The sequence below is a fragment of the Bidens hawaiensis genome, unplaced genomic scaffold (assembly GCF_021521415.1).
Source record: "Bidens hawaiensis isolate Kalapana, Puna unplaced genomic scaffold, B.hawaiensis_p1.1 tig00017160_1, whole genome shotgun sequence".
Classification (NCBI taxonomy): Eukaryota; Viridiplantae; Streptophyta; class Magnoliopsida; order Asterales; family Asteraceae; genus Bidens; species Bidens hawaiensis.
Genome location: NW_027492596.1, coordinates 133,501 through 205,589, shown reverse-complemented (window position 1 = coordinate 205,589; position 72,089 = coordinate 133,501). Strand labels below are relative to the sequence as shown.

Below are 72,089 nucleotides of genomic sequence, written 5' to 3'. Positions count from 1 at the left end.
GAGAGTAGAGAGGAGAGCACACTCGGGACTTCGCCCGAGTTGTAGAGTTTGTATAAAATTTTAGTCCACAGTCGTGTAACTCGACAAGGCACGTAAACTTCTTCCTCCTCAACCACTTCCTCACTCGCATCACCCTTTTCAAAGTGTAAAAACTATGTGTAAAAAAATTAATTAACTTCAAAAAAATACTAACAAAGTTTATAAATGTAAGACTGCTAAAATTACCTTTATGGCTTTATTTGTTCACAATATGTGTCTTTGCTCCTTCCCATGCAACACTTTTAGTTATTCATGTTCGGCATCATCTTGTGTTTCATCTGCCGCCCCACCAGGCTTTGCTTTTAATCTTTTTTGTTACTTTGCATCTACGGTAGTTATCATGAATGGAAAGAATAAAATTAAAAGATGATATAATAAAATTAAAAGATGAGCTATATGCAAGAATGTGAAAAGTCCAACACTACTCAAGACTTATAAAAAAACTAGATGAATATTAAAAAATTCTAAATAAAACTACGAAAGTGATCATCACCACATGTATTATTTAAGCAGATACTAACAAATTCAGAGAAAAAATATGAGATTATCATTGTTGTCAAGTAACTGAACACTTGGTGGGCAAACCTAGATATCATAAATTTACAATAGCATGAGTTCGATGCTTAACAATGACCATAACAGTGGCTGCATTAATTTACACATCTACAAATGAAATATAAGTTTTAAATGCACACTAAGCTAAGAACATTGCAATACCTGAGGACTAAGGTTGAACCCAGTAAACCCCAAATAAAGCAACAGCTTGATCTACAAAAAAAACATTAATCAATGATAAGAAACAACGACATAATAGAGACTACATTAATTTAGCAAACAAAAAATTGCATTCACAATTTACAAAAGTAATAAACAGCTATTGTAATCAAAATTGTATCTAGGAAGATTTTTTATCATGACAAGCGAATTGGAAAGAACAAGGACAATTCAATAACCGATTCTTCTTTAGAATACATAGCGTTCACCAAATTCCCAATCCACAAACAAATTTTTTAAATGTTATTCGCATATTCACCTGTAAATGAGATCAAATGATCAACAACCAGCCTTATTCCGATCTCCCCAGCCCCACCGCGCGATTGCAGATCAATTGAGGTGATACCCAATTCCAATTATGATGGCAGAAGGTCAGATGATTGCAGCGGACATCTGATGATTGCAAACGCTTGATTAAGTAGTCAATTGATCGTATCATAAACCTAAAAATGCAATGCTTGAATTATGGAAATAGGGTTTTGTTTGGGATTAAGGGGGGGGGGGATAATTCAGGAGGAGGGAATTTCTAATATTTTTGTTTTTGTTTTATAGAAATTAGGAGGGAACACGTGATTATTATATATAACAATAACAATTACACACTTTGGTGTCGCTAAGCGCCGATTGGGTTATTTGGCGTCACCATATTGGTACTTGAATTTTGTTCTTTTAGTTCCGGTACCGTAACAAACATAACAGAAATCGAACGAATTTTTGTAGACACGCTGCATTTTGTTTTTATTTCGGTGCCATAACCAATGTGACAAAAATCGGCCGAATTTGCGTCGACTTACCACCTCAACGCCCAGGACTAACAACGTTTGGGTTTATCATCGCCCATGTTTTACCAACTTATTCATTGCGCCTGGTATAACACTAGTTATTTATATAAATGACATGTCTTTCTATATATCATTATGGGATTTGTATATCTTTATAAATTAAGTTATATTCATATTATATATTTTTATATATTTAATTTGTTATTTATAACGAAGAGAGAGTTCTTATTAGATTTTAAAAAAAAAATTAATTTCATAGTCTAACATAATACGCACACACACATAGATAATAAGCAATTCGAGTTAAATTTAACAAAACCAGTTAGGGTTAATTCGACCACTAATAACCACATAGAGTTTAATGTGGTCAATTAGAATCAATTAGAGTTGCATTTGGATTTCTAAAGTTCATGATGGTTGCTTCCAGTCATAAACAGCCAACTACGGTTGTTGAGTCGGTTAGAGCCAACGGTGGTCAACTGCTCGTATAGGCTTGTTTATGGTTAAATAGAGTCATGGTGCTCAACTACGGTTAATTTGATCATTAGTGACTATTGATGTTTAGTTAGGGTCATTGATAATCAATTAAGGTTAATTTCATCATTAACAACCAGCTACTGATCTATCAGGGACAATGCAAGTCAAGTAAGGTTATTGATGTCAGATAGGCTTATTAATTGCCAATTGGGGTCACTGATGCTCGATTAATGAGGATCATTAATGGTCATTTTGTTTAGTATAGGCATCTATTGAGCAACATGAGATACTTTTAGTCAATCACCATTGAGTTTTTGGTATTGAGGTGAATGATGTACATTTAAGGTTAATATTGGTCTTTTAATATAATTAACAAACCATTCATGACTATTGGGTAGGATAGTCATTGATTTATATATATTAATACATTAACTACGTATTAACTATATAATAAAAATTTGTAATTAAAAAATGTATTTAAGAATATCTATATAAATAAACAATTAAGTTAATATATTCAAAAAATAAATAATAGTCTCCTTTAACTTAAAATGCCTCGAGCTTCGCTCGTGAGCAGTTATTGCAACTTGATCTTAACAAGATCAAGGTGCAATAACTACTCATGTTCGAATGCCTCGAGCTTCGCTCATGAGTAGTTATTGCAGCTTGATCTTAATATTAACAAGATCAAGGTGCAATACCTACTCATTTCGAATCTCGAGGTATTTTAAGTTAAAGAAGCCTATTTTTTATTAACATATTTATTATATAATTTAATACATTAACTATGTATCTATATAATAAATGTTCTAATTCAAATATATATATATATATATATATATATATATATATATATACATTAGACGAGTGCCCGCGCGATGCAGCGGGATATACAGGCCTTAATAATCACGCAAGAGAGTTTTGGGTGCTTGTCGTTCCATTTGAAATCGTGGATTAAGAATTCTTATTTTAAACTCAATTTAGTAGTAAAGTACAAATGAAACCGAAATCTAACCATTGTTAATGGTTTGTTTTTGTTGGGTTTTAATTTTCAACGGTTTGGTTTCAGTTTTCGATGACAAAAAAACGGGTTGGCTCACGGCTTAGTTTAAAACCATCAAAACCATACCACAAACGCTTATACGTAAGATGTTATTTTTTAACTGAAAACAAACTATGACAATATCATACTCAAATTAAAGAGAATTAAATGCTCGTTTTTATGGTGCAATTTTTTTAAAAAAATATTAACGTATGAAAAAGTTATGACCGTTTAAAAATCGTTGGGGAATTTGGGTTAAAAGTGAAATTATAAATAATATATAGTTAAAAGATTAAGGATTAAAGTTGTAACTATTCTTTAAATTTCCAGATTAAAGTTGAGGGGGCAAGGTTATAAATATTTTGAAGAAATATGAAAGAAACATTAAATTTAGTGTTAGAACGACTACTATACCCCTATTTAAGGTTGTACTATGCGTTTGAAAAATTGTAAATTACTTAAAATTAAGTGTCTTAATTTGCCCATGGGTGGTGCATTATATATAGTATATGTACATATATGTGTGTGTGTGTTTATGTAGACAAAAAATTTAATATATAATAAACGATCCGAACCTAAGCCAAGCTCGAGCTTGAATTAAACTTAAACATTATGACAACCTTTTGAAATGATAACGAAACTACCATCGCTTGTTGCCTTAATATATTTTAATAATCAATACTCCAAATCAGATTTTCCCTTGCCGAAGATAATGAGAATTAGCTTATGTAGATGAAATTTATCAATTGTTTAGGGCTCCACTAAAACATTGAAAATAAGCTTGTTTAATTAGTGAGGTCTAGCCCGAGCTTAACTTATCTAGCTCAAGTTGGCACGTGATCCTAAACGGGCCTGTATCAATAGTTATTATTTATAAATATGATAAAATTATATTTATTGTGTTTATATAAAAATGATAAAATATATACTTTTTTAGCTATTCTTGTATCAAACTAGTAATTTGACCCCCGCGTTGCGGGGCAGATGCGGTCTATTTGAATATGAGGAATGAATATTGTTGGGCATAACATAATTGTTTCATTTCATGGGCGTTTGCATAACCGATAATTACAACACACAAAAGCAACCACAACTACTGTCATTCTCACATTAACCATTTCAAATTTAACCTTACAATTACAATACCAAAGCCTACATCCATACATTTTTTGCTCCTGAATCGTGAGCTGTTCTGACCTTAGAAACAATATTCTTATTAACTAAATAAATAAATAGTTGACGAAAATTACCTTATTTTAAACTCTTGTTTTCTATTTTTGGCTTTCTCATTTGCATAAGGCTACAATGCTCAGAATAGGGCAATGCCCCAAATCAAATAATGAATATAAAAAATGAAGTAATAAAGTGTTTGGATTGTTTTTGGTGTGATAAAGAAAAATTAATAAGTTACAATTGTGTAGGTTTTCTGAAGGGGGAGAAACATTTATGGGTATTATTCATGTACCGATCAATCCTACAATGCCACCTCATTTCCACATTCAAGTACCCACAATTCTCACAAACCACAAAATTACAGGAAACACCTACCCCATAAGTACCTTAAACTTTTTGTTTGTTTTTTAGTTCTCTAGGTATAATAAATGTAAAAAAACGAATCAGTTTTATATGGTAAACCTTTGCCATGGAATAAAGCAATGTAGACTACCCACATGGGGTAGCGCCAATATCACCATCTGATTTGAAAGCCATGCATCCTACCTATATTAATGTCACGTTATCTCTAAGAAATTCCAAACACACCCTTAATCCATGGTAACAATGAAAAGTTCTCGCAAACTAACTTTGAGGATTTTAAATATAAAAATTAGCCATAAAAGCATATGTGAATTTAAATCCACAACCAAAAGTTGATCTTGCTTGTCAAATTCTTCACCTGAGATGCGCGGTATAAGTTGACAAAATAATAAGGGCTAGAAGTCATGGCCCACCAATATATTTAACCTTTTTTTTTAAACTGATGCATATGGTAAAGCATATGTTACCACTTTTAAAGCATCAAATGAAGTGAATAGTGAAAAGTCCTCACAAACTAAATTTGAGAATTGTAATATATATCAAATGTCATTCGAACCGATTACAAATACTGTCAAGTGAACATATTATATAATATCAAAGTCATATTATTGGTAGTGTGATCAACAAATAGAAATTATGCGTCAGTCCATGCAGCAACACCAGTCCCTTCTTGACAGTAGACTTGAAGCAATATCTTCAAGGGCGAATAAGTCAAGTGGTGTATTCTACCAGTAATTGGATCCAACAGAGATTGCCTCCGACTTTTTTTGACTTCCCTGTTGAGGTGCAACGAGCTTCATCAGAAGTGTATTTGCCCAAAAAGTTTGACTTCCCTGTTGAGCTACATGTCTATGGCTGGCAACATCCGTTGATCCCTGTTATAAAGTTATTTAAAAAAAACAGAAAAAGTTTAAACATAGAAACAATTGAAGTTTAACATGTATTTTTAAAATACTTGCTCATAATCAACAATTTATTTAACTTATTAGCTGAATGATCAATGTTTGGGATTTTGTTAAGTCCAGATTTAGAATATCTATCATTATATACAAGTGGTTTCAGTTTAGTTAGGTAATTTGTGGGTCAATTCGACCGGCCCATTTCAGACAATTCGGGTTTTGGGTTAATCGGCTCGAGTTAGCCAAATTAAAAAAATATATATTTCCCGCGACTCCATTTATAAAAATAAACCAGTTGCCAAAACTGCAACATACTGTTGACCCAGCTTTTGACTTTTTGTTCAAAATTACGAAAAAAGTCAATTGTTAAAAAAAAATAAAGCTGACCAAAAAGAGCATGAGCCTTAAGTACTACGACTTTTCCAGTTTAACCCATACATAACTTAACTTTTAGTACCAAACTATCCAAAACTTCCCAATTTCTATATTATACCCAAAATGCCCTTTTGTCCTAAATCTTGTAAAAACACAAATATCGAGTTTTGGTTTAAGATCATAGTAAGTATGTGTCTTTACAATAATTGTTATAACACAGTCCAACTCCAACTAACAAAAAGTTGCACTTAAGGAGACAAAAATCAATCAGTGATCTTTAACAACTTTCACTAATACAGTGCCTCACTATATTGAATAGCCCACTGAATAGTCATTATGACAATAAACCAAAACCAAACTAAATCATACCAATACCTTCCATGAGTTTGATCTCCTCAAAACATGATTGGATCCAATATAGCCCATAATAAATGTTGACTACACAAAGAATAACAACTAATAACTTGAACACACGAAAGAGTTCCATCGGAGTAATGGCAATACCAAGTTGCAATAGCATTCTAAAACTTCATAGCAACAATGAGTTATGAGTTCGACTTTTCAAACTATGGACACTTTATTGCCCAACCCCACCCCCAAATAAACTCTCTAAAATGCAAAATTTAAGAAGGCTTGCACCACATTAACAAATGCTTGACTTGATCTTGGTGCAAGATACATCCATGACTATTCATAGTGAAAAATAACAAATTTTTTATAAACATTATAGCGCTATTCATAAACACTAATTTTGTTGCAACTTTCAACATCAATGCATTTTACACGATACAATTTTTACAACAGGTCACACAAAGGAGAATTTATACAGTCTTAAGTATTTGTGGTTGTAATTGATACCTATTGGTTCTTATCTGATTACAATAACAAGAGTCTCATTAAATTAAAATCACTAGAAGCACAACATCAATTACAAAGTGTTGCATCCCACATTCTTACCAGTATGGGAATATTAATACAATTAAAATACTAGTTGTAGCAACCAAACTTGCATTCATATCAGTTATTGTAGTAAATCAAGCAACATGTAGAAAGCAGCAACTAACATTTAATTCAAATTGATTTACATTTTGATTTTTGACAGTAAACAGAAACTAGGATTGACTATGGCTAATAATAACATATTTGCACATGTGAAGTTCGCCAATTAAACATAAATCTGTGAAGTATATTAACTAAGAATCATCTAAAAACAATTATTTGTGATAAGAATGGAACTAGGACACAGATGATCACACCTTTGTTGGTTGGTTCCTTCTTGAATATGCTCAGATTTATCACTTTTAGATCACAAAGCTGAATGCGAACATCCATTAGGATTATGAGATGATCACAAACTGATCGTGATAAGAAGAATGGCAGGGAGAAAGACGTGGTCGTTGGGGCTTAGGCTAGGTTTTATTTTATATATAAACAAAGATATTAATAAAACTATGGGTCATTGTTAGCTAGAGGCCTATTATGGCCCGGTGGTTAAGTTTTTCACTTTTTCTTTTACTCTCCTAGACCTCTCACGCAGGTTCGATCCATTCTTAAAAGTTTATTATTATTATTATTATTATTATTATTTTCCTCCCAATTTTTTGAGCATCCCTCTGTTACGGCATACATGATCCATTTTATTTCTCATTTTTAATTTAAGTAGTTATATATAAATCTAATTCATTTGAAAAAATAAGAATATAAACTTTATAGTCATATATACGAACGCGATAATGGCTTAATACATGAAAAAAGGTTGGTAGCTATTGATACTACATGTGTTCTATGAAAAAAAATATTATTGTGATCGCATGTCCAAAATAAGTATCAATGAAAAAATATATCACTATTAAGGGGGAATTTCTTAGTATTTGGGTGATTTTTAGGTATTTCAATAAAAAAACGAATTGGGGAAAAAGTACAAGAACTCAAATTGAAAAAAAGGAAAAAAAAAGACTTGTGTTCCCGGGACCAGGTTATTATTATTTCTTTTCTTCTTTTGTGTTAAGCTTATTTATTTTTTTTAATAAATTATTCGTTACAAAAGGATTTTTTTTAGTGAACGTGTCACAGCTTCCTCCTAATTGCTTCATCAAAAGACAATCATTCCTATAAGCCCATTCATTGGGAAAGCAAAAACACATTTCATTTCAATTAAAAGAGTCTTAAATTTACATGACACAAATGCTAAATACCACTATAAATGTGATCAAGAAAATATGGCATACACAATGTGTCATTAAATACCTAAATTTTAGTGACACAAATACTAAATGTCACTAAAAGTGTGCACCAAACAAATGTGGCATACATAAGTGCCACTAAAACCAGAACTTTAGTGGCACAAACGCTAAATGCCACTAAAAGTGTGTGCTAAGAAATTGTGACATATCCAAAGTGTCACTAAAACCTAAAATAGTGGCACAAAATGTAATTGCCATTAAAAACGTGTGCCACAAAATGGCATTTTTTTTTGTAGTGTATAACTAATTAAATTATTATAATTGAAAAATATTAAAAACTCATTTATTTTTAAAACTTATTTTTTGTGTCTTGAATTTTTATTCTACACAAGTATAATTTATTCATACGTTAAAATTTCTTTATATCCAAAACTTATTTCTTCCAACTCAATATATTAATATCCATCAAAAAATACTTACATTATAATGAATAATACCAAAAAACTATTTTACATGTGTTTGCATTAAAAATCAACAAATAACATACAACTTACACAAAAAACGTATAATCTACACTTGTTCTAAGAATAAGACAACATATAACCTACACACGGAAAACATATAACCTACACACAAAATTTTTCATCAATGAAATACACACGCACACGAAAACATATAACTTACACACGAAAAACATATAACCTAGACACGAAAATTTTATCTTACGCAAATACAATTTATTCATACATTAATTTCTTTTTATTCAAAACCAATTTCTTCAAACTCAACATATCAAATATCCATCAACACGTAGTTACACTGTGATGAATAATACAAAAAACTATCTTACACATGTTTGCATTAAATTTCAATACAAAATATACAACCTACACAAAAACATATAACTTACATTTGTTCTAAGAATCAAAAAACATATAACTTGCATACGAAAAACATATAACCTACGCATGTGTAGGATATGTGTATCTTTGTGTAGTTTATATAATTTTTTATGTCGAATTACATATATAAGTTGTATGCTTTTTGTATGTTGTACGTTTTTCTCGCTCAAAATAAGTGTAGGTTATATAACTTTGTGTAGGTTGTATATTTATTGTTTACATTTAATGGACACATTTGTATGATAATTTTTTATTATTATTTATGACAATAATTTTTATAGGCATAACAATTGAAAAAAAATATATATAATGTTTTGATATTTAGTGTTAAAAACATGTTAATAAATTAAGTGGAAATTATTTTTTTAATATAAAGAATAGTATTATATGAATAAATTGTATTTATGTTGAATAAAATGAAGAATGTGTAAATAAAAAAAAACTAAAGTAGTGTTTTTATTTTTTTAATTATTATAGCTAAATTAGTTAGATATATTAATTAAAGAGAGATTTATTATGGTTATATTAGTTGTATTAATTGGAGAGAGAGAATACATTTATTGTTGCATTTACATCTTTTTTATTTATTTTTAAATATTTAAAATCTAAAATAAAACTAGTGGCTCATATTCATTTCTCTCATTTCTTGCAATAATTCGATTTCTTTCTTGAACTTAAACATCATCATCATCAGATTAGAAGATAAGCTTGAACTTAAACATATATATATATATATATATATATATATATATATATATATATATGTTTCTTTTCCATTTCTTCTCTTTCTAGATTAGAAGATAAGCTTATTTTATATACTATGAATATCTTAATATTTAAATTCGTAATATCATGAACCCGCCTAACACAAAGTAGATTATTGTGTAGAGAATGTATTTCTTGGCGAATATCATCTTCAACTTGACGCATACCATGACAGATATATCCTTGTCCTTTCCTATCCAAAACCAGAAAACAAAATAGAATAAGATATGAAAGAAAAACCCGTTGAATTAAATATTGACTGTTAAAATGATAAATCAGAGTCTCATGAACCAACAAAAAGTAGATTATGATGTAGAGAATGTCATATTTTATCTTCCTCTTAGCAAATATCATATTCAACTTGACTCGTGTCATGACTAATATATCCTTTTCCTCTCCTTTCTAAAACCAATAAAAACACAAACTAAAATATGAAAGAAAAACCCGTTGAATGACATATTGAACTTATAACTGTATCATGAACCAGTCTAAACAAAAAGTAGATTATGGTGTAGAGAATGTCATATTTTACCTTCCTCGAGGCAAATATCGTCTTCAACTTGGCGCGTGCTATGGTTGATAAATCCTTGACCTCTCCTTTTAAAACCATAAGAAAATAAAAACAAAATAAAATATGAAAGGAAAACCCGACTGATCATTTTGCCATATATGTTACGCATGAATACACATATGTACTTAACATTGTATGTCTGTGATTCAAATCCAAAGTTCAGTAGAGTTCGTTACAGTCCCTTCCTTTTAGAAAATTATATATATATATATATAGATGATATTCATCATATATATATATATATGTATGTATGTAATTATTTGTTAAGATTAGTATGAACACGGCATATGCTTTTAATAAAAAGATCAAGTGATGATAACCTTATGGATAAGATTGGGTGTACCCTTTTTTTTGGTAGAAGAAGTATCAAAAGAAAGTTTAATGATGCACGTTGATACATATTATATATATATATATATATATACTGTGCATAGAAAATCATTAATAAAAAAAACTCCCATTTATTACGTATCATATTCGAACTTCAGAATGAACAAACCATTAAAAAATATAGACAATGGATAACACAATTACTCGAATAGAATCAAATAACTAACAACAAAACTAAAGATACTGAAAAAATACCTTGATACGATCTGGAAGATGCGGGTCTTAGACCCATATATATACAGTTAATCGATAAGTAAGACATGGAATAGATGAGTATTTAATAACAGATAAACAAAAATAGAATGTATTTAAAAGTTTTTAATTGCAATATCAAATAACTATAATTGTATTCACATCATTTGTAAAAAAAGAAAGGCTGCGACATTAAAGGCATAGCACATAAAAGTTTTAAAAGTAACTACCTATTTTGAATTTTATACATAAAATAAGAAAGGTCAAACCGAATTTTAGTCAGTTAATGTTTATATAATAAAGGTTCTAATTTAATAAGTAATATTTGGTTGTTTCCAAATATATAAAGCCAAGAGTGTCTAAATTTTTAAAAAAACTATTGAAACTTAGTCTATTTGTTATACGTAGATACAAATAATTGAAATTTAAAATAATAACTTTAATGTTAATGTAATAATATTTCAATCAATCAATCATACCCAGTGAAGTCTCACCAATAGCACAACTATAAGTAGGGTTTGGGGAGGGTAGGATGTAGGCACACCGTACCATGATCCCAAAGGATAGAGATGTGGCTTTCAGAGAGACCCTCAGCTCTACATATGTATGAGGAAAATATAAAAGGGAATCAAAGTTCAGCAGTAATATAATCAATAATAGCACGTATATATATATATATATATATATATATATATATATATATATATATGAAAAGAAAAGAAAATACCATAATGGTGTGTGACCAAAATAGGTAAATAGAAGCCCCTAAGGTAGTCAATTCTCCCTAAAATCCTTATTAATTCTTTTTCTCCAAGAATTCCTATCCTCAACCATGTCCTCGGTGAGGTTTAGGTCTATCAAATCATGCATAATCCTCTCATCCCAAGTCAATGGAGGTCGTCCTCTACCCCTATTTTCCTCTATAGTAATGTTTTCTATAGATCTAACAGGATTCGTCGTCTTTCTTTCCTCACATGTCCAAACAATCTCAATCTCCACTCTCTTATCTTGTCTGATATGTTTGCTATCCCTAGTCTCACCCGAAACACAACGTTTCTTATTCGGTCTAACCTTGTGTGCCCACATATCCAGCGTAGCATTCTCATCTCTGCTACCTCCATCTTCCACACTTGTGCCTTCTTGATGGCCCAACAATCTGTTCCATATAGCATTGCAGGTCTAATTGCGACTCTATAAAATTTTCCCTTTAGTTTAGTTGGGAATATCTTGTTGTAAAATATACTTGTGGTTGCTTTCCATCTACACCATCCTACCTGAACTCGATGGATCACGTCACTGTCCAATTCCCCATCGCTCTGAACAAATGATCCTAAATACTTGAACTTCGTTACCTGCGGAACCACTTGCCCTTTAATGGTGATCTGGATGTCCTCATTGCCATTTACCCCACCGAAATGACTGTGGTGGTACTCCGTCTTAGAGCGACTAATCCTAAAACCTTTTATCTCTAAGGTTATTCGCCATTCCTCTAGCCTCATGTTTAGATCTTGTTTTCTCTCAGCAACTAACACAATATCGTCTGTAAACATCATGCACCATTGTAGCGTCCCCTGAATCGACTTTGACAACTCATCCAAGACTACTGCAAAAAGATACGGACTCAACGCTAACCCCTGGTGAATGCCTACCTCCACGGAGAAGAAATCAGTATTCCCCACCGGCGTACAGACACTTGTTGCACTCCTATCATACATATCCATAGTTATCTATATATATTTCTTCGGGACTCCTCTACCTTCTAGGCACTCCCAAAGCACTTGTCGTGGCACAATGTGGTGAAGGCCTACCTCTTCGGGACTCCTCTACCCCCCAGGCACTCCTCTACCCTCCTGCTATAATATTTGTTAATCTTAATGTTCATATAACATATAATAACTGTTAAACACAAATAGATGTGATTTAAAAGACATGCACATTTAATAAATTGTCATGCTTGGTAAATATCATCAAAATGATCAAATCATAAGACCTGAAACATTCAAACAAATATTATTTACTCTCGTAAGTCCTAACTACCAATCTTTACCTTGTACTTGTATTTGATCCATCACAAATGACATACACAATACGAAATATGAATGATATCGTGCCAAAATTCAATCATCATAGAGGAACTTAAATTTCAAATGAACAAAAGGTATTATTATTCACTTAAGTCTAACATAACATCTATTCAGCCAATTCATTGAACAGTCGGTGTTCAATAAATGTTTTAACGAAAGAGCACGGTTTTAGCAACATAAAAATTCAATTAGATGGAGTAATTATTTGTATGCGTACCAGAAGCAATTCAAACATCATCCTTCATACAACCATACCAATAATGAATCCATAAATTATAAATTTAGGAAAGTAATTATAAAAACGGATCTAATTGACATGAAATTGTATGAATAATATACTTAAATAATGTGTAACAATACCATTTCGTCTTGCAAAATCATCTCTATCGACCAATATTCTCCTGGCTTTGAATTTTCCTTGAGACGCTATAGTTTCAAAATACGAACCTTGAGGACACAATCACTGTTAAGCATATCCAATTGGTTCAACACTGTGATGTTTGTTAGCTCCATCTTGATGAGTGGTGAAAAATTAAAAATAAACAAAATATTAATTTCTGAATAATAATACTTTTAACCAAACAACTAAAAACAAAATGAATTATATAAGCACGACCAAAAATATATACCTTACAAAGAAACAAATTCGTTTTTGCTAAATCTGGTTTGATGGTGTAAGAATTCTTGTGTGAAGGTTAGAGTATTTATACATAATTAGTAAATGATTGAATTTGTGGATAGTTGAATAAAGAATGAAGGTATAAATGGAAATAATTAAAAACATAAAATTAGGGATTTTGAATTAGCTTAAATTATGGACGAAAATTAGGAGATCTGCATTAGGGATTTTCAAATTTTGAAATACTTGAATGTAATGTTATTAAATTATATTATACATACAAAATAATTAAAATTGATATGTTCAAATCTACATCATATTTCAACCTACATCATTAACATAGTAATGTAGGAAAATAACTTACTAGTTTATTTATTACAATTAATATAATTAATCATCAATTCAATAATTCCGTATCAATTATTGTATATCTAAACTTATAATCAATTATGATATATTTAAATCCTTAATCATATGGTTGATTTGATGACTATAATATATTTAAATCCTTGATTATATTATTATATTATAATTACAAAATAATTAAAATTGATATGTTTAAATCTACACCATATTTGAACCTACAGCAAAAAGTTAGTAATGTACAAAAATAACTAACTAATTTCTTTTTTATTTATTAACATTAATATAATTAATTAGCAATTGAATAATTGCGTAATTGATATAAGATGTGGTAACTGGTAATAATTATCAATCACCATATATCTAAATTTAGAATCATTATGATATATTTAAATCCTTAATCATATGGTTGATTTGATGATTATGTTAAAATCATATATACCATGTATATATCATAATTGATTATAATTTTGAAATTCCGTAATCAAAGTAACCCTTAATCATATGGTTGATTTGTTCCTAATATAGTGAAATTGTTAACGGATTTCAATTTATACTCCAATGGTTATATTTTTTTAAATTAGTCAATCGATCAAATTTCATAAATCAAAAATTAAAACCAATTATAATAAATTTAAATCCGTAGTCACTGGTTAGGTTGTTTTATATCGAATCTGATGGATGAAATATTAATTAATTATCTAAAATAAATTAAACCTGGTGGGCAGCCTAAATTTGTGTATGAAAGCACAAAAAAAGAATATAGTTTCATTTAAATCAGCATACACAAAATAAAACCTGGTGCTTTAAGTGACCGGTAGTAACATTGATGGTTTGTGAACACAGTAATGGGTAGGCCGAAATGCTGTAGACTAAACGCCTGGCTGGTGAAAAGCTTCATTGATGGTGGACGGTCAATTTGCCGGATAACTGAAATGAAGTTAGAGATCCGTGGAAGAGGATAGAGGCGTGGAAAAGGGGATAATTGATTTGGGTTTTTAGGTTAATATACGCTATAATGAATAATGTATACAGAATAATATAAATAATAGAATTTAATAATTAATAATAATTTAATAGAATTGATTGTATACTATTTTAATTTATTTTAGGTTTATTTTATTCACATGAAAATTAGAAAAGTGCTAGATATACATGGAAAGTTTAAGAAAACACCAATAGAAAGAGGCCATGCTGAGTTAAAGTCTATTATTTTAATAGTATAGCTAGATTTTCACCAATTTCATTATTAATTAAATTAAATAATCACTTATTGACTTTTATTATTCAATTTCCTAAAATTGTATTTTTTTTTTGCAATTTTTAATTCTTTTCTTTACTAGAATTCAAAGTTAAAATATGTAACTCACATTCTTAATTATGATAACTAACGTTTTATATTAAAAATTTAATACAACAAAAAGAATATTTCAATAATATAACATTAAAATGATTACAAAATTTTTCGAAGTCTATCTTTTTACATTATAACAAGATTTCCGATAGTGTATGGTAATTATTAAAACAAATATATAATATTCCACATTTTTAGATGATTCATTATTTTATTTTCCGTATATATTGTTCATGATCTTGCTGACTTGTTTTTTAAATCAAGTATTAAGATTTTTTGTATTTCAGATAAAGTTTGTCACCTTAAAAATTAAGTTTTGTTGAATACAGGGGGGCTGAATTCAAGCTAACGTTTTCAAGCAATGGATTTTCTGATTTCAAAGGTTCCTCTAGGGTGTGTTTGGGATTCCTTATTTTCCCCTTCTTATGACTTATGAAGGTTTAATAAGTCCTTTTTATGTTTGTAAAGTGTTTGGGAACACATAAGGACTTTTACATTTCTCCTTATCAACAAGGCTAAAAAGGGGTTTTCAATAAATTGGGATTTGATAACTTATCAACTTATATGTTTAGAATACCCATTACACCCCTCCATTCGATCAAGTTCTCTTTAACCATTACACCCTTACATCAATAAGCTAAATCAATCGCTTTTTTAAAAATTACCTTATTGACTTATTGGCTTATAAGTTAATCTAAAAACTTTTTTGAAAACACATTATTAGAAAGTCATAAATCCTTTTCAACTTATCACAAAAAAGTTTTTTCAACCCAAACACACCCTTAGTTTTTAAGTTTTACAAACGTTGTATGATGTTTTAAGTAATATAGATATCTAGAGATGTAATTTTATTACAAAAAAATATATATATTAACTTGGGTGGTTTTATATAAACATGCACATCTAAATGGTATTTTCAATATTATTTTATGGTTTACAATTTATCATTAGTAGATTTTTAGTGTTAATGACAAATAATAAAAAAATTGTTTCATGAATATTTATTTTGTAATACTTAATTTAAAAAATTCATTACTTACAAATTGTTAGATTTTTAACTTATAAAATTTATGACTTTTCAAGGTTAACCATATAAATATAAGACCAACCGTAGTCGGAAAGTTATGGCAACGTTATGGTGTATAACGCCAGGGGCACCCCCCCCCCCGGGGCGTTTTGGGGGGCTTTTTTTGCTGGCGTTTTATGCATAATGAAATGTTTGGCTTTAAAAAAAAAACAACTTTAAACCTCCAATGGTCATATGACCGTTTAAAAAAATATATTAACCAACTTCATCCCCAATCAAAACTCACCAAATTTATAAAATTTCATTCTACTCTATATTTCTTCACACCAACTTCCCTATAAATGGATTCTCCTACTTTTATATATAATCAGTTTTTCGGGCCCGACCAACAAGCCGAAGACGACGCGGAGGAAGAGGGGTTACGAGGGTGATTGTGCTCGCGACAACTTATATGAATTCTATTAGCTCTCCTCCACCCCCCGTTTCAAAAAGAGCATATGTCTAATGAAATCGTATCGAAGCCAACTACCAGTTCAAATAGAAATAGAGAACGAAGTAACTAGAGAGGTTGTTATAATCGCCTTCTTCTAGAGGGATCATCTAGAAAGCGATTCGTTTTGATTTGATGAATATATTCAAAAAAAACTGACATAGATATTATGGGTATCCTTTTTTTGTTTGTAAGATGGGTATCATTTTTTGTAAGTTGGTTCACATCTTAAATCTAACAATTTATCCATTTTCCATAAAGGAGCTGAATGATGACTCACCGAGATACAAGAACCCGAACACCTTTAGGTGTCGCTTTCGGATGTCTAAAGTTTTATTTATGCGCATCACCAATGACTTGGAGTGTGAGCTTGATTACTTTATGCAAAAGACGGATGGTCGTGAGACGCTAGGATTACGTCAGCCGTACGCGTGCTCGCCTACGGAAACACGACCGACATCAACGACGAGTATTTAAAGATGGCCGATAAAACAACTCGGGACATCTTGAAGTATTTTTGTTACAGTATGTTTCATTTTTTTAAATAATTATATCACTTGTTTACTTTAAATCAGTTATTTTATAAAAGTTGTGTAAAATATATGAATATTGAAACTATATGGACCACATTATCTGAGAGAGCCCAACTGGATTGATCTATAACGTCTTTACGAGGCCCATGCAAGGGTGCATGGTTTACCCGACATGATAGGGAGTGTAGATTGCATGCATTGGGAATGAGCTAATTGTCCAACTGCATGGCGAGGTCAATAAACATGAGGTGACCAAAAAGGACCAACGGTCAGCCTTCAAGCGATTGCTTCATACGACCTTTCGATTTGGTCGGCATTCTTTGGTGTTCCCTATTCTAACAATGACATAACCATCTTAGAACAGTTACCTGTGATGGAGAGTTACATATCTGGTCCGTTCCTATAGCTTTCTTTTTGCTTGTAACATCCTACTTTTGGTTATAATAATAAAATAAATTTCGTTTATTTTACATTGTGTCATTTATCGGTTTAGATAATAAACTGTACACGGTTGGGCTTGGAATTTAGTAGATGAAAAAGAAATGGAATGGGCCTTAGGTCCATGGGCTTAAGGGAGTATAAATACCCCTTAAACCCTAATCCTCTCCATTTTCTATCCATCTCTACACCATAGCCTACACCTTGGGAAAACACACACAAACCCGAACCAAGATCCGAAGACGAGGACCCGAGCTTGTTGGCGCTATATCGTGGTGGAGAACCAAAACAACATCATGGACCAGCTCGTGTTCATAGTTCGGCTCGTTTAAGGTACATTTATATCTATAAATCATTCATCTAGGTTCAGATTCATTTAGGAGGTCCTAGAGCTGTATGAATGTGACGAAAACGAGTCCAACGAACTAATCCGTAGTAAAATCCGTTACTGTTTGATAGGCTAATTGTTAGTTTGAAATACCCGTAATATATACACATAAATCGCACCCCTTAAACATTGATGTTTGGCCGATTTGATGGTTAGGGTTTGTTGGCGCTGGAATTCTGAGTTCATTGATACCCAAATCGGGATGTTTCGTTAAGATTTGAGGGTTTAATTGCAGATCTGGTTTAGGTTGACTGTGGGTGTTCTTGACGATTTTGACTTTGACCCCATGAGTCAAAGTCTGGATAAGATTGTACAATTCGTTAAGATATGGTAGCGAATTGATTATCCCAGTTCGTTACGATCAGATAACGAATTAGTTCACCAATTACATATGACCAAATGATGTACATAGAAATATACATCTTTTCAGCATCAAATAATCTCTAAAAACTGCAATTTCTATCTAATAACATAGCATAAAAGGCTACTTATCATAATAAAACGTAATTTCAGGTGAAACCAAACCTCAAACGAAGAAACAAGCAAAAAGACGAAGAAAAACAGAAGAAAACAAAGAAACAAGCCCCCATGTCTCAAGAAACACGCCACCATGCTTATGGAACAAGAAAATACAAAATCTGAGAACAAAAGCACGGGGCCGTGCTCAGCATGCACGGGGCCGTGGACGGGAATGCAGAAAAGACAAAGAAGAATTGAGCACATGTCACTAAAAAGCACAGGACCGTGTCTGCTAACCACGGGGCCGTTGCCAGCTCATACAAAAGACAAAACAGATCTGGCACATGTCATAAAAATACACAGGGCCGTGCCTCACCATCCAGATTGCCTATAAATAGTGGCTCATGTTGCATTTATCAAGTGTGCCTTGAAAAGATTTCTATCCGATTCTCTCTTATAAAAACACACACTAACACTCACCTTGAAGATCTAGTGAAGAGTTTAAAGGTTTGGAGGTCATCACCACTAATCATCATCATCATCAACCATCATCCCCATCATTAAGAAGAAGGATTCATCTACATTTGGTTAGATTGTTCCAAGTTTAATCATGTATTTGTTATTATCAATCATCTTAATGTTCATCATAATGCTCATTATGAGCTAAACTCCTTTTACCATCTAAAATCTATGAAGAAACTTTGTTTTACTTGATAATTAATCAAGACATGTGATGTAGTCTAGTTAAGTACATGGTTATATTACAATTATCTTTTGATGAGAAATGTTTCACCATCTTAAATCACTAATTCAAAGTTGGTGGTTGTCAATCTCTTTGGCAATCGTTCATGATCGATTCATGTTCTTGAAAGATAGAAATACTTTGATACATTATCGAAACATGGATCCTTATATTGTACTTAGAAATGATGAGATATAAGTTATGGTGTATTTTTCTAAACCTTGGTAATCCGAAAATGGCTTTGCTTAGGATATCAAATTAGCTAAAGAAACCATATGTTAATGGAATGTGTAATCATAACCTACTTAAATCAACCAAGGGGAGGTTGTGTGATGAACTACAATCACCCGAAGTTGTTAGAATTGGTATTCGAGAAATTGAAGTCAATCCTAATCTTTCTACTTAACGAAACTACTTGCCAACTTAAATTGACATCATTGAGATGGTATGACATTAGGAAAGGGTGGACTTTAAAATGCGCATATCATCTCCTTAGTGCCAAAGATGCTCACTTTGGGTTAAGGAGTTATCAATCATATATTGCTACGGTAAGTTTATCATATGTCTACATATTAATTATCAATGCTAAAATGGAGTGGATTCTTCATCTTAGATGGTAACCTTAGTATAATTGAACAACTCATTTAAAATTTCTTATCTTGGTCACCTATATATTATATATATATATAACTATTTATATTTTATAAAAAGTTCAAAAATTAACCTCAAAATGATTAAAACCTCCGATTGAAGTAAAACAACGATTTATTGTTAGAAACCTTTGTGTCCACGGATCGATACTTGGTTCTTACCAATACTATTCTACATATACGATAGGTACACTTGCCTATTTTGTGTGTGTTTAAACTTTGTAGAAATCACTTTTATAAATTTAAAACACGATCTTGTGCAAAAGCTAAATATCCAATCTATCATATTTTATACAAGCTACACAGCACACATCAAGTTTTTGGCACCGTTGCCGGGGATACGGTACGTTTCTAAGAGTGATCCAAGTTTTAATTTAATCATTGTTTATAGTTGTACAAATTTTTAACTTTTATTTCACTTTATTTTTAATTTTTACTAAATACTAAAATATAATTTTACGGCTAGCCTACTTTTTACCTTTATTTACCTTAACTTTAATCTAGTTTAATTAAGACCTTAGTTTAGTTTAGTTAAAAATAGCGTAGCATAACTCGTAGTTTAATACTAGACTAACCTTTTAGACTTACTTTAGCTAACTTTTGCTTTAGTGTTTAATTTTGATTTAGTCCCATGTATGTCCTCTACTTTTGAGCCTGAGCTAGTTTCTCCAATTTCTGAACCGGAACGACTCTTTCGTCGACGAACTCGTAAACGGACAACTGAAACCGCAGAAGCAATCAAAGACGAATCAGTAGACGCCACCACATCAGGAGCAAATCAAACCGAAGAAATGATGGCAGCCCAGAACAATGAGCCGAACATGAGCCAGTATGCCAAGCCAACTCTTGAAGGCTACGGCAATGGAGTGGCTCCACCCGAAATCACCGAAAATTTCGAAATCAAATCAAGCACCATTCATATGGTGGAAAATTCAGTTCAATTTCATGGTCTCCTCGACGAAGACCCTCTTTCTCACATATCTCGATTCTTACGAATCTGCGGAACCTTTAAAATCCAAAACTGTTCAGAAGATCAAATCAAGCTTAAACTCTTTCCTTTCTCTCTAAGGGGCCAAGCCCTAGAATGAATAGAATCTCTTTCCTCTGGTTCCATTACCACTTAGGACCAGATGGTTGAACAGTTTCTCCTCAAATATTTTCCGCGGAACCTTTATATTGTGTTGACATCATAGACTCCATCGTAAGTTGCTATATGCGAGATTTCTCCATTAATACTCCCATAGAAACACAAGTCTTAGACAAAACACTCAACAAACCCACTTTAGAAAACGAAAATCTCAACAACAATTACCAAGAAGAATCAGAAATAATATGCGAAATCAGTGAAAATAATGAAAAATCAAAACCATCAATTGAAGAACCACCAGCCTTAGAGTTAAAAGAACTACCAAACCATCTCGAATACGCCTTTCTAGAAAAAGACTCTCAACTCCCAGTAATTATTTCATCTCACCTTTCCAAAGAAGGGAAAGACGAACTTCTTAAGGTTCACAAAAACCATAAGAAGGCTATCGCATGGAAGATCAAGGATATCCAGGGTATCAGTCCCTCCTTTTGTACTCACAAAATCCTCATGGAAGAAGAATACAAACCCGTGGTCCAACATCAAAGACGTCTCAATCCTAACATGCAAGATGTGGTGAAGAAGGAAGTAATCAAACTGCTTGGTGCCGGATTAATCTACCCAATCTCAGACTCACCTTGGGTAAGTCCCGTTCAGGTAGTACCCAAGAAGGGAGGTATGACGGTCGTAATGAACGAGAAGGACGAACTAATACCCATGAGAACCATCACAGGCTGGCGAGTTTGCATTGATTACCGGAAGCTTAATGATGCCACAAGAAAAGATCATTTTCCACTTCCTTTCATAGACCAAATGCTCGAACGATTGTCTGGAAAAATGTTCTACTGTTTTCTTGATGGATTTTCCGGATACTTTCAGATTCCCATTGCTCCTGAAGATCAGGAGAAAACTACTTTTACATGTCCATACGGAACCTTCGCCTACCGAAGAATGCCATTTGGACTATGCAATGCTCCAGCCACCTTCCAGCGTTGCATGGTAGCCATCTTTCATGAAATGATCGAAAACTCTATGGAGGTTTTCATGGACGACTTCTCAGTCTTTGGAGACTCTTTCGATCATTGGCTGAAAAACCTAGACAAAATGTTAGCTAGGTGTGAAGAAGTAAATCTAGTGCTCAACTGGGAAAAATGCCACTTAATGGTAAAGGAAGGCATTGTTTTAGGACACAAGATTTTTCAAAACGGACTAGAAGTTGATAGGGCCATAATAGAAACCGTATCCAAACTTCTGCCGCCAACTTCGGTCAAAGACATTAGAAGTTTTCTAGGTCACGCAGGTTTCTACCGCTGCTTTATAAAAGACTTCTCAAAAATCTCAAGACCTATGACCAAACTTCTAGAAAAAGACGCACCATTCGTCTTCTCTGAGGAATGTGTTGAGTCATTCAATACACTGAAGGATAAACTTGTCAACGCACCAATCATAACCACACCCGATTGGACCCTTCCATTCGAAATCATGTGCGATGCAAGCGACTTTGCAGTTGGAGCCGTACTCGGACAACGCAAAGAAAAACACTTTCACCCAATTTACTATGCCAGTAAAACTCTAAACGATGCACAAGAAAATTATACCACAACAGAAAATGAGTTACTAGCAGTAGTGTTTGCATTTGAAAAATTTAGGTCATATCTAGTTCTTTCCAAAACCATAGTTTACACTGATCATGCCGCAATACGATACCTATTCAACAAACAAGATGCCAAACCTAGACTCATCCGGTGGATTCTACTACTCCAAGAATTCGATAACGAAGTTAAAGACAAGAAAGGAGCAGAAAATGTAGCCGCATACCATCTTTCACGTTTAGAATGTCCAACCCCCGAAGAACTTCACAAGGAAATTATCAATGATAATTTCCCACATGAAGTCCTCATGCACATTCAAGACATAATAAAGGAAAAAAGACGAAAGTCCTTGGTATGCCGACTTCGCAAATTACTTAGCTTGTAGGATTCTCAGAAAAGGACTTACCCATCAACAGCGAAAGAAATTATTCTCCGATCTTAAGTTTTACTTCTGGGAAGATCCATATGTATTTAGGATAGTTGCAGATCAAGTCATTCGTAGGTGCGTAGCAGGCAAGGAGGCCTTAGATATTCTCAAACACTGTCATGAAGGACCAACAGGCGGACACCACGGTACCGTCACCACGGTCAGAAAAGTGTTTGATGCAGGATTTTTTTGGCCCACTATATACAAAGATACACAAACTTTGATCCAAGCATGCGATGCTTGTCAAAGAGCCGGGAACATCTCATCGAAAAATGAGATGGCTCAAAAGGGCATTCAAATTTGTGAAATCTTTGATGTATGGGAATAGATTTCATGGGGCCGTTTCCTAACTCATTCGGAAATAAATACATTCTTATAGAAGTCGATTACGTATCTAAATGGGTAGAAGCACAAGCTCTTCCCACTAACGATGCTCGAGTAGTTGTACGATTTCTGAAAAAGTTGTTCTCAAGATTCGGAACACCAAAAGCCCTCATCAGCGACAGAGGTACTCACTTATGTAACACCCTGATGGACAAGGTCTTAGCACGATATGGGGTTCACCACCGCCTGGCAACACCATATCACCCGCAGACCAGTGGATAGGTGGAAGTCTCGAATCGAGGAATTAAGAGAATTCAGGAAAGAAGTGTGGGGATGAATCGCAAAAATTGGGCAGAAAAGTTAGATGACGCATTGTGGGCCCTTAGGACGGCCTACAAAACTCCCATAGGAACGACACCCTTTAAGCTCGTTTACGGGAAGGCATGTCATCTACCAGTAGAATTGAAACACAAAGCCTACTGGGCCCTTAGAGCAGTGAACTTTGATCTAACGTCCGCCGGAGCAAACCGGGAAGATCAAATTCGTGAGCTCGAGGAACTAAGAACAATGGCCTATGAAAATTCCTGGTCCTACAAAGAAAAGACTAAATGCATACACGACGCTCATTTAAAAGGAAATAAAGAATTTAAAATCGGCGATCGTGTACTGCTATAAAACGCTCGTTTACGTCTTTTCCCAGGAAAACTGAAATCCCGATGGTCAGGTCAATACGTAGTGGAAACAATTTTAGACTATGGAACCATCGAAATTTCAAATTCAAATGGCCAGAAGTTCAAAGTAAATGGACATCGATTAAAACCATATATCGACGGTCCACTCGAAGAAGTGTTGGAGGTATTAACCCTCCAAACTTCTTGATTAAGAACGTGAGGAAATAAGGTCTGGCCAAGACCTTCTCAAAACTAGGCCTTGTAAATAACTAAAAAAATATATTTATTTTTAGAAAACATAAAAACCACGAGGGCGTGCTCTCAAAAGCACGGTCCCGTGCCGAAAAATACGGGCCGGCATCTACGCTGCAAAAATCTCAGTCAGACTGGTTTGTAACTGTTGGTACATGATGTCAGTAGTTCAGTATCTAGTGTTATGTTTGTGTCTATAATCGTGTTAGTTTGTTTTGGGTTGATTTAGATAGGTTGTCTCACAAGTTCGCCTGATATAAGCGAACTTGTGGACAAGCGAAGTTATTGACAACTTCGCCTAGTCTGTTAGGCGAAGTTGTCGTAACATATATAAACATATGTTACGGGTTGTATTAGAGAGATTTTCCAGTACATGTAATTGTGATTTGAACATCACGTGTTAAGGGTTGCAATACAACGTGTCTTTTGAGTATTGTAACGTGTGTTTGTGCTTGGTTTTAACGTATATCGCATCTAACGCTCGTATCGTCTTACGTAGGGATTCCGCACCTACGTACTACGAGATACTTCCGTGTAGATCCGGCTGGGAACCTACAATTGGTATCAGAGCTTTTGCTCGTGATTGTGTGGTTCGGGATTATCACACGAGTGTAGAAATCGTTCCGTTCGACTATTCGCGGGACGAGTTTACGTTGAAATACCGATTTTTTGTGTCCTACCCATCTCCCATTATCAAATATAACCCATTACATCTTCGCATACGTCGCAATACGTCAAATTAAAACCTGCAAAAACCTTATGTTCATCAGGCGAAGTTGCCGTCACTGTTCGTAGGGTTTAGGCGAAGTTATAAGTTTAAGCGAAGTTATCAACCAAGCGAAGTTGATTTCAGGCGAAGTTGTCATCAAGCGAAGTTAATCAGCAAGCGAAGTTAAAAGTTTTAGCGAAGTTAAGGAATCAAGCGAAGTCAAGCTTAAGCGAAATTAAGAATAACTTCGCCTACTGATCACTGTTCAAATTAAAAAAAAAAAAATTGTGTGTGTTTTCAAGTCGTGTTTCTTTCAGCAATGACTTCGATAAACATTACGGAACTGGTGAAAATGGAAGTTGAAGCCGGTTCAGCAACTAAGGCTCTGAAAATGCTTAAAGGTACCGATTTCGTTGCGTGGAAAGATCGGTTTGAACGGTATGTTAAATATCAAGATGCTAAGATGTGGGTGTGCATTCAAGATGGATACATTCCACCAACGGCCTTGTTTGAGGGTCGTGAACAAATTAAGAAGTACAATAAGATGGAAGAGGAAGAAAAGAAGATGTATGAGGCAGAAAGTAAAGCTCATGCTGCAATAACAATGGCTCTTCCACAAGAGATTCTTCACACCTTCAGGAAATACAAAACCGCTAGAGAGCTATGGGAAGCGCTAGAAAATCGATATGAAGGTAATGTGGGGATACGTGCATCCAAAATTAAGCTACTAAAAACCCAATTCTCGGTGTTCAAATATTTGAAAAATGAATCACTTGATGATATCATCACAAGATATTACCACCTGATGACCGAACTTAGAAATTACTCAATTGATTATAAAGAAGAAGAGATTGTAGAAAAACTTCTTGATTCTCTTCCACCGAAATGGGAAATGTACACGGTTTTGATGAGAGAAGATAAAGAGTTTGCCAATATTGATTTGGAAACAGCAGTCAATAAACTACGAACTTTTGAACTTAACATGGTTCGGAAAGAGACACCAACTGATCAGGTTCAGGATCCGGGAATGTATGGTGCGAAAGTTACTTCAAGTTCAAGTTCAAAGTCAGAATCCTCTGCTTATTACTCAAAGGGAGACTCAAACTCAAATTCAACTCAGGATGGTCATGTGACTCTCAACATGGATGGTGATGTATGTTTCGTAGCTGCAGGAAGTAATTCTTCAAAACCTCAAGCCACAACTGGTAACCTTTCATCAAATGTTCCAACCAACAACTACTCACAGATGCCCATGAGTGTTAAATCAGCTGAACAGCTGTTTGCTCTCTATGCATCTTTCATTGCATCTTATGAGAATTACATCAAAGGTAAAATAGTCGATCCCACAACTTTGGATGAAGACTATGATCAAATTGATGCTGATGATCTAGAAGAGATGGACCTGCAGTGGCAGATGGCTATGATAGTAAGACGAGTTAAAAGATTCATGAAGAAAACAGGTAGAAAGTTCGTTGGAGAAAGACCAGGTTTTGACAAATCAAAGGTTAGATGTTACAACTATCAACAAAATGGTCACTTTGCCAAGGAATGTACAAATGAGAGAGTCGAACGTAGTCCGAACAGGCCTGCACAACAGAATGGGGGAGGTAGTGAGAATAGGGCTATGGTATCTAGACACAATGGTGGGTATAACTGGAATCTACAGGTTGAGGAAGTCTTCGAACAGACAAATTTGGTGAACATCGAAGCTGCAGGAAGTGAGAAAGAGACGGGAGAAAATCAAGCTTACATGGCAGAAGTGAACGATCAGCTCTCTGAGGTAAATTATGAACTTCATTGTATGCAATGTGAAAATCTGTCTGAACAATTGAAAATAGTAACTGATCAGTTTGTTAGTTTGGACGCTCAATTTAAAACGCTAAAAGAAGATCATCATTACACTAAGACTAGAGAAAACAGTTACTCGGTAAAAATAAAAGCTAGTGAAAAAGATATCAGAAGTCTTAAAGCCAGTGTAGCTGATAAAATACAAGTAATTGATCTTAGTTATGAAGTGTTAGAAGAAAAAACCAAACTAATTGCTGAAAGGGATAAACAGATAGCTGATTACCAGGTAAAAGTGGTGGAATTAAACAGAAAAATTGAACAGTTTAGAAATTCCTCAGCAATGCTTGATCACATCGTAAGTGTTCAACGTTCCCCAGTTAACAAAGGGGGAATTGGATTTTCTGAAGTTCCACCACCATATAACCATAATTACACGTATGATCCTAGTAATCAGAAATCTGTTGATGTTGAGATTAGTCAGACAGTTCCTGTCAAAATTTTGATTAAAGAACCTGATGTTAGTAAAAACGAAACGAGTAAGCCTGTTTCGAATGTTAAGATTTCTATTCCTAACTCTGTCTCATCAAACTCGGACAAGAAATCCGAATTGGGTGAGATAAAAGAAGAGGTAGTATTACTAAAACGTGGGGAGGAATATAAGCCAACTGAAAAGAACTCTCCCCTAAACCCGTTTGTCCCACCATATGTTAGACAAACGAATAGTAATGCAACCTCAACATCTGAAACCACTGTTGAGACGAAAGTTGAACACAGGAGTTGTTTCAGATGCAATCAAATAGGACACCTGATTGCTGATTGTCCTCTAAATCAGAGATTCAGAAGTATGAGGCCTTAGAAAACTGAGAATAAAACGAATATAAATTACTATAATGGTAATAATGCTAACTCACCAAAGTTCAGACATTGGACTAATCCAAGATTTCAAAGATGTCAATCTCAGTTTTTCCCAGTTAACAACCAAACCTACCATTATAATTCGGTTAATTTACTAAGGTTTGGAAGGCCTCATAGTCAATCCTTAAGAAGGTTTCCTTTTAGGACTTACAGAAATCATTCTCAAACTGACTTTGGACAACCAAAGTATGGGATGTCGTTTAACAGATTTAATCGACCCAAGACCAATAGGTCTTGGGTCCCCAGATTTTGATCTTTTATTTAACTGTGCAGGAACAGTTGAACAGGACTGTAAACAATTTGTGGGTTATGGATAGTGGCTGTTCCCGGCACATGACTGGTAACAAGAATTTGTTACACGAATGGAAACCTGTTCAAGGAGGTAGGGTAAGTTTTGCTAGAGAGTGGTGGTAGAATTACCGGTATTGGAACTGTGACAAATGGTAAAATGAAGTTAGAGAAGGTGAATTTTGTTGAGGAGTTGAAGCATAATTTGTTGAGCGTGTCTCAGATTTGTGACAAAGAGTACACATTGCACTTTACTAAAAATGAAGCAATTATTCTGTATCCTGGTTTCAAGATACCAGAGGCATGGGTGGTGATGAAAGCTCCAAGAGAAAAGAACACATATGTAATGGATATGAGGTCAACCGAGATGGCGACAGAAGAGTCATGTCTTCTGTCAAAGGTAACTGAATCTGAGTCCGAGTTATGGCATCGGAGAATGGGACATATACATCTTCGAAAAATGAATTATATTGTCAAGAATGGGCTAGTGCTTGGGGTTCCCCTGAAGAATTTCAACTTTGAAGATCAATGCTTATCGTGCAAGAAGGGAAAACAACACAAGAAACCTCATCACTCCAAGAAGGTTAACTCAATTGTCAGTACACTAGACCTACTTCACATGGATCTCTTCGGTCCCGTGAATGTAAAGAGTCTAGGTGGAACGACATACTGCTTGGTAGTAACCGATGATTACTCTCGATACTCTTGGGTGTATTTTCTGAAGGCAAAGGATGAGACGGTTCAGTTGGTAATTAACTTGATTACCAAGGTTAAAAACATTGTTGGGAGAAAGGTCAAGTACATTAGAAGTGATAATGGGACGGAGTTCAAGAACTACCAGATGGAGATGTTCTGTTTACAGAAAGGGTTAGACTATCAATACAGCGCCCCGTATACTCCGCAACAAAATGGGGTGGCTGAGAGGAAGAATAGAACGCTAATTGAAAGAGCCAGAACCATGCTGGCTGATGCTAAACTTCCCGTGGTGTTCTGGGCTGAAGCAGTTGCCACAGCCTGTTATATCCTTAATCGTGTTTTAACTGTTAAAAGGCTAAATAAAACTTGTTATGAACTTATGCATGGTCGAAAGCCAAACTTGAATGGTCTCGAACCATTCGGGTCCCCATGTACGATATTAAAGAAAAACTCAAAATTTGGTGAGAAAGCCGACGAAGGTATTTTAGTCGGATATGTAGTTGGGACACCCAACAGAAGAGTCTTTAATTTATCGAACAGCAAGGTTGAAGTGGTATGTAACACTGACATCATGAGTTACAAACCACCAAAGCCTAGCATGGGACCCGCTGAGGCTTTTGACTATGATAGACTGTTCAAATCTTTTAATGTGCCTTACTTGGTTTTTTGCAGAAGTTGATGAGAAAATTGCTTCACAGATCATGTATGACGAGGAGGAAAATATTGTGCAACGTCCACGATACGATGAAAGTCAACCTTCCACGTCAAGTGCCGTTAATGCTCCTGCCACCTCTACTGAAGAAGAATTTTACAACCCTTTTCACTCTCAACATCAATCACCCATTGAAGAACTCTCTTCGAATTTGGAAAATAATCTGGAAGTCAGTCCGGTTCAGACTACTGCTATTCACAAAAATCACCCTTTGGAGAACGTGATAGGTGATCTGCCTGACGGTGTTCAAACAAGAAGAAGTTTGAATGAGCACACTTGTGTTTACGCAAGCATTAAAGAAACGGGTATCATAAATGAATGCTTGTACACCTGCTTCATCAGCCAGATTGAACCAAAGAATTATCAAATGGCTCTCAAGGATAGCTCGTGGGTAGAAGCCATGCAAGAAGAGTTAGCTCAGTTCGAGAAGATGGAAGTCTGGAAGTTAGTAGCAAAACCGAAGAATGTACATGCTATTGGCACAAAGTGGGTCTTTAAGTGTAAGAGAGATGATAAAGGAATAATCATAAGAAACAAGGCGAGGCTGGTAGTTAAGGGGTTTAATCAGCAGGAAGGAATCGACTACAATGAAGGGTTTGCTCCTGTGGCAAGATTAGAAGCGATTCGACTATTTTTGGCATTTGCTGCACACAATGAGATGAAGGTGTTCCAATTAGACGTGAAAAGTGCTTTTCTTAATGGTAAAGTCAATGAGGTAGTATACGTTGAACAACCTCTGGGTTTTCCTGACCCTGACTTTCCTGATCATATGTACAAGCTGAGTAAAGCGCTATATGGACTACATCAGGCCCCTCGTGCCTGGTACGCCACCTTATCTGATTACTTACTTGAGAATGGGTTCGAAAGAGGAAATATCGACAGCACGCTGTTTGTCAAGAGAAAAGGGCGAGATTTTCTACTAGTTCAAGTCTACGTGGACGACATCATATTTGCTGCATCAAAAGTCGTCATGTGTCAGGAGTTTGAAGAAGTCATGATAAAGAGGTTTGAAATGAGTGCAATGGGTGAATTAACTTTCTTTTTAGGATTGCAGGTTGATCAGAAGAAAGATGGGATGTTCATCCATCAAACTAAATATGTCCAAGACGTTCTCAAGCGCTTCAAGATGGAGGATAATGTTGAGCATGAAATTCCAGAAGTTAATAAGTCAAATGTGGGTCAATATATGGGAAGCGATGAGACTGAATGGGAAGAGCAGCCGAGATGGAAATAAGGCTACACTCAATGGTTTGTAAAGACAAATAAACCAGCGGTTCCAACTATGTTTAAGAAGAGTTATAATATCAAAGGGTATGCTGAATCGAAGAAGGGGATTATATGTTGGTTATATGATGAGCAGTTGAGGCTATTTGTGATTAAACGTTTTGACGGAGTTCAGTACTTCAAAAGGTTGTTGAGATCATTGAATACCTTGCCGGAGTGTGAGGTGAAGGATTTAGCCAAGTTGGGGTTGATAAACAGGAGTGATGATAATATGGCTAGGATTATTGGAAAGATCGTGTGGAAAGAAAGTATAAAAGACAAAAAGTTCGAGTTGTTAAAGCCGCAGAAAGGGAAGCTTGTTGAAGATAAAGACAGAGGAATGAGAGCTGATGGCAAACCTTGGATGATAATGAAGTATAAGCCTATCCGGTGTTTGAAAGAAGTACCGATGAAACTAATGCCCAAGGATGTCCTAAAGAATCTGAAATGGTGGTATGTCGACAGTCAAACAGCTGAAGCGGTTATGGAGGATGAAAATGAACAAGAGGTGCTGAGAGTGTATGATCCTATGCACTTGGTGAATTTGTCTCAAGCTGACTTGCAAGTGCTGAACGAGAAAAAGATATTCTATATTCCTGCATGGAAAGAAGAAGCCAAGAAATACCAGAGAGTTGTCTCTGTCTGTGTAAGACAGGGAGTTCATGCTTGAAGAAGGGAGATACAAGATTTTGGGATTACCAGACACGTGATTAAAGATAGAGATATGAAGCTACTGCCAAGGGGGAGTCTGTTGGTACATGATGTCAGTAGTTCAGTATCTAGTGTTATGTTTGTGTCTGTAATCGTGTTAGTTTGTTTTGGGTTGATTTAGATAGGTTGTCTCACAAGTTCTCCTGATATAAGCGAACTTGTGGACAAGCGAAATTATTGACAACTTCGCCTAGTCTGTTAGGCGAAGTTGTCGTAACATATATAAACATATGTTACGGGTTGTATTAGAGAGATTTTCCAGTACGTGTAATTGTGATTTGAACATCACGTGTTAAGGGTTGCAATACAACGTGTCTTTTGAGTATTGTAACGTGTGTTTGTGCTTGGTTTTAACGTATATCGCATCTAACGCTCGTATCGTCTTACGTAGGGATTCCGCACCTACGTACTATGAGATACTTCCGTGTAGATCCGGCTGGGAACCTACAGTAACTGAATTGTCAGACTAAAAACATGGGGGCGTGCTTCCATAAGCACGGTGCCGTGCTTGGTTTCCTGTTTGGTTATAAAAGGCACCTTGTGTCATTGCATTCCTTGCACAAACCAAAAACAAACCAAAAACCTCTGAAAATTCAGCATGCCAACTGAGATGAATGAAGCAATTCCCGTTTCCCGACATCCGAGAAATGATGCCCGCCATGTTTCCACGACCGAGCTTCTTTTGAAACTTCAAGAACTCGTGAAAGAACTCACCGAAATGAATCTCCTTGCGGAGATGCGTCTCGTACAACTCGAATCTGTGGAAAACATGAAAATGGAACTCCGAGACATCAACGAGCAACTCCAGTTCGAAGTTCTCGGTTTCACGTATTTTCCACCACCAGGACCATTCGCAGGAGGAGAGCCTTTCGGGGAACTCTAGGAAACTTAATTTTATGCTTTTATGTGTAATCAAGTGCATTAAGCACAATGTGTTAGGACTTCGGGCTTAACCCGACTATTTTCTTAGGAAACCCGGGCTTATCCCGAAATTTTTCTAGGATCTTTATTTAATGAAAAGTAATTTTTAGATGACCAAACTTCCAAATTATCACAATAAACGTCATTCTAAAAATTTCGGATAGTAAATCGTGTTGAAAAATTAAAATGAAAAACACTGGGACAAAAAGCACGGGGCCGTGCTTTCCTAAACACGACGTCGTGGTCACCCTAGAATCTTCAGCATGATACGCGCTGACTCCGTACAATTCTCTGACTCAGGAACATTTATTCTTCTAGCAGCACGGGGCCGTGTTTCCTAATGCACGGTGCGGTGTTCAACTTTCCAGTCTCTATATAATGCATGTATAATTTCACTATTCCATTCACACCAAACAAAAATTACCTAAATGGAAGGAAAACGGGTTGAATGGAAGCCAGTGAAAAAAGGGAAACAGCATGAATCTTCCTTCCTCGAGGAACAAGTCATGCGACTCCAATGCATCGTAAGAGATCAAGTTGAAAGCAATATGCAAACCGAAGCTCGAGTAGTCGAGTTGATTAACAAAGTCGACCTGCTTAGGTTCGAAAACTTCCATGTTGTGGATGGCCACCACAAGGATGTGACTTCCAAACTTAACTTTCTCAAACGAGAAATCGTCACGCTCAACAAAAAGCTTGACGAACTTTTGAAGCCAAACGAGCACCACCACACATCCAGGACTTGTTCGGAAGTGGTGGCCGTTGAAGTTTCTGCCTTTGTTTCTCATTTAAGTTGTTTCCGCTAGAACTATGTGTTAGGACCCGAGAATTGTTGTTGTACTTTTCATTTCATCTATCTTTAATTATGTCTTTACTTTTATGTTCTTAATGAAATTTAGGATGTTTTTACCAAGTTTAAAATAACCAGAAAATAAAAACCCAGTTAAAAACAAACCAACTCGACAAATAAACAAAACAGTACTGTCTGCACTATGCAGCACGGGACCGTGTTTTTTGTGTCAGGCAGTTAAGAGTTTTTAACTTAATAAAATAACTTTCTATCACTTCAAACCCTATTTTTCACTACGGGAACCGTCGAAACCTCAACTATTTCACGAATTTCTTCATTAAATCTTCGATTCTAATCCTAAGGTATGTTAATTTAACAATTATATTGTCCAAATTCGTCATTCTAGGTTTAGATTAACCCTAAAATTGTTCAAATCGACCAAATCGGGTCAAAACCCGAATAAGGTATGGGTTATTATGCTTGTTTATGATGAATAGATTGTTGAATGATTGATGGTTAGGGTTTAATTGAAAGAAACAAATCGGGTTTTGGGTTTTTGCACAAATACCCGACCCACCATTAAACCCAATTGATATAACCGGTTAGAAACGAGGGTTCGAGTCTGAGTAAGTTGGAAATCGATATTAGAAACACGAGCCGTGCCCAAAACAACACGAGTCGTGGTCAACCAAAAGTCAAAGGAACTGAACCAGAAGCAGCAGCACGGTACCGTGCTTCTGGAAGCACGCCACCGTGCTTTGCTTTCTGTTTCAGCAAAATGAAAATTTAAATGATTTTTGACTAATTTAAGTGTAAATTGCAGATGGCTGAGTACGGGGAAGATTTTCATGCATTCTTGGTCTTCGGAAACTAAAAGAAAAAGGACCAAATGACAAACGAAAGATTAGCATACCTCAACAATAGATATCCAGAAGCTCACTTCCGCACATGTGAAAACACCCTAAGACACGTAAACCAATGGGACCGCTATTGAAACATTGTAGAGGGACCTTGGGGACGGGTTTTTAACCAGACTAGGGATTCAGTTACAGAACTCACAAAAGAATTCCTAGCCTCGTTCAACTTCAAGAAGAAAAAGTTTGACATGTGGGATACTAAGGCGATCGAGTTTCGTTGTGGGGGTGTTTGGCATACAACTTCTGTCACTCAGCTAGGAATTGATTTGGGTATTTACACAGCCGAAGAAACTGACACCGATATCTGGTTCGAAGCAAAATCAACATTCACAGATGAAGGTGACGATGATGAAGCCGAAGCGGGTCTCATAAGGGAAGAAGCTTGGGAGCAATTAAGCTATGGAACAACGACGTACAGACCAAGCGTTTCTAAAAGCACGACAATGCGTGACCCGCTGATGAGGTACATCCACCGGTTGTTGAGTCATACCATCACAGCTCGGGGTCAGAGCGAGGGGGTTGTCAACCTAAGGGAACTTTGGGCATTGTACTGCATGAAAAATAAAATACCTTGCAATATCACAATGCTTTTATGCAAACTTTTCATGTCAAAATGCTACTGCCCGAGGGAACTCCCCGATTTTCGGTGGTCCCTGGATCTACAACCTTTACAGGGCCTATGGTGCGGACACAGAGGGAACCCCAAGCCCAGACACGATCGCTCTCAACCTTGACTACTGTGAAAGCATGAATATGGTTCAGCAAAAACAGCCCGGGTGTGTGGAGGTTTTGTGACAAGAACAACTAGGTGTGGGACCCAGAAAACCCGTCAGAGATGATGATTCATGACGTGCACGAGAGACGACAGTCACCGCCCAGACAATACCGCCGCCGAACTTACCATCAGACAGGAGGCCCATCTTCATCAGGGGTCGGCCCCAGTTCATCACATGATAGTCGATACTCTTTTGAGGGTATATTTGGACTAATTGATCAATTCTTAACTAACACTACTGCCGCGTTTAACAGGATGTCAGAAAAGATGGCTGCATCGGATGCACAACGAGCAGCCGAATATGCAGAGACGAGGCGAGAGATTGATCGCTTGGGCTATCCCATGGACAGGCAGTGGGGACTGTTTTACCCGGATGCGGGTAACTGATGACTGGCAGCACTGGTATATCGGGCATGGGCACGGGTTGGTAGTATTTCATGAACTTTTTATGTGTTTTAAACAATTTACTTTTCATCGTACTTGTTTGTTTATTTTATGTTGATTAGGATATTTTATGACCGTTGGTGCCAAAGACATTATGATAGGTTTTAATTTAGCCTAATAGGGCTAGGGATGGATGATTCCATACCCAATTTTTCAGCAGTTTATGCTTGGTTGTTTGTGGTTGTTTGCAGTTTTATATTATACAGGTACAAAAACAGGAAAACGGACGAAAAACAGGGGACGCTCTGTCGAAATTTCGTTAACCCGTAGGAAAGTAACTCTCCATTTTAACCCATAATACTCAACTAGAATTTTTATATTTTCATGAATCTTATCACATTGAGGACAATGTGAGATTCAAGTGTGGGGAGGGGAATTACCTGACCAAATTGTTTGTCCAACTAATTATAAAAATCTCTAAAACAAATATATTTTGCAGCAAACAAAGATTATTCTAAACCTAAAAAGAAAACCATGAAACTTTTTTGCAAATAACCAATCATTACATAAAAGTGAAAAAGTAAGAAGAAGTTTTGTAATATTGAGAATAAGTTTATGCAAAATATGGCGTTAATACCCAATTTCTCCGTTACTATGAGATAAACCTCATGCCATATAAATATTTTTTCGGAAGCTTTGAGTGAGGCATATGTTTCGTGTGATTTAGAACTTGTCGCAATTATTCATTTCAAGACCGCACGAAGCGTTGTATAAAGAAGAATGTAATATTTACACAAACCCATTACCAAAATTACAAAACCCAAAAATCCGATCACCTTATCCATTTTGATCCGGTAAAATACAACACTGGTCTTTTACCGGCACACCCTAAAGAACTGGAAATGCATTCTTTCGATTTCAATTTCCTTTGCTGCATGCACTTCACAAAACCTAGGTTGCCTCCAGAACTTAGGGAGAGAATCTTTCTCTTTAGCAATGAGGTGAGGAAAAAGTGGCGCCAAAACGAACAAAGGCCACCATTCTGTGGAATTTCCAAAAACGCAATGAAGAGAAGAGCAAAAAGATATGAACGATGCTTAGGTTACGGAAACTGGTCCCACGAAGGAAGATTTAGAAAAAGTCAAACTCAGTCTCAGAATGAATATACCGAACTAATGAGGATGGGGGCTATTAGGCTCAAAGCCGAACGATCCATTAGAGTTGGAAGTTATATTCATAACAGGATTGAGGAAGAATTAATCCACATCCTCGATAAAACTGGTCTTGACGATCTGACCTTAAAAGAGTCATCAGGTATATAGTATTTACAAAAAAAAAAAAAAAAAAAAAAATCGAAGAAAAGGAGCTAACCATTGAAGACATCTCAAGAATCCCGACAAACAGCGGAAGTTGTATTTACCATTAAACCTTGAACCACCATAAAATACCAATCCCTACTCACACTAAACCGGAACCCCTTTTTACCTTCTGATCTATGCAACCCTTCAAAAGGTGGAGATTTGAACTTGTTACAAGTTTATTTATCACAGGTTGCATTTTGGCTAAGAGTGTTCACATACCTACATCCCAGGTATGAACAGATATAAAAACCGATTGTGAGTGAACATTGCGAGAACGTGACGTTTTGCATAAACAGAAGCTCATAAAAACAAAAGTTCTCTCTTATTTATCACTAACATAAAGATTGGTTATTTTGTTTCATCTTCTTGGAGCTCGCTTAAGGAATAGCTATAATCTAAATTTGCTGTTTTTAGAGAATATTTATAAGACGATTGCTTGAGGACAAGCAATGTTCAAGTGTGGGGATGTTTGATGAACATAGAAATATACATCTTTTCAGCATCAAATAATCTCTAAAAACTGCAATTTTTATCTAATAACATAGCATAAAAGACTACTTATCATAATAAAACGTAATTTCAGGTGAACCCAAACCTCAAACGAAGAAACAAGCAAAAAGACGAAGAAAAACAGAAGAAAACACAAGAAAACAAAGAAACACGCCCCCATGTGTCAAGAAACACGCCCCCATGCTTATGGAACAAGAAAAGACAAAATTGAGAACAAAAGCACGGGGCTGTGCTCAGCATGCACGGGGCCGTGGATGGAAATGCAGAAAAGACAAAGAAGAATTGAGCACATGTCACTAAAAAGCACGGGACCGTGTCTGCTAACCACGGGGCAGTTGCCAGCTCACACAAAAGACAAAACAGATCTGGCACATGTTATAAAAATACACGGGGCCGTGCCTCACCATCCAGATTGCCAATAAATAGTGGCTCATGTTGCATTCATCAAGTGTGCCTTGAAAAGATTTCTATCCGATTCTCTCTTATAAAAACACACACTAACACTCACCTTGAAGATCTAGTGATGAATTTGAAGGTTTGGAGGTCATCACCACTAATCATCATCATCAACCATCATCTCCAACATTAAGAAGAATGATTCATCTACATTTGGTTAGATTGTTCCAAGTTTAATCTTGTATTTGTTATTATCAATCATCTTAATGTTCATCATAATGCTCATTATGAGCTAAACTACTTTTACCATCTAAAATCTATGAAGAAGCTTTGTTTTACTTTATAATTAATCAAGACATGTGATGTAGTCTAGTTAAGTACATGGTTATATTACAATTATCTTTTGATGAGAAATGTTTCACCATCATAAATCACTAATTCAAAGTTGGTGGTTGTCAATCTCTTTGGCAATCGTTCATGATCGATTCATGTTCTTGAAAGATAGAAATACTTTGAAACATTATCGAAACATGGATCCTTATATTGTACTTAGAAATGATGAGATATAAGTTATGGTGTATTTTTCTAAACCTTGGTAATCCGAAAATGGCTTTTCTTAGGATATCAAATTAGCTAAAGAAACCATATGTTAACGGAATGTGTAATCATAACCTACTTAAATCAACCAAGGGGAGGTTGTGTGATGAACTACAATCACCCGAAGTTGTTAGAATTGGTATTCGAGAAATTAAAGTCAATCCTAATCTTTCTACTTAACGAAACTACTTGCCAACTTAAATTGACATCATTGAGATGGTATGACATTAGGAAAGGGTGGACTTTAAAATGCGCATATCATCTCCTTTGTGCCAAAGATGCTCACTTTGGGTTTAGGTGTTATCTATCATATATTGCTACGGTAAGTTTATCACATGTCTACATATTAATTATCAATGCTAAAATGGAATGGATTCTTGATCTTAGATGGTAACTTTAGTATAATTGAACATCTCGTTTAGAATTTCTTATCTTGGTCACCTATATATTATATATATATAACTATTTATATTTTATAAAAAGTTCAAAAATTAACCTCAAAATGATTAAAACCTCCGATTGAAGAAAAACAACGATTTATTATTAGAAACCTTTGTGTCCACGGATCGATACTTTGTTCTTACCAATACTATTCTACATATACGATAGGTACACTTGCCTATTTTGTGTGTGTTTAGTATTTGTAGAAATCATTTTTATAAATTTAAAACACGATCTTGTGCAAAAGCTAAATATCCAATCTATCATATTTTATACAAGCTACACAGCACGCATCAAGTTATTGGCGCCGTTGCCTGGGACACTGTACGTTTCTAAGAACGATCCAAGTTTTAACTTAATCATTGTTTATAGTTGTACAAAATTTTAACTTCTATTTCACTTTATTTTTAATTTTTACTAAATACTAAAATATAATTTTACGGCTAGCCTACTTTTTACCTTTATTTACCTTAACTTTACTCTAGTTTAATTAAGACCTTAGTTTAGTTTAGTTAAAAATAGCGTAGCATAACTCGTAGATTAATACTAGACTAACCTTTTAGACTAACTTTAGCTAACTTTTGCTTTAGTGTTTAATTTTGATTTAGTCCCATGTATGTCCTCTACTTTTGAGCCTGAGCTTGTTTCTCCAATTTCTGAACCGGAACGACTCTTTCGTCGACGAACTCGTAAACGGACTACTGAAACCGCAGAAGCAATAAAAGACGAATCAGTAGACGCCACCACATCAGGAGAAAATCAAACCAAACAAATGATGGCGGCCCAGAACAATGAGCCGAACATAAGCCAGTATGCCAAGCCAACTCTTGAAGGCTACGGCAATGGAGTGGCTCCACCCGAAATCACCGAAAATTTCGAAATCAAATCAAGCACCATTCATATGGTGGAAAATTCAGTTCAATTTCATGGTCTCCTCGACGAAGACCCTCTTTCTCACATATCTCGATTCTTACGAATCCGCGGAACCTTTAAAATCCAAAACTGTTCAGAAGATCAAATCAAGCTTAAACTCTTTCCTTTCTCTCTAAGGGGCCACGCCCTAGAATGGATAGAATCTCTTTCCTCTGGTTCCATTACCACTTGGGACCAGATGGTTGAACAGTTTCTCTTCAAATATTTTCCGCCCGACAAAACTGCCAAATACCGAGCCAGCTTTACCGGATTCCGGACCGATGATGATGAATCGTTACACGCAGCATGGGAAAGATACAAAAGTCTTTTAAGAAGATGCCCACATCATGGACTGAGCGTATGGTTACAAGTACAAACTTTCTTTGACGCACAATCCAGTCAAAACAAACAGGCCATCGACCAGATAGCTGGTGGAGACCTGGGATCCAAATCACCTAACGAAGCATTTGAAGTCCCGAAGAAGGCCGCAAAGAAGAGTTTCGCTTACAACCCACCAAGATCTACACCTACCCATAAAGGAATACACCACGTTGATTCCAACACCCATGTCACAGCACAGCTTGAAGCTCTTTCTAAAAAATTCGAACAACTTCAAGCCGAGCTATCAAAAAGCAGACTCACCTGTGACACTTGTGGAGGAAATCATAAGACGAGTGATTGTATACAAATCATTATGGCCATGGAAGAAGTCGATTTTATCGCTCGACAGAACAACGCTTTCAGCAATAACTACAACCCAGGTTGGAGAAACCATCCAAATTTCAGCTGGAAAGACGGAGGTAACACTCAAGCACATCGAGCAGCCGAATATGCACAGACGAGGTGAGAGATTGATCGCTTGGGCTATCGCATGGACAGGCAGTGGGAACCGTTTGACCCGGATGCGGGTAACTGATGACTGGCGGCACTGGTAGGTCGGGCATGGGCACGGGTTGGTAGTATTTCATGAACTTTTTATGTGTTTTAAACAATTTACTTTTCATCGTACTTGTTTGTTTATTTTTATGTTGATTTGGATATTTTATGGCCGTTGGTGCCAAAGACATTATGATAGGTTCTAATTTAGCCCAACAGGGCTAGGGATGGATGATTCAATACCCAAATTTCTGCAGTTTATGCTTGGTTGTTTGTGGTTGTTTGCAGTTTTATATTATACAGGTACAAAAACAGGAAAACGGACGAAAAACAGGGGACGCTATGTCGGAATTTTGTTAACCCGTAGGGAAGTAACTCTCTATTTTAACCCATAATACTCAACTAGATTTTTTATATTTTCATGAATCTTATCACATTGAGGACAATGTGAGATTCAAGTGTGGGGAGGGGAATTACTTGACCAAATTGTTTGTCCAACTAATTATAAAAATCTTTAAAACAAATTTATTTTGCCGCAAACAAAGATTATTCTAAACCTAAAAACAAAATAAAGAAATTTTTTTGCAAATAACCAATCATTACTTAAAAGTGAAAAAGTAAGAAGAAGTTTTGTAATATTGAGAATAAGTTTATGCAAAATATGGCATTAATACCCAATTCCTCTGTTATTGTGAGATAAAACTCATGCCATATAAATATTTTTTCGGAAGCTTTGAATGAGTCATGTTTCGTGTGATTTAGAACTTGTCGCAATTATTCATTTCAAGACCGCACGAAGCGTTGTATAAAGAAGAAGGTAATATTTACACAAATCCATTACCAAAATTACAAAACCCAAAAATCTGATCACCTTATCCATTTTGAACCGGTAAAATACAACACTGGTCTTTTACCGGCAGACCCTAAAAAACTGGAAATGCATTCTTTCGATTTCAATTTCCTTTGCTGCATACACTTCACAAAACCTAGGTTGCCTCCAGAACTTAGGGAGATAATCTTTCTCTTTAGCAATGAGGTGAGGAAAAAGTGGCGCCAAAACGAACAAAGGCCACCATTCTGTGGAATTTCCAAAAACGCAATGAAGAGAAGAGCAAAAATATATGAACGATGCTTAGGTTGCGGAAACTGGTCCCACGAAGAAAGATGTAGAAAAAGTCAAACTCAGTCTCAACATGAATATACCGAACTAATGAGGATGGAGGCTATTAGGCTCAAAGCCGAACGATCCATTAGAGTTGGAAGTTATATTCATAACAGGATTGAGGAAGAATTAATCCACATCCTCGATAAAACTGGTCTTGACGATCTGACCTTAAAAGAATCATTAGGTATATAGTATTTACAAAAAAAAATCGAAGAAAAGGATCTAACCATTGAAGACATCTCAAGACTCCCGACAAACAGCTATTTACCATTAAACCTTGAACCACCACAAAATACCAATCCCTACTCACACTAAACCGGGTGTGAACATTGCGAGAACGTGACGTTTTGCATAAACATAAGCTCATAAAAACAAAAGTTCTCTCTTATTTATCACTAACATAAAGATTGGTTATTTTGTTTCATCTTCTTGGAGTTCGCTTAAGGAATAGCTATAATCTAAATTTGCTGTTTTTAGAGAACATTTATAAGACGATTGCTTGAGGACAAGCAATGTTCAAGTGTGGGGATGTTTGATGTACATAGAAATATACATCTTTTCAGCATCAAATAATCTCTAAAAACTGCAATTTCTATCTAATAACATAGCATAAAAGGCTACTTATCATAATAAAACGTAATTTCAGGTGAAACCAAACCTCAAACGAAGAAACAAGCAAAAAGACGAAGAAAAACATAAGAAAACACAAGAAAACAAAGAAACACGCCCCCATGTCTCAAGAAACAAGCCCCCATGCTTATGGAACAATAAAAGACAAAATTGAGAACAAAAGCACGGGGCCGTGCTCAGCAAGCACGGGGCCGTGGACGGGAATGCAAAAAAGACAAAAAAGAATTGAGCACATGTCACTAAAAAGCATGGGACCGTGTCTGCTAACCATGGGGCCGTTGCCAGCTCACACAAAAGACAAAACAGATCTGGCACATGTCATAAAAATACACTGGGCCGTGCTCATCAAGCACGGGGCCGTGCCTCACCATCCAGATTGCCTATAAATAGTGGCTCATGTTGCATTCATCAAGTGTGCCTTGAAAAGATTTCTATCCGATTCTCTCTTATAAAAACACACACTAACACTCACCTTGAAGATCTAGTGAAGAGTTTGAAGGTTTGGAGGTCATCACCACTAATCATCATCATCAACCATCATCCCCATCATTAAGAAGAAGGATTCTTCTACATTTTGATAGATTGTTCCAAGTTTAATCATGTATTTGTTATTATCAATCATCTTAATGTTCATCATAATGCTCATTATGAGCTAAACTCCTTTTACCATCTAAAATCTATGAAGAAGCTTTGTTTTACTTGATAATTAATCAAGACATGTGATGTAGTCTAGTTAAGTACATGGTTATATATTACAATTATCTTTTGATGAGAAATGTTTCACCATCTTAAATCACTAATTCAAAGTTGGTGGTTGTCAATCTCTTTGGCAATCGTTCATGATCGATTCATGTTCTTGAAAGATAGAAATACTTTGATACATTATCGAAACATTGATCCTTATATTGTACTTAGAAATGATGAGATATAAGTTATGGTGTATTTTTCTAAACCTTGGTAATCCGAAAATGGCTTTGCTTAGGATATCAAATTAGCTAAAGAAACCATATGTTAATGGTATGTGTAATCATAACCTATTTAAATCAACCAAGGGGAGGTTGTGTGATGAACTACAATCACCCGAAGTTGTTAGAATTGGTATTCGAGAAATTGAAGTCAATCCTAAGGAGACTGCTAGGAATGCAACTGAAAGGGCCCAAGCTGTTAATGAACAGCTTCGGCTGGCTAAGGAGACTGCTAGGAACGCAACTGAAAGGGCCACCAAGGCTGAAGCTGTTGCCGAGCCTCTACGCGTGGAGAATGAAGAGCTTAAAGCCAAATTAGAGGATCTCCAGCAGGCTCATGATGCCTTGGCGATGGAGGACGCGAAGAAGCTCCAAGAGATCCTGGACTAGAGGGGCGTGCTTGACCACACTGAGCGGAAGCTAAAGGGCGTCGAAGAGGCTGCTGCAAAGGAAGTGTTGCTTGCCAACCTTAATAAAAGTGAAGCCGAACGCGCCTGTACCCAAGCTCAAGCCGCCCTCCAAGAAGCTCTGGTTGCCAAGGAATGGCTTCTTCGAGAAGCGTTGTCTCGGGTAAGCTTTTCATGTCTTTACGCTTTCCTTTGTAAATAGAAAAGGTTCTGACACTTGTATTTTTTTTCTTTGTAGGTTGTGCATCGGGTCTTTTCAGAGACATCTTATGACGATGCTATGAGCGCAGCCCTCAACGCTTCTCATGAGGATGGGGAAAAGGCCGGTTTCCTGCTTGGTCTAGGGTTCGTTGAGAAAGGCATCCCGCCTTCCAACTTCCCTTTGTACGATGTGAATACTGAAGCTGTTTATGACCAAGCAGTGAACCAGTATGCCGCCTTCCCGCATCCAGTGGTGGAGAAGGTGAACGAAGTCGCTGCTGCTGATGATGGGCTAGCTATCCTTAAAGCTTTCCTTGAACCACCACGCTCTACTGATGGAGCGGGTCCAAGTGGAAGTGGTCCTGAAGCTTGATTCTGAAGATCCTTTTCCACCATTAGCGTAGATTTTTTGCTTTTGTATAGCTATCTTTGTAATATTTGAATTTGATGAAATAAAGATTGTGTTAGTTCTTTGCCTTGTTTATTTTACGCATGTTTTGATCTAACTTAGTAATTTCTTTAGTACTTAGATAAGTTAACTTTTTAACGTGGCAAATTATAAGTTTGTCTCGCTTCCTCTTTCATGATTATGCGGGTATGACCGTCACTTACACTTAGTAGGATGGCTTAACTTTACTTATATCCGACCTGCGTGGAAGTATTCCTCATCTTTTCCTTTGAAATTTTCTAAGTGTTCAGAATAAGTTAACCTTTGAACGTGGTAGATGATAGGTTGAAGTTTTGCTTCCTTGTTCGTGATTGTGCGGGTAAGACCGTCACTTGCACTTACAAGAATGGCTAAACTTTACTTACATCTGACCTGCGTGTAGGTTTTCCTTAAAACTTGAGATTTCTAGCGTTGTGTTTATGCGGGTTTTGCCGCCTTCCACACGTAACGAATTACTTCTTCCCCCATTTATGCGGTGAATACCGGCACATTAGTGTGGGAAGTTCATAAGTATAAAGGTAAGGCTATCAACACATTGTGAAAGGAGAATCATTTCCATTAGAAGTGGCTCTAGGCCTTTTCTTTACAAGTTTGGAATTGATCTACATATAACATTTGCGTAATTGAGCTCCATTCCATGTTATTGGGATGGGAGTGCCATCGAGCCTTTCGAGCGTGTATGCGCCCTTTCCCAGGACCTCTTTGATAATGTATGGCCCTTCCCAGACCGGGGCCAGCTTTCCTGGGCGTTCTTGGTTCGAAGCCTTGTTGTTACGCATTATGTAGTCTCCTACTTTGAAGTTGCAGAGTTTTACCCGCGTGTTGTAGTACTTTTGCATTTGTCGCTTGTAGTTCTCTTCACGCACTGCGGCTAAGTCTCTGCGTTCCTCGGTTAGCATAAGGTTCAACCGTCTTTCCGCATCATTGTCTTCTGGCTGAATCAAGACCCTTGGTGAGGGTAAACCAATTTCGACCGGGACCATGGCTTCAGTGCCATAAGTGAGGCTGAACGGGGTTTCTCCCGTACTGGCCTTCTTCAGCGTTCTGTTTGCCCAAAGGACGTGCGGAAGCTCGTCCACCCAGCCGGATCTGTGTTCCAAGAGTCTCTTCTTGATGCCTTCGACGATGCTCTTATTTGCTCTTTCCACCTCACCATTACCTTGCGGGTGTGCCACTGAGGTAAAGGTGTGGGTGATTTGAAGTTCTTTCAGCCACTGTTGTAGCTTCTTGTCAGCAAAGTTGGTGCCGTTATCGCTCACCAAATTCTGTGGAAGTCAAAAACGACAAATAATAAATTCCCAAATAAATTTTTTGATATGTTTTGCGGTTGTTTGGGCTAAGGGTTTTGCTTCTATCCACTTGGTGAAGTAGTCGATGGCTACCACTAGGAACTGAACATTTCCTGCTGCTGTAGGAAATGGGCCTGTCACATCGATGGCCCACTTCTGAAATGGCCATGAAGAAGTGACTGGAACAAGTTCATTCTTCGGGCGGTGCGTGTTGGGTGCGTAAAGCTGGCAAGACCTGCATTTTCTGATGTATGCCAGCGCATCCGTATGCATCCCCGGCCAAAAGTATCCCGCGTTGTTTAGCTTAGCTACAACAGCGCGGGGACCTGCGTGTACTCCACAGATGCCTTCGTGTACTTCCCTTAGGAGGTAGTCAGCATCTTGGTTGTCCACGCATCTTAAGAGTGGGCCAAGAAAGTTACGTCTGTAAAGGATGTCATCGATGAGTTGATAATTCAGTGCTTTACAGCGTAGTTTTCTTGCCTGTGTTTTTGACTCTGGTAGTGTACCTGCCGCAAGGTATTTTATTATTGGTGTCATCCATGTTTCTGTGCCGGTTTGGATGACACAAATTTCCTTGTGCGGGACCGAAGGTGTCTCGAGGAGTTCAATGCGGATGTCCTTTCCTAAGTGGGTGATGGCTAACGATGCAAGCTTGCTTAACGCATCCGCAGATTTGTTTTCACTTCGTTTGACGTGTATGACTTTGCAGTCGTTGAAATCGCGCATAAGGGATTTTGATTGTGCAAGGTACAGGGCCATTGTGTCGTTCACGGCCGTGTACGTCCCGTTGATTTGATTGGCTACTAACATGGAATCCACGTGGGCTTCCAAGTTTTTCACTCCCATCTTACGCGCAATTCTCAGCCCAGCCAAGAATGCCTCATACTCGGCTTCGTTATTCGTACTTGGAAAATCCAGTCGAATAGCGTAAGTGTATTCTTGGCCTGCTGGGTTGGTTAGTTTCAGCCCTGCGCCTGAACCCTCGTTACTGGCTGCTCCATCAGTGTAGAGTCGCCAGACATCATTGATGTCTTGTGCTGGAGAGGGTTGAGCCTCTTCCTGGCACTCTTTTTCCCGCGATGCAGGCACTTCTGCAATAAAGTCGGCCAGAACCTGGCCTTTTATGGCTGGTCTTGGCTTATACTTTATCGCGTATTCCCCCAACTCAATTGCCCATTTGGCTAGGCGTCCCGATAACTCGGGTTTGCCTAGAAAGTTTGCAAGTTTGAAGTTGGAGAGAATGGTGATTGGGTGACCCTGGAAATATCGTCTTAACCTGCGTGAAGCGTGTATAAGTGCTAAGACTAATTTTTCGAGGGTAGAGTACCGGGTTTCTACGTCTGTTAGGATACGGCTGACATAATAGATTGGCATCTGGATGCCTTTTCGCTCTACTAGCAGGACTGCCCCGGTTGCTCTATCTGTTGCGGAAAGGTATAGGATTAACTCCTCTCCCGCTTTTGGTCCTGTGAGCGTTGGGAGTTCGATCAAGCGTGACCGAATCTCCTGAAAAGCTGCTTCCGCTTCTGGTGTCCAGCGGAAGTGCGTTTTCTTTAAACAGTTTCTCAACGTTGACACGAAGGGAAACGACTTATCCGCGTGGTTTGCCAAAAAGCGATTAAGTGCCACTAGTCGTCCATTCAGTGTCTGAGCCTGTTTGATGGTAGTAGGTGATTCCATTTTGATAATGGCTTCGACCTTTTCAGGGTTCGCTCTGAAGCCATCTTTAGTGACGATGACCCCCAAGAACTTCCCTTCTTCCATTCCAAAGGCACACTTGCTCGGGTTGAGCTTCATGTTTATCTTCCTGAGCGTGTTGAAAGTCTCTTCGATGTCTTTCAACATCGCTTCTGGGTCAGGGCTTTTGATGACCAAGTCATCCATGTAGACTTCCAAGTTCCTCCCAATTTGGGCATGAAACTGGTTGTCCATCAGGCGTTGGTATGTGGACCCGGCATTCTTAAGTCCGAATGGCATCATTTGGTAACAAAATGTGCCATCGGGCGTCCGAAAAGCGGTTTTGTCCTAATCATCAACGGCCATGTGGATTTGATGGTACCCCTTATACGCGTCCAGGAAGCATTTAAGGCGGAATGGTGCCAACGAGTCCACCTTAAGATCAATTTCAGGTAACGGATAACAATCTTTGGGGCATGCTTTGTTCAAGTCTTTGAAATCTATGCACATGCGCCATTGTTTGTTATTCTTCGGTACCATAACGGGATTTGCAACCCAAGTTTGATATCTACTAACGCGTACGATGCCTGCGTCAAGGAGTTCCTTGACTTGGGTTCTACACGCGTTAGTTTGTTCTGGCCCCATTACTCAGCGCTTTTGTACGATCGGCGTAACAGCCAGATCGCATTTGAGCTTATGCTCTGCCTTACTTCGGGGTACACCAGTCATGTCAGCTGGTGTCCACGCGAAGATGTAAGCGTTTTTTTGTAATAAGCGCTTGAGTAAGGTGCGTGTGGGATCAACAATTGTTGGGCCAATGGAGACGGCCTGGTCAGGGTACTTGCCGTTGAAGGCCCATCTTTCTGGTTCGGTGATGGTTGGTTTAGCCATCTTTGGTTTGGGTTTAAATGAGACAGATGCGATGCATACCTGGGGAATGCCGGTGATCATCGCTACACCCTCAGCTGTTGGCCATCCCATCATGCCGTGGACTGAGGATACCACGGCGTTGAATCTTGCCATCCCGTCTCTCCCGAAGAGAATGTCGTATGTGTGGTGTGGCTTCCTCATCACGACAAAGTCCACATCTTCTGTGCGGGAGTGTTTCCCATCCTTAAGAGTGACGGGGAAAGATAGGATACCCAGGGGGGTGTTTGTGCTGCCATCAAACCCTTCCATCGAGGCGCAGATCGTTTCCAGGCGTTCCTTGTCTTCGTCATCTAGCTTGTCGAAGAACTGCCTGTACATCACCGTTGACGAGGCGCCGTTGTCAGCAAGAGTGCGAGAAGTGATGTAGTGCCCCAGCTGGCTTTTGATGACGATAGGGCCTTCTTTGCTGGGTCCTCCTGGCACTCGCGGGAAGCGCACCTCAGCTTCCTTCCACGCACATGGTTCTGTCGTTCGCCTTTTTATTCCTCTGATTTTACCATGAACCATGTTGATGCTGATGTCAACGGGCTTTCGTCCGTTGCCTCGGTACCGGTTGTCGTTCCTTCCTCCCTTCTTGATTGATGCCACCTGGTGTGCCAGTCTTCCATCCTTGACGAATGCTTCAACAATATCCTTCAAGGATGTACACTCTTCCGTACCAAGACCTTTTGTCCCGTGGAAGTCACAGGATTTGCTCTGATCCGCATTAGGTCGCTGCCGGATCATTGGAGTTTTTGGCCATGGTAGCTTTTCAGTGGCAAATATCTCCGTGACGCTTTTGGTGAGTGGCGTCCACCGGTGCTTTTGGCTTGAAGGGTGTGTGTGATTTCTTCCGCCAACAAGAGGGTGAGAGCTGGATGAGGTGTCAAAGTTTACCCTTGACTGCCAGATACCTAGCTTCCTCTTTTTGTTCTGCCGGGCGATCCGAACATTGTTCTCTCTTGTCCTCTGCGTGTAGAGGTGTGTACTCTGGGGCAGATCCCTTCCCAGTTGCTTCTCCGTCTCGGCAAAGTGCTTGGCCGCCGTCATGATGGCATCCCATGTTGATGGCATGCCATCCTTACCCGTCAATGTGCGGATAAGCTCTGGGTATTCGGCGCCTTGGATGAAAGCGGCGCGAACAAGATCTTCACTTATGTTGCCGAGACTTAGCTTTTTGGAGTTGAAGCTGGTGATGAAGTCTAGTAAAGATTCATCCTCCTCTCTAACGCAGTTGAGGATCGTCCACTGTTCTTTAGTATATTTCCTCTGCTGGCTGAAGTGCTGGCTGAACTTGTTCTGAAAGTCCGCCCAATCATATATGTGGTGGACCGGTAAACGATCGAACCATGCCCTGGCCGCTCCAACCAGAGTCATCTGGAACATATAACACCACGTGGGTTCCGTCCAGTTACTGACGGTTGCCCCCGCAATGAATCTGTTCAAGTGGTCGTCTGGGTCGGATAGACCATCATAAGTGCCAATGTTGGACATTTGTTTGGCACTTCTCGGGGCGATTGCTTCCGCAATGTCCCTTGCGAACTTTGACTTTCCTGCATTTGTAGCAGTTGGTCTAAAGGTTTTGGAGAAGTCACGCGGGTTTCTCTCCGCGTTCGTTGGTTTAAAAGCTTCCCCAAAGTTCCTTTTCGGTTGGAAGTCCGTTTCCTTACGCTTCCCTTTCGCCTTATGGCGAGGGTTTGCGTCAGTATCGGATTCTTCCCTCTCATCGTCTGAGTACTCGCACTCACTGTTCATATTGAGATGTTGGCGAGTACTGCCGAATTCGTCAGCCTGTTGAACTGAACGCAAGCGTTCATCCAATTCAGCTTGGAACTCTCTCTGACGTGCTTCGGCCCACGCCTTCACTTGATCTAGTGTTTGGCGAGGGACCCTCGTTCGTTTTTCCAACTGGGCATCAGTGAACCCCAGTGGAATATTTACTGCACTTGCCCCGGCTTGGGTAGTCGGGGTAGTGTTCGTAAGACTTGTATAACCGCCGGTGTTCCCCCCAGTTGCTGGGGTTGTGGTTACCGGGGTTTCTTGGTCGATTACTGGCCTTGGGACCGGAGTAACGTTAACCATTTCTTCAGAAATTTTGAAAAAACTAATAATTAGTTCTAGCTTTTATGCACGGATGGCGCCAATGAAGAAACACTAGATGAACCCACGGGCAGATTATAGATAATCTGGGGGTTAAGTAATGTTTCCCACGAGGATGAGGTCCAGCAGAGAAGGTTGTTCTTCAGGGGACCTGCAAAACAGACACCGTAAGCTCGTCACTGAGAAGGGGGGGGGGTTCCTCCTTGTGACCACCCTCCGGCGTGAGAATCAGACTAGATTGCTCTGAATATAAGTGTATATTAAGAGATTGCTAGATAAGAGAGATATCAGATGATGTCCTTACCATTCCAAGGTGTTGGAGTATTTATAGCCGAAGGTAGGTTTCCTAGAAGGTACAGCCGGCTGAATAGTATTCCTGTTCTACCAACAGTGGACTACGCACAGGCCATGCTGGTTGGTGGATAGGCTACGGCCAACAGTAACAAGGTCGGCTGTACACTGTTCCTTTACTGCCGGCTACGCACTGTTCCACCAACTGTAGGCTGCGCACGTCCCATTGTAAGGGTTGGTGAGTAGGCAGCGGCTAATAGTGACAAACAGTACTAGAGGGTGCTCCTCCTCGTACTGTTGTCGGTGAGCTGTCACCCTGTGATTGGTTCACGGGCTGTTCTGGTCAAATCGTCTGTTCTGCCCATCCCTTAGTAGGTATAGTACGAAAGATCTTCCAGAAGCATACGGACTGGCTCATTTAGGCGGGAGTGTTCCCGCCTTGCTCATTCCTTCATGTGACTACTGAAGTAGCTAATGCCTTGTGCGTGTAGCCTTGCTGTTAGTGCGGGTAGCCTTCCCTGATGGCTTGTATCCGCAGCTGCGGGAACAGGCGGGGTACTTCACCATTGGGAGGCTTTCCCTGCAGGTACAGCTGGCGTACTGCGCGTAAGGTTCTCTGAGCATGGTGGGTCCTGCTGGAGCAGTTGGTCGTTGCGCAGACGTCCCTGTTCAAGGTGAGTCTTGCGGGTCCAACTGGGCTCTGCTGGGACCTACCTCTTCACCATGGTAGAGCTTCTGTTGACACGTTGACTCCCGGTGGTCAACCTGTTTGTGAGTGCAATGGTTGTTATAATGGCACTGATTGCTCGGTATTTGATCCTGAATGTCCTGCTAGGACTCGAAGGTGATTTCCTATTATAATTAACATGTTTATTTTTTAAAAGTGAACTTGTAAAAAAATCATACGTAGATGACCGAACACAGTGAACCAGTATAGAACTTCTATTTTTTATATATAGGAGATAGTAACATTTGTGGATTTCGCAGTGGGGATATGATATTCCTTGAGCCATTTTGGATGGAACATGCTGCAGAAAGTGCTGTCGTCATATCGGGGTGGCATCGAATGAGTTACACTTACGGTGACAGCACTACGATGTCTTCGCAGGTCGAAGATTACATTCGCAAGCTGCATTCCATTGTGGGGAATGCAGTCACCGAAGTACGATACATAGTCTTTGGTGTTGGGTCAGCCCAACTTCTAAGTGCAGCGGTTTATGCTCTTTCCTTTGAAAACATAACCTCACCGTCAAGCGTCCTCGCTGTAGCACCCTACTATTGGGTAACATGTTTAAATAGTTATTCAAATTTTATGATGGTTTTAGTTGAGTATATTGTTTTTTTCTTTTCAACCTGTAGTTGTTCAGGGATCAAACCTTGTTCTTCAACGCCAAGACTTTTAACTTTGAAGGGGACACGAACTCATCGCAATCAAATAAAACGGATTTGGTTGAATTTGTAACCTCACCAAACAATCCAGACGGGGGGTTGAAGCGTCCGGTTAAAGGAAGGAAGACGATAAATGATCATGTCTTTTTCTGGCCGCAATTTAGTCCTATCCCGAGCCCTTCAGATGAAGATGTTATGATTTTTAGCCTTTCTAAGATCACAGGTCATGCCGGTTCACGATTTGGGTATGTGTGCTTTCTTTCTAACAAGTCTTCACATGAAACATGAATAAATATTACTAATACGCTTTAACCACAATATACAATTATATATATGGGTGGGCGATTATAAAAGATAAAGACGTATATGACAAGTTTTTAACATATGCCTCCGTGGCAAGTGCTGGAGTTTCAAGAGATACTCAATTAAGAGTTTTGAAGATTTTAAAACTAATTGTTGAAAGCAACGGAAAATCGTTTTTCGAATTTACAAATAATATAATGAAGGATCGTTGGGATAGTTTGACTTCTATCATGTCAAAGTCTAAAAGATTTTCAATCCAAGAGCGACAACCTTTGCACTGCACTTACTTTAACGAAACTAGGAAGCCAAATCCAGGTAAATTGATCTCATGTAACCTTGATGACTTCATTAGAAACTATAAGAAAATAGTTCAAATGCAACGTTTACTACCTTTTAAAATATAAAATTTGAGGAAAAATCAGTTATATTTATATATAAAACACGCACATGTGTATAAGTTACGCATATATTATATTACCTACATCTTGCCTACACATGAGTAGGTATTTGGTTACAAAAAGAAAAAAGAAAATAAAAATAACATTAACATGTTTAATGGCGTTTCTATACGTAAATTTGTATATAATATATACAAAGCTCAGGAACTAATTTTTTATTTTACTGAGAATATCTTATAAAATATTAACTAAGTTTTAAAAGTGTACGTTTTAATAATATTACTCATGTAAATTTTCTTTTTATCGAGTCACTAAATCATCAAATCGAGCCTCATCAATTTTTTGTGCTTCTAGAAAACAATGGAGGAGAGCACGTGATGGTCGGAATTTGCAATATATGTCTTCATATTAAAAAAACATTATTTATATTAAAATTCAAAAATAGAAAATGATATTCACGTTATCACTCTATATCAACATCAAAAAATAGGTAAAAATATTTCCTAATTGAAACAAAAATAAAACATTATAACAAGACAATTTAATAAAAAAAACTTAATCAGATCATTTTTAAAATTTGGTTACTATTCTATAAAGTTAAGCCAATCATAGATCAAGCAATCTGATGGCTTGAGAGGGGTTGCGGAGCAACCAGAGAATAACAAATTATCTATCTATTTGTCTGTCTATCCTATGATATCCTATACTATCCATCTATCTATCTATCTTATGTGTTGGTTGTCCCAAACCCCCCTCAAGCCACCAGATTTCATGATTTGTAATTTGAAGCTTCTCATAAGTCTGTCTAATATTCGCAGGTATGAATCACACAAAACCCGGATAATCCTTATGAGTTATAACATCTCGTTTTTTTTTTGAAACCCCTCCATAATCATACAATAATTTTCATGGGTCACGACCCTCACCAAACTCGGATATATCTTAAACGGGTTATAAAATCCATTTATTTATAAAATAACCCCTTAATCATCAAAATAACAATTTACACGAGTCATGTGTCTAATCAAATCCAGATATCACTTAAATTAGTTATACCATCTCATTCATTTGTGAAACAAATTTATTATCAAACCCTAATTTAATTTCATCTCTACATATTCTCCATCGCCGGTCTATCATCTCCATCACTAGTTAACTTCTGTTTACCACCCACCATCGCTAACCTCCTCTCTTATACACCAACCATCATAGTCACCTACATCAACCTCCCCCTTTTCATATGACAAATATTTGTGTTTATATTTATTCATTTAAAATATCAACACGTTCGTGTTCATTTACATCCGTTCGTTAAAAATATACAAAACTTACACATCTCAACTGAAATAGCCTAAACATTAAAAAAATAATAAACGTTGCAAACTAATATACACTTATTAAATCAAAAACAAAACTACGTTACAAAATAAAACAAATCATTACAAAATATAAAGTAATAACAAATTAAAAATAAAAACCTAAATAAACCTCGTAACACGTGAGACTCAAACTATTATATATACATATACCATATTAAAGGTAAAAAACATGTCAATTTTAAGAAACTATTTATATGTATTTGAACCATTATATATATTAAAGATAACACTCGTCCTTGAAGAGTAAACTTAAAACTCCTAAAAAATATTTTTAATTAAAACAAAAAAAAGATTTTTAAGTTTTCGTTTCTTCCATGTTTTTATATTTTTTTACATCTTCACTAGACAAAAAAAAGATGTTGTAATACACATACGTATTACTGTGCAATACTGTTGTATTACACATGCATATTTTTACATTCAATAGTGCTTAATTATATATATTCAATATTTGTGTATTGTATATGTACAGTAGTGTTTTATTATATGCAAAGAATATATATATATATATATATATATATATATAAAGTCGCTGAAGTGCACATGTTCATTAGTGTTGTATTACACATACGTACTAAAGTGTATTTGATGTGTGCGTTAGTCTTATGTTCCATATATACAATACTGTGTATCATATATATGCAATATTGTTGTATTCTATGCAATACAACACTCTTATGTAATACACACTATTGCACATATGCACTAAACCGACGAGGTTACCAACAAGGGATTTTTTTTAACACATATAAGAATAATGGAAAAAAAAGAAACTATAAAAAAGTTTTTTAATAAAAAGTTAAATATAATTCTTTAAAAGTTTTTAAGTTTTCTCTTTAAAATGAATTTTCATTTTATCCTATCCCATATATGGGTGGGTTCAAATGAAAACTTTTTTTTAAAGAAAAAAGTTAATAACTCTAAAAAATTTATATTTAACTTTTTTTTTAATATTTTGTATTTTTTCCCTTTCATTCTTCTTATATGTTGATATTGTTTCAAAAAAAACCTCATCGGTTTAGTGCATGTGTGTACTACATATATCAAGAGTGTTGTATTACATTATATACAACACTATTGTATATATGCAACATAAGTCTATTGCACATATCGAATACAAACTAGTTCGTATATATAATGCAACATTAATGTACATATACACTACATCGATTTATATATATATATATATATATGAGTATAAAATAACACTATTGCACACATACAATACACATTATTAAATTTATGCAATTAAACACTATTGAACATATTAAAATATACACTATTGCACATATGTAATACACAGTATCGCATAATATTACATTTGTGCATTACGTTGACTTTTTTTTATTTTATTTAGTTTATACATTTTTTTGCGATGAAAAGAAACAAAATCTAAGAAGGATGAAAAACAAAGAAATTGAAAATATATTTTTTATTTTAAAGTTAAAAATAATTTTTCATAAGTCTTTAAGTTTTCTCTCTAAGGTCGACTTTACACGCGCGCGCGCGCGCGCACACACACACACATATATATATATATATGATGAGGTTAAAATAAGAAGTGAAGTGTATTTAAGAAGTGTAGGAAGTGATTTGGTGCATTGGATTATGTGATCTAATGGTTAAGATTCATTGTAGTGTTTTTTCGAGGTGTGTCTTATTTTAATACTTTAATACTTATTTTATAACACTCTAGGGGCATAATCGTCCTGTGTGTTATATTATATAAGGAAACATTATCAATCTATTACTATCAATTTTAATCCAAATTTAAAAAACAACACCGAGATTATCACAATATATATTACAGTGTGTTTTTAAATCAAAATAATCAAAATTTAGAAACAACACCAAAGTTTAATCTAAATTTAAAACACAACACTAAGAACACCAAGAACTATAACACACTAGCTTGAACATCATAACCAACATTAATGAACAAAAACACTTTGTACTTGATTCAAACCAGTTATAAGTAACCAATATTAATGAACAAAAACACACTTACAGATAACACCAAAAACTTCCATGAACAACACCATGCACCAAAACACAACAATATTAATCAAACACAAGTTACTTATAAACCGATAAACAATTCAAAATACAATAAATATTGATTCAACACCAAGGTAACTATGGAGTTTTAGCCAATAATCATGCTCAAGAAAATAATATAAATAATTTTAATAATTGAGTTCATAAAACTAAAACAATAAATTCAAATCAAGAAACAAAGTTTGGATGCAAAATTGTTGAATCCGAATGCAAAATTGTTGGTTTCTTATTTATTTCATTCTTTTCTTTTGTGATGAACAACCATAAAAGGAAAAAAAAACCTCCTGTTGCCTAGGGGTGTTCTTTGGGTTTGTTTTTCGGGTTTCGGGTTTTTCGGGTCGGGTTCTTCGGGTTTCAAACTTTTAAATTTTGACCCGAAACCCAACCCGAATCTCTCACGGGTAATTCGGGTTCTGGTTTTTTCGGGTTGGGTTAATCGGGTAAGGGTTTCAGGTATCATAGAAAACAAAACACAAAACCAATTTTTTTTAAAAATTACAATGCAAAAATTTTTACAACATATTATTCTTTGCTTATAACACAAATAATCAAATAATAAACTAACTTGATTAAACAATTCAAAAGAAGAGTAAAACTAACTCGAACCATAATCATATTCAATCGGGCGTGATTTGGTTGTTCGATTACGATTGCTATTAGTAATAAACGGAAAACATAAGTTAATAATAAGCAATCGATCCATAATAGCTAGAATGACAACAGTCGATTAGAGCCTATTATACATAAATATATATTTAATTTTAAAACGAAAAGTTTATTCGGGTTTTACTTCGGTTCGGGTTCGGGTTCTTCGAGTCGGGTTAGTTTGGGTTCGGGTACGGGTTTTTTCATGGGTGAAATGTGAAAGAGAAGAAGATGATAATTGTAATGCAGCGTTAGACGCCGGAAAAGTCATAGGTCGTCCAGGCACCCTTTTTGATGACTCAAATCGTTATACACGACTTTCTCTTACCCAGAGCGAAGATGACTTTAAGTTGCTTATGAAACGACTCACTGAGTTGGTGGATCAAGAAAATGATGGTAACGAGACTGTGAATAACTCAAATGAACCATTATATTACACTAGAAAAGGGTTATACCATTAAGCCTCTTGCTTAATTTAGGCTTCTGGGATCAATGTACGTAAAATGTGTTTGGATGTATGAAGTTTGATATTTAAATAAAAGTAACACATGTTTATTTATATGATTTATAAAGGTTTAAGTGTCTAATACAGTGTTAAACTCAAGGTTTTAGATATTAATGAGTATGAACAACTTTTTCCAAACCTATTTTACAAGCAGGGCTTGCGACCTTATTTACTATACTTCTACATTGAGTTATACTAACTGATTTTTCTATCATAAGGTGTTCTTTACTTGTCTCTCAAACCGGTGGTTTTACTATTTAGCCAACGCTATTGTGGTTCCTAACATGACAACACTCATGTTTATTATATGTATCCGAGATTAATATAAATGTTAGCTATTATGTTTGTGTTTTATGTTAAGAGTGTTTCACTACGAACCAGACAATGTTTAAAATGGAACTAAGATGATTAAGATATTGCTACTCGAAGTTTGGTCTATTTTATTTTCACTTGAAAGGAGACGCAAAAATGAAACCTTTGATGGGTGCTACACACCCTTAAGACACATGGGTGTGAGGCGTGGATGATGGGCGCAATATGATGCTTAGAGAAATTCATTAGATCTTTGGAGTTTAAAGTATGTAAACTTGTCAAGTCTTTATATATATATGGCTTCAAGCAAATTCCAAAACAATGGCACTAAAAGTTTGATCATGTAATGATTTACAATAGTTCCAAGTTAAATAAATATGACGAGTTTGTCTATGTGAAAGACTCACCGAGATATTATGTCATCATGTGCCTTGATGTAGATGACATGCTTATCAGCAAGAGGTGATTTCATGATCAAATCTACTAAACACATGTTTAAATCGAGATTTGATATAAAAGACATGTGTTTAGCGTATATGATTCTTGGAGTGAGGATCACTAGAATCCGGTGGTCATTCCTTAAGTCGGTCCCACTACATCGACAAGATACTTTAAGTGCAATTGTGAGGACATGCGTGTTGCTCATACTCTAGTTGATGCCACCCAACTTTTAACTAAAAGACATTGTAAGCATATGGATAAATAAGTGTCACACCCCGGCTTAGGGCCTAGGCGTATGACCAATAGTTGGTACCTGTTTTGTAAATATATCAGAGGTGCGGTTTATTTTAGCGAAAGACTTTGGTTATAATATTGATTTATTTTGAAAACCTCTCGGATAATAAATACCCCGAATGTTTGATTTATAAATCATGTTTAAATCTTGTTTACAATATTAAAACTGAGCCATCTCTACCTTGCGAGCGTCTATCTTCATGAATGACTATGTTCCTTACTACCTGAGCTAATATGTTTCCCTGAAATGTGGGAAAAAATACGTCAGCTATATGCTGGTGAACACGCATGACTCGATAAATCATTTGAATGACAATTATAATACAAATATAGTTTTCTCGACAATCTCAGCGGAAGTATGACTACTTCTGGTATATGTACCACTGCCCTACACACACAACGGTATTCTCCGAGCCACACGGCCCTGAACAGAGAACTGGTCGTGACCGTTTAAGCTCATGGCTACCTCGCCTTTGATTGATTGATTGATTGATTGAGCTTTAATAGTTAGGTTTGGATCCATACACATGCGTATTCGGTCTGAGTTGATTTTATTCTCTACTTTGTATTATAACGTTTTAGAGATCACATGATCTCATGTAGACATTGATTGACTCGTTAAGACAAACACCCGTACGTCTCATTGAGTGTAAATATGTTTTGAGTGATTGAAAAAAGGTTAACGTATTCACGTTATAAAAGGTTTGAACGTATTCACCTGTGAATCTCTGATCTGAATGATATGGTGATCTCGTTTGAAACCTTGAATGTGAATGATTGATTGATTGACCTATTATAAAATAGGTTTGTATAAATATCCGGATTGTCTTTTTATCCGGCTACAGATCCTTAGTCTGGTTTTGATAGCTTTAAACCTTGATTGATTATTCGTTTGAATAAAATATTGAGACCTGTAGTTTTTCTGTTTATTTACCAAAACATATGCTGAGTTTCTTCTTAATGAAGAAACATCTATAATCTGTTTCTTCTTCAAGAAGAAACATTCATTGACTGCTAGTATTGAATGTAAAATATTATGTTTCTTAATCATAAAGAAACAATGTTTTTACTATATTCCTTGTATATGAAATGCTATGTTTCTTAATCGTTAAGAAACTATATTTTGACTATATCCTTATGAATGAAAAATATGTGTTTCTTAATTGTAAAAAACATTACTATAATCCTTGTATGTTCAAAGCTAATGTAAACATATTTATGATCAAGGTTTGGGCTATACCCCTGACTATGGTCTAAGCCATATAATATAATAAAAAAATAATGACTTAGGCAGAACCCCTACCTTACACGGATATTCAGAGTTTGATTGCTAAGATTGATTGAGCAGCACTTCTACTCTCTAACGCGTACTAAAGCTTAAATTGTCGCAACTTAGAGCTTGGCACGCACTACGATACTTGGCACGCAAAACGAGGTGACATATGGTGGTTGTCGTGTCGTGCACGTACTTCGAGATAGATTGTCGGGTTATTTTTGGATGGCACGCACTTCGAGGTATCGTCGGTATATGGCACGTATTACGAGGTAACGATTGTCGGGTCGGGGCACGGAAACCGAGGTAGTGAGAGAAAATATTCTAGAGAGAGAAAGTTTGGTGTGTGTAATGAATGAGCCGTGAACCCCCCCCCCCCTTTTATAGCCAATTTTGGATCACATCGCGGTACACGATGGGTCCTCTTTCTTGGCCGTCGCGTATCGCGACGCCGCCACTTCTGCATGAACGCCACGTGTCCTGCCATGCTGCCACGCGTCACCAGAGTGTGACACGTGTCCCTGAGTCATCAAGAACCATCGCGGTACGCGATGACCGTGTCCTTGGACTCATCGGGTATCGCGATGGGTCCCTGGATTCCATTTTTCGTTTTTAGTCCTCTATCTTTTGTTAGCTTGTCACTTCCGGGTCTAACTCCCATTGTCCAAAAATACTGAGGCGGCTCTCAAAGCGGCTTGCGGCGATGCGAGCGTGCGAAATGCAAAGTGCGGCATCAAAGCGCCACATTGCGCCCAACGCTCGAGCCCGTGCGCGTGCGCGTCGGGTGCTTCGCACCATCCGCTAGGAACACTGGTGCATGCTAGGCATATAAGAATATTATAATGGAAACTCTCTTCCTTATAAAGAGCTTCCATTTCTTTACCACTTTTCATGTGGGATGGATTTTAACTTCCTTATTTAAACTCATGTGGTGTACTTCCACTTTCTTACATCTTTCAATGTAGGATGGAATTTCCTTATTCCATATCCATGAAATAAGACAACTTTATTTATGGGATATTTTTTTATTTCCTTATAGAATGATCTTGTTTTCTTTATTTAAATTTTCCCAACACTTTTTTTAGGGAATAATTTTAATCCTTCAACTTTACTAAGTTGTCAAATTTGGACCAAAATTTTGGGATGTTACAATACGAATACTCAAGGATCATTGGTTGTTTAATGTATCTTATGACATGTGCTAGACCCGATTTGGTGTATCTTATTAGAAGAATAAGAAGATATACTACTAATCAAAGGTCTAAACAATGAAAATTTCTAAGAAGGAATCTATGGTACTTAAGATACACAAGATATTATGCACTATAATATAACCGAGATTCAACTGTATTTGAAGGATATAATGATGCTAATTGGATATCGATTATAAATCATTCAAAATTAACAAGTGGGTATGTTTTCACACTAGGATGTGAGACTATGAATTCCAAGCAAACAATTATAGATAGACCCACGATGGAATATGAGTTTATCACCTTGGTTAAATCTGGAGAAGAGGCGGACTAGTCACATAAATTTGTGAAATATGAGTTTATCACCATGGTCAAATCTAGATGGCTAAAGCCTTTACTGGCTATTGCATGCATTGTGACAGCATAATGTAGTTGACATTACCCAACATTGGCTAAAAATAGAATTGAGGGTGTGGATCAATTAAAATGCTCAAGGATCATTAGTAGTATATGTATCTTATCCTATGACATGTGCTACGCTCAATTTGTATTATGTTACGAACAAACGAAGCAGATATGTTAGTCATCCTAGTTTTGAACATTGAGAAATTATAATAAGGGCACTAAGGTATTTGAGATAAACAAGAGATTATGAACTACATTATCACTGAGATCCAATTATAATTGTATTATACATGTACAAAATTCCATATCAATAAGTGGGTATATTTTCTGGTCGACGTCGTTTGGTCGATAAAAAATATATGCATAAATAAATAGTAAGTGGAAGTTGATTCGTCTCCACGAGGAATTTGTGGTCAGTTTTAGTTTAGCAAGTTTTAATAAATTAACAAGGAAAACAAATAACTTTAACGGGATGTTGTGAATGATTTTTACGAAAGGTAATCCTCTCCAGGCTTTAGGTTTCGTTAATCACAATCAAGCCTATGTAATTAATCATATGGTATTGAAGAACTAAATGAGTTTATTCAAACAAAACCAAATCAGTTACAGAACAATCACAGTATCAATTCTTTTAACACTAAAAACCACAATTGGAAATCAATTAACTTAACAGGTTATCAATTCAATCCCAAAACTAGTACAAAATAGATTTTAGCGGACTAAATTACGAAAACCTTACACCAGAAGAAGATTACAAGATGTTTCGCCTCATCATGGAATCTTCAATATTTGTTATTGAGCAAGCTAGCATGAGGGAATCGGATTAAAACTGATTCCGAAGTCCAAAATCACCTCTGGCTCTCATAACGAACGGAAGTTGTCCCCCACTGGTTAGGGTTCGATATTTAGGTTATATAGGTCTATTAGAGTTTTTTTTAACGGCTAGGGCTCATTCATTGTCTGTATTTAATTGGGCTTCCCGAATAGTGAAAAATCAAACTTGGTCAAAATTCCCCCGTCTACTTGATCTTCGCATTTGTAATGTCAAAACATCAATACGATGCAAGGTTATCAACCCCTATCTTCTCGAGACCTCTAAGAAAGCATAGTTAGCTCCTATTGTATATGTTTATATCATCATAGCCTGAAATCATAGCACACTTAAACTACCAATATCTTAAGGATAAACTAATTAACAATACTAAATTAAATACAATAAACACAAGAATTATACATGCTCACAACATCCCCACACGTATCCATTTTCTCCTTGAAGAGACTTTGCAATCAAATCATAATCGTGAACTATCTTCCAAAACATTTAGGTTACTTAATTGTTGAGAAATAAACATAAAAACTGTGATTGCTGATATTGCTAGCAACTTAAAAGCATGCCTTAATACTTACCGAGACAAATAAGGTGTGAAACTATATTAATTTATATGATTAGGACCCACACTTAAAATCCCTGAAACCACCTTACCACACCTCATTATAGGTTTACCGAGTCGAGACACCCAAACTTGACTTAAACCTTAAGCCCAGTTGATCAAAACTTTACACATCATTGTGTATAATTTTTAAATATATATGTTATAACCAAGACGATCAAGGATATTGATGTCCATCTAACCATAAGCATGAAAGTCTAACGAACATCCCTTAGATACGTTAGGATATTTATTAAGGACCTAACATGCAAGTTTTTCCACTACATGACATACCACCGTTATCAAGAAATACCCCAAAGTTCATCATGATAGGGAAGTGTACAAATTTTCATCTGGAATTACATACGTTGTGTCTTAGGAAGGTTCTTTATGTATGTTCGAATGAGAGAAAAAGGGCAACATATAACTAACAGTAGGAGTGATCGACTCAAGTACCTTATGATCATTAATGACTTTTTATCACGATATTGAATAATTTACAAATTGATATGTTGATTGGGAAATAGTAGCTTCGGGTTTATCTTAAAGCTGAATGGTATATCCGTTATGCCCATGTAGAATCTAACAACCGCTGAATGGTTGATTTTAATTATTATTTCCGCGAAAGTTTTAATTAACTATGATATTTAGAACCGTGTTTATGAGTAAATCCAACACCAAAGTAGGGTACCGGGAATGGGTCCTTATACTATTTTCGCACATGTAGTTGCTAGAAATGACCTACCTAGAATGAATGTATGTTATATGATATTAACACTTGTGGCACAGTCAAGTACTAAAAAATCAACTGGGTAGTAAAACTCTCCTACTTTTACCGGCACATCCTTCACCATTCATATAGGGTATGTGGGAATTTGATCAGCCAACATCGTGGTGGTGTCGACCTTTTGTAAACGACCAAAATCATATTGGTCATACAGACTCCCTTGCAGAATTCTAACACATGTTCCAAGATTTAGAAGTTCCCTTTCTATTATAAAATCACCAACTTGCATGTAAAAAATGGGTACTCCTGGATCTTGGAGTTTCGAGGGAATGGTACTCGAAAAAGGCATTCACATTTACACTTAAAACCAAGTTGTTTAAGAAACTTGTGAAGTCATTTTCCGGTACTCAACTTTTTTAAAAATATTTTTGTTAGTTTAAACTTTTCCCACCTCTCATCCTTTGGAGTGTCCCATTTACTCAAAATTCTTTTTTACTAGTTTTAATAAAGCCAAGAGAAATGGGATATATTTAACTTCCACACACTTACTCTTGACTTCCATAGACATTTATTCGAAGTACTTTCCCCAAAAGAATTTTTTTAGACTTTTTATATTACGATCCGATTGTGAATTTGAGCCCTTCTCACTCAATTTACCAACCCATGAATAAAACATTAAAATTGGAAAGAAGACTTATCGAAATTATGTGCACATTCATGTTATTTGATGGATTATGTGTAGGGTTGACTTTTGTGTCATCGACAATCTTCCATTGCCCTTCTCTTGCTCTACTACATCTACAACTAATTGTCCAACCTGCATTGACAAATACTAAATAGTTTTATAATGTACCTCATTCTTTTGCTTTATCTTTTGTAGATCTTTCCGAATAGCCTTCAGCATCTCCATCATCTCATTTCCACCACTAGAACTATAGAATCTTTCTTGATAATAACCTTGTTGATAGATTTGCTGACTGTTTTGATAATACTTGGTTACCACCACATTGGTTCACCTCTTCATATCCACGAGATGCATCCATACCAGTAGCACTTACAACCTTAAAAATTGGGTGTCTAGATCTTCTTTGAGACTGTGCCTTCCACTTTGACGACACACATCTTCTTTCCAAGTACTCCCATTCTACTTGGTCATCGTTAGTACCGAAAGTTCCATTGGAAATGAGTTAATTAACTGCCACAATGGAATACCATGATGTGAACATTTATTCAATTTAGTTTAAAATGTATTAAGGCCTTATGGAAAAACTAATAAACTCCCACAATGGTATAGAAGTCCTCCAAGAAGTGTTGTTGGGTCTCACGCCATCTACAAATTGAGTTCGTTGGTGAAGTTTGAAACCATGACAACGACTTACCTTTCAAGGTGAACTGAAAAGGTACCAGTTTCACCTCATAAGAGTTGAATCCTTATCCCCCAATTGTGTTGCATTTTGCATCATTTGCCCCAAGATGCACATGCGGTTCCACGGTCGCTAATACATAATATTTTAATAAAGTTTTTATAGCTTGAGACTTGACCTCAAACGATCACCCTGTCACTATGGAGTGACAACTGGTGATGAGTTGTTAACAATGACTGGTTAAAAAGGACTTTCAACCCCCTAACTATACCTCTATCTAACCTCCTAGGAATTTCCTCTTGTTCTACTTGCCTAGTAATGTTCATAGGACATGGTGTCAAGGTTATTTTTAATGGCTGTTGCTAAGATATGGGTAACAGTATAGTTTGTTAGGCTAGGACTTCAGGGAAGACATGATTACATTGGTATACCTAGTTAACTGAATAGTTACAATAAAAAAATTGTGTGTATTGTTGAACAGAGTGCTTCTATACCCTCACCAACGTTAATTTACATCATCTTCCCTGGATCTTTCAAACTTCACATACTCCCCCTCCTAACCTTCTTGTCTTGTATTCTCTATGAAGATTGGTGATGTGGTGTAAAACACACATGTTTTCATAATACTTTTTATGTTATTTTGTGCTTAAACGTGTACGATTATTTTGTTATTCTTGCATTAAATTACATTTTTTTGTATGTTATAGGTCCCATGTTGAAGAGAGCGAGAAAACGAGTCAAATGAAAAAAGAATCAGCTAGAACGGAGCTCGGATGAAGCCGGTACGTAAAAACGAAGATAAACGAGCTGAAAGTTGAAAAACGTCAGAAAATGTCATCTTTAAGCTAAGCGACCAGGTCATACCATTCAAGAAGCATGTGGTAGATTCCAACATGTCCCAACGATGCCAAGAATGTTCAAGAATCAGCTACCACGTCTATTTTGTCTTCTAGTGGGCCTAGTGGGCTTGTTTTAACCTATTTTATATTAGGAAGGAGGTGATTAAACATATATATAAACCCTATGAACGAATTTAACCTTCATTCCAACCATCCCACATCATTTCCATAGGAGTTTACGTAGAGGAGAAGCAACTGGTTCGCTATTTTATCACCCGGTTGTCGGTTTTGCTTGTTTTAACGTTTGTGAGTTCGTTTTTGGTTTTTAAGCATTCAAACCTTTTGTAATCAGATTTATATGAACATGTTTATCATTTATATCTATTTCATCTATTTTTCATTGATTATGATTTGCTAAACGTGTTAGTTCTACCTAGGTTAGATGTTTATTGTTAGGTTTTAATGAGTAATATGGATTGTTGATTATCATGACTTGAATTGTTAATGAAAAGTTTGGTTTAACATTGAATTAGGTTGTGTTTAGTGGCTGTGAATTTATTAGTTATACTCATATACCTCTTGCTTTGATTAATTGAATAAGTTTTGATTGATTGTTGCTTGTTAGAACTCTTTACTTTGTGTTTATGGTTTGTTTGCGGGGTGATCAACTGTAGGGTTTAAGTGAGTGTATTAATTGAATATAATCAGCGAGTGAACAACTTCTTAGAAACCGAGAGGTGATAGGAAGTAAGGTCGTCTCATAGCTTTTACTTGTTAGGATTAGGACTGCGCGAGAGCGGGTTCGGTTCTTGTCGGGTTTGGGTTTTTGAGCGATTAGTTGATCTAATTTAAGTTAAACTAAATTGTTCCTCTATCCTTGGTTGCGTAGTATTCGTCTCCATTAGGGTAGTGTGTCGGTGAGACCAAGAGGAGAGTCGACATTAGAGCATTTTAATAATTCGTTTCCCGGTTTGTTCTTAAAATCAACTAAGTGTAAGTTAGAGTTTGTTAGTGAGACTGAGAGGTGATCTATCTTTCTTGAGTGAACCTTAGTTGTGTCATCCTTAGGAACCGGTGTCATGAGAATCCTCAATTCATTACCTTATTATACCTTCAATATAATTCTTTCCGAGGTAGACGTTTTCTCCGATTGCAGTTAAGTTTCTAAGTTTTATCAAGTGTTTAGTTAAGTTAAGTTAAGTCTAGTTAATTAATTTAGTTAAATAAGTTAGGTTAAGTAGTTAATTTTTAAAAATCATTTAAATATTCTTAGGTGAGTCTTGGTAAGGGTTTAGTGATCATAAACGTTTTCAAGTGTCCTTGTGTTCGATACTCGGACTTTCTTAGGGCTATACTATTAGTGATCGGTACACTTGCCGGTTTTGTGTGGTTTCTTTAGGAGTCTTGTTTAATAAATTTAAATTTTAGTTGTGAAAGCATCATTATACCCACATCAAGTTTTTGGCGCCGTTGCCGGGGACACGGTTTGAGGCGTATTGAGAACAATTGAGTTAGAGACTTGCCTATTGTATTTCGTATACTTAGATTAGATTAGTTATTTTAATTAGTTTAGTTTTAGTTTAATTTTATTTTTAGTATTTGATTCTATCTTTATCTGGTGCCCGCGATCCTTTTCTTTTGAGTGTTCTTTACAGGAAATATGTTCGGACGACAGGTTGTAGCGCCATGGTGCAAATGTGTGGCAGAGATCACTGGGTGCATGATGCTTATGAGAGGAGAAATATAGAAGTCAAAGCACGGAAAGCTCCATGGGAATCACTTTTGGCAAAGCCTCCTCCATACCAATTTGCATATGATCAAATGGGGAACTTCTTAGGGTATAAAGATTTGTCAGGGAATATATTAGAGCCCACCCCCAGAATTGGAGGAAATAATGGATGATGTGTTGTTTGCTATTAGAAATGATTTGGAATATGTTCCTCCTTTGAATCCACCTTTTTTTGAAACCCTGAGCGAAACTGAAGATACCAGAATGGAGGAGTAGAGAATAGAGGAGTATGTTCCCTCTTGGGAAGAAGAATTTAAGGATGAGTTTGGTGAAGAGTTGATTGACTTTGCCACTACAGATGAAGGCGAGTTTGACCCACTTGGTGATCTAAAGCTGCTTGAAGATTTAATATATAACGAGCCAAGTGTGGGGATCGAGAAGGAGCTTTGTAAGGAGAGACATGAGGTAGTTAGTGATTTGTTCCTTCCGACACTTCACCTCAATTGTGAAAAACCAAAACACGAACTGTACTCAATCTCTATTCGGGACGTGTTAAGATTTAAAAGTTTGGCTAAAGGAACTAGAAGGAGGATTTATGGACGAAGAAATCGTAGTGTGATGAAGAGATTGACTTCCCCATTTCACTTCATTGAACCATTTTTGGGGGAATTCAAGAGTTGGTGGGAGTTTAATTCATATGGTCGGGCCCATGAGAGTTGTGCAATTGGTTTCTTCCCGACCAATTGTAAAAAGAGAGTGTTGAGGAGCATCGATGGGAAGAGGATAAAAGAGAAGCCTCCTGATTGTGGTTTCGGGAGCAAGTCCGGCTGAAGACTATTCAATAAACTTAGCGCTTCCCGGGAGGCAACCCGGTAATATCTTTTCTTATTATTTTTATTTTTATTTTTGAGTTTTGCCGGGTGTTTCTTCTCTTACTTGCAGGTTATTCCTTGGTTGGCTGATGACAGTTGACGAGCTAGAGTTTTAAACAAGTGTGGGGATGCAATTTGCATAAGGATTGCCGCTTTCGTTCGTTAGTGATAGCTTGATAGAGAGCACTGGAGTTTTAAGCTTGCGTTCGAATAGGAGGGCGAGGAACATGATTCACCGCACACTTGCATGATCACATATACCAGGGGAGTCTGTTCCACTTTATTTTTCTTTATGTTTAGTTTTGTCTTTTCCTTGTCTCACATTGAGGACAATGTGAAATTTAAGTGTGGGGATGGGGAACTAACGTTTTAATTTTTATGAAAAATAAAAGAATATTGAAAATCTTGAGAGTTAATATTTAAAGTATAAAATTTAAAGAAACAATGTCCCTTGAAAATTGTTTTTGTTTTACGTTAAGCAGGAAATGACATTACTACCATTGTGCTAACGAACTCTTGGAACTTTTGAAAAATATATAATATAATAATAAAAGAAGGGATGGTTTGCATATCTGATTTGGGATGTGTCGGTATGCCCAACTAGCTATGATAATCCTTTTTAGCAGTTTTTATATGTATAATAATTTGAAAAAAGGTGAAACCGAATTTCGATGCTTAGGGAGGATTACCATAATCTGAAAACTTTGAGATGGTTATACTTAGATGCACTCAAAACCAGCACACACCACATGTCCATCTTTCTACGAGCTTAGAAATAGTTATATATTTTAGGGTGATATAAAAGATTGAAAAAAAAGAGAGAAAAAAAAAAGAAAAAAAGGAAAGAAAGAAAAAGAAAAGTATGTATTGAAAGTTATGCTTGTGTATTCTCAAAAGTTGTTCAAGAAAAGCAAAATGCTTGTGAAGAAAGTTATGTATTGCAAAATGCCAAAGAAGCATTCTTTAAAGTTAGTAAAAGAGCCCAAAGATGCACATACTAGACGGGACTTAGAGTTTACTTGTTACCCTGGGGATGGTGACTCTGAGAATACACTATTGGGGCTCGAAGGTTCTTAGTCAATAAATAAAAATTAGGAATATATAGGACAAAGTCCAATAATATTTAGGAATAGCTCGTACGACCTCCACATGACCATCCATCCATCAAAATTTCACCGAGTGCATCTAATTAGTACTATCAACGAGTCCTTGGCTTATGGTGATTTGTCGAACCAGTTTGCTTCGAATCTAGTTTTTCTAGCTCTCTTTGTCTGAGATGGGGTAGGTGTAGCCTTAATTTTTGGACTATTTAATGCAAAAGGGGGGCTTGATTAGCTGGTGGCTGGGTTTAAGTGGACAACAATATCGGCAATCGCGGTCAATATGTCGAGTTATTTCTTGTGCTTTAGTAATGTTAAATAATTAGGGAGTTTGTTGTTTTTCACTTGGTTATGATCCTATGTAGATTTCTTTTTCAGGGACAAAAAAGGTTTAAGTGTGGGGATGTTTGATGTGGTGTAAAACACACATGTTTTCCTAATAGTTTTTATGTTATTTTGTGCTTAATCGTGTACGATTATTTTGTTATTCTTTCATTAAATTACATGTTTGTGTATGTGATAGGTACCATGTTGAAAAGAGCGAGAAAACGAGTCAAATGAAAAAAGAATCAGCTAGAACGGAGCTCGGATGAAGCCGGTACGCGAAAACGAAAATAAACGAGCTGAATGTCGAAAAAAGTCAGAAAATGTCATGTTTGAGCTACGCGACCAGGTCATACCATTCAAGAAGCATGTGGTAGATTCCAACATGTCCCAACGCTGCCAAGAATGTTCAAGAATCAGCTACCACATCTATTTTGTCTTCTAGTGGGCCTAGTGGGCTTGTTTTAACCTATTTTATATTAGGAAGAAGGTGATTAAACATATATATAAACCCTAAAACCCTATGAACGAATTTAACCTTCATTCCAACCATCTCATATCAGTTCCATAGGTGGAGAAGCATCTGGTTCGCTACTTCATAACCCGGTTGTCGGTTTTGCTTGTTTTAACGTTTGTGAGTTCGTTTTTGATTTTTAAGCATTCAAACCTTTTGTAATCAGATTTATATGAACATGTTTATCATTTATATCTATTTCATCTATTTTTCATTGATTATGATTTGCTAAACGTGTTAGTTCTACCTAGGTTAGATGTTTATTGTTAGGTTTTAATGAGAAATATGGATTGTTGATTATCATGACTTGAATTGTTAATGAAAAGTTTGGTTTAACATTGAATTAGGTTGTGTTTAGTGGCTGTGAATTTATTAGTTATACTCATATACCTCTTTCTTTGATTAATTAAATAAGTTTTGATTGATTGTTGCTTGTTAGAACTCTTTACTTTGTGTTTAGGGTTTGTTTGCGGGGTGATCAATCGTAGGGTTTAAGTGAGTGTATTAATTGAATATAATCAACGGGTGAACACATTCTTAGAGACCGAGAGGTGATAGGAAGTAAGGTCGTCTCACAGCTTTTACTTGTCAGGATTAGGACCGCGCGAGAGCGGGTTCGGTTCTTGTCGGGTTTGGGTTTTTGAGCGATTAATTGATCTAATTTAAGTTAAACTAAATTGTTCCTCTATCCTTGGTTGCGTAGTATTCGTCTCCATTAGGGTAGTGTGTCGGTGAGACCGAGAGGAGAGTTGACATTAGAGCACTTTAACAATTCGTTTCCCTATTTGTTCTTAAAATCAACTAAGTGTAAGTTAGAGTTTGTTAGTGAGACTGAGAGGTGATCTATCTTTCTTGAGTGAACCTTAGTTGTGTCATCCTTAGGAACCGGTGTCATGAGAATCCTCAATCCATTACCTTATTATACATTCAATATGATTCTTACCGAGGTAGACGTTTTCTCCGATTGCAGTTAAGTTTCTAAGTTTTATCAAGTGTTTAGTTAAGTTAAGTTAAGTCTAGTTAATTAATTTACTTAAAGTAAGTTAGGTTAAGTAGTTAATTTTAAAAATCATTTAAATATTCTTAAGTGAGTCTTGGTAAGGGTTTAGTGATCATAAATGTTTTCAAGTGTCCTTGTGTTCGATACTCGGACTTCCTTAGTGCTATACTATTAGTTATCGGTACACTTGCCGGTTTTGTGTGGTTTCTTTAGGAGTCTTGTTTAATAAATTTAAAGCTTAGTTGTGAAAGCATCATTATACCCACATCAATTGGTTTTGCTTGTTTAGGTAGAGGATATTGTTATGAAGTTAATTGATCAAGGTGGAGCATCATCTGGAATGATTCTCACATATGGTGAAAAGTTTTGGATAACAGGTTTGTGAGTGTAAAATTGGGTATAAGTTAATGTTGATGTATAACCTTCTTATGAACTAAAGGCTTCAGACTCTTTAAGTGGTGAAACATTTGATGCTAAAATATTTGTTGTTTGTGGTGGGAGTTTTAATGGTTGGTTGGTATTGGGTGGTGCTTGGTCTAAAATAATTGGTTTAGCTTGTGATTTTTCTGGGTTACCTAAATTTTCCATTTTTCTAACTAGTGATGTTGGTGGTGCGAGACCTTAGTTTGGGTGTAGCTTTGTTTTGACGAGTTGTTTACTCTAATTGCGGGTCAAAAAAATGCGGTGATGATTCTCCCGAATGTCTTCTAAGATACATGCAATGTAAAGATTACATGCATAAAACAAACAAGAAAAACCGCGTAAGTCTGAACAAGAAAATTAAACTAATTAGATAGAAAAGTAATTTTTGGGATTTTTTATAAACCTAAACAAAACAAAAATTAAAACTAAGCGCACACAATCCTTGGAAACAGTACCATTTGATCAATGTCATTAGGTCGATCAAAAGTATACGTAAAAATAATTAGTAAGTGGAAGTTGAGTCGTCTCCACGAGAATTTGTTGTCGATTTAGTTTAGAAAGTTTTAATTAACTAACAAGTAAAACAAATAACTTTAACTGGATGTTTTAAATGATTTTTAAGAAAGGTAATCCTCTCCATGCTTTAGGTTTTGTTTATCACAATCAAACCTATGTACTATTGGGAAACCATTAACATTAAG

The 72,089-nt window shown here is 36.4% G+C and overlaps 1 protein-coding gene across 1 annotated transcript; it reads left to right on the top strand.

Moving 5' to 3' along the window:
- Positions 1-34,322: 34,322 nt before the first annotated feature.
- Positions 34,323-57,184, top strand: LOC143553237 (tryptophan aminotransferase-related protein 4-like). The gene is made up of 8 exons (XM_077043271.1): positions 34,323-34,597; positions 35,164-35,288; positions 35,416-35,429; positions 51,131-51,315; positions 51,459-51,753; positions 51,831-52,102; positions 52,195-52,478; positions 56,824-57,184. Exons 1-8 carry the CDS (start codon positions 34,323-34,325, stop codon positions 57,102-57,104), a joined length of 1,731 nt encoding a protein of 576 aa, XP_076899386.1. The 3' UTR covers positions 57,105-57,184.
- The last annotated feature ends 14,905 nt before the right edge of the window (positions 57,185-72,089 follow it).

Coding starts and splice junctions, on each gene's coding strand:
- LOC143553237 (XM_077043271.1), top strand. CDS start 34,323: ATGTGGGATACTAAGGCGATCGAGTTTCGTTGTGGGGGTGTTTGGCAT. Junction 34,598..35,163: donor ATGCGTGACCCGCTGATGAG/GTACATCCACCG, acceptor CGCGTTTAACAG/GATGTCAGAAAAGATGGCTG. Junction 52,479..56,823: donor AACTAGGAAGCCAAATCCAG/GTAAATTGATCT, acceptor GAGTCGGGTTAG/TTTGGGTTCGGGTACGGGTT.